We start from the raw sequence: 72,089 nt of genomic DNA, 5'->3' as shown, positions 1-72,089 counted from the left end.
CAAAGCATGCAAAGAGTGAAATCAATACAGAACCAAGAAGTACGAGTGAGTCAGGATCCTCCAGGGAAATTTTATGGTGAAGGGTCAAATATGGACCCTTATGGACTCACACCAATTCTATCCTTAAGAAACACTCGAAGACCGAAGTCTCCTCCTCTCTTCCCCAAAGCATGCAATCACTCACCCCCAAAAGAAACACAAGCAAGTATTCACAGAAGCATTTTCAAAACCAGCACTAGTAAGAGAGCATAACTACGGGCAAAAACATGTGAGTATAGGGAAGTAAAGACCCAAAAACGACTCTAACAAAACAATGCATGATTAAAAGAAAAATCAAAACTACAAAAGAAAAATATGCAAAAATGCATGAGGTAAACTAAGGGAAAGTGTCGACCTCCTTTACCAATTACCATGGAGGCCTTAGACACACCTCCTACTCCAGAATCCATGCTCTCATTCCCTTCAAAATGCAACAAACAAACAAGCAAAAGAAAACAAGACTTGGGTTGTCTCCCAAGCAGCCCTAAGTTATAGTCCTAGGTGGACTCTCCTTCCTTTGGTGTTAGGAAGGAAATTCCTTACCATCAATCTTTCTTCCACATGTGCAAGGTAGGAACCTTACACAAAACTTTTGGAACAACTCTTCCCAAGAGAGGGTATCATCTAAACCATCGTACCAAATCCTTGCTCCCCCCTTCAAGGAGTGAGGGAAAAGCTTAACCTTGAGCTCATCACTAGTCACACCTTCCATTTTTACAAGGTGACTAGCTTGAGTGAACCGGGCCATGTGGGCTTGGAAATTCTCATCTTTAGACCCCCCATACTTGTTTTTGTAAGATCAAGTTTTGATCTAGTAGTACAACTCTATGTTTTGATGATTACAAGTTAACCTTTTGATATTAACAATTGTGGTACTCTAACGTGTTTTTCTGAGTGTGCTATTTACAGGCTCTGACCTCTATTCAATCTCACACAAATCAGAAGCACTATGCTTAAAGAGTGAACCAAGCAACGCTTTCGCATTCACCATGTTCAGTATGAACAGTGGAAAAGCTTCAGAAGTTCTGAAGTTATACAAACTCTGATGAGGACTCAGTCACTGGAAGCTCTGAAGATCCAGAAGTTCTGATAACCAAGAAACACTGAAGGTTCAGATGTTCTGATGGTGTAGAAGACTCTGAAGTTGCAGAAGCTGAATAGTGGAAACTCTGAAGTCCAGAAGCAAGAAACTCTGAAGGCCATGTTCTTCCCTCTGAGTTCAGAATCAGAAGATACAATGGTCAGAGGATCTGTGCTTTCCCTCTGACTCTGATCAACCGGCTTCACAAGTTCCAATATGAAGTATTCCCCTGATCAGAAGTCTCCTAGGTTTAAAGGTCACGTCGCTATCCAAGTACAAAAGCAACTGTACCTCCCTGACGACCTACCTAACGTTCTCAGCCACAGCAGAAGCTGGATTTTCCAGAACTGCCCTCCAACGGTAGCATTTCTCATGCAACGCTCAACCCTAATCCTTGGAGTATATAAAGAGGCTGAAGACTGAAAGAAACGGCAGAAGCATTCACATACGCGCAAGACAATCTTAAATTCTTCTAAGTTTTCTTTCATCTGAAATTCATTGAGTTTACTATTAGCTTTTTAGAAGCAAATCTCTTGTAAACAATTCTTTGATAAACAGTTTGTTTAGTTCCTTTAGGAGATCAAGTTTGATCGGATCCTAGAGAAGACTAAGAGAGTGAATCTTAGTGTGAGCTAAGTCAGTGTAATTGTTAGTCACTTGTAGGTTTCAAGTGCAGTTGTAACTCTTACCTGATTAGTGGATTGCCTTCATTCTAAGAAGGAAGAAATCACCTTAACGGGTGGACTGGAGTAGCTTGAGTGATTTATCAAGTGAACCAGGATAAAATCCTTGTGTGCTTTTCTATCTCTTATCTTTAGCACTTAAGTTCTCGAAAGATTGTCAAAATCTTAAAGGTGGAAGTTTTATACTGAAAACGTTATTCAAACCCCCCCTTTCTACCGTTTTTCATACCTTCAATTGGTATCAGAGCGCAAGTTCTGATTACCACACCTAACAGTGTTCAGTGATCCGGGCCGGTGTGAAAAACAATGGTTGCCACCACCAGTGAAACTCAAAGAGATGGTTACAATGCAAAGCCTCCTATGTTCGACGGTCAAAGGTTCGAATATTGGAAAGATAGACTGGAAAGTTTCTTTCTGGGTTTCGATGCAGATCTCTGGGATATTATTGTGGATGGCTACGAGCGTCCAGTTGATGCAGATGGCAAGAAGATCCCAAGGTCAGAGATGACTGTAGATCAAAAGAAGTTGTACTCACAACATCACAAAGCAAGAGCAATTCTTCTAAGTGCTATTTCTTATGAAGAGTACCAGAAGATTACAGATCGTGAGTTTGCGAAAGGCATTTTCGAATCTCTGAAGATGTCTCATGAAGGAAACAAGAAAGTCAAAGAATCAAAGGCATTGTCTTTGATCCAAAAGTATGAATCCTTCATCATGGAGCCAAATGAGTCCATTGAAGAAATGTTCTCCAGATTTCAGTTGCTAGTAGCTGGCATACGACCTCTCAACAAGAGCTACACAACAAAAGATCATGTCATAAGGGTCATCAGGTGTCTTCCTGAAAGTTGGATGCCTTTGGTGACTTCAATAGAGCTCACGAGAGACGTTGAGAATATGAGTTTAGAAGAACTCATCAGCATTTTGAAATGCCATGAGCTGAAGCGCTCAGAGATGCAAGATCTGAGGAAAAAGTCCATAGCCTTGAAATCCAAATCTGAAAAGGCTAAGGTTGATAAGTCAAAAGCTCTTCAAGCTGAAGAAGAGGAATCTGAAGAAGCATCAGAAGATTCTGATGAAGATGAGCTGACTCTGATCTCCAAGAGACTCAATCGCATCTGGAAGCACAGGCAGAGCAAATACAAAGGCTCTGGAAAGGCAAAAGGAAAGTCTGAATCCTCAGGTCAGAAGAAGTCCTCAATTAAGGAAGTCACATGCTTCGAGTGCAAAGAATCAGGGCACTACAAAAGTGACTGTCCAAAGCTGAAGAAGGACAAGAAGCCAAAGAAGCACTTCAAGACGAAGAAGAGTCTGATGGTGACATTTGATGAATCAGAGTCAGAGGATGTTGACTCTGATGGTGAAGTCCAAGGACTCATGGCTATTGTCAAAGACAAGGAAGCAGAGTCAAAGGGAGCTGTTGACTCTGACTCAGAATCAGAAGGAGATCCTAACTCAGACGATGAAAATGAGGTATTCGCTTCTTTCTCTACCTCTGAACTGAAACATGCATTGTCTGATATTATGGATAAGTATAACTCCTTATTGTCTAAGCATAAGAAGCTGAAAAAGAACTTATCTGCTGTCTCTAAGACTCCTTCTGAACATGAGAAAATTATTTCTGATTTGAAAAATGATAATCATGCCTTGATCAATTCTAACTCTGTGCTTAAGAACCAAATTGCTAAGTTAGAAGAAATTGTTGCATGTGATGCCTCTGATTGTAGAAATGAATCTAAGTATGAAAAGTCTTTTCAAAGATTCCTAGCGAAAAGCGTGGATAGAAGCTCAATGGCTTCAATGATCTATGGCGTAAGCAGAAATGGAATGCATGGCATTGGCTATTCTAAACCAATTAGAAATGAGCCCTCTGTATCTAAAGCTAAATCCTTATATGAATGCTTTGTTCCCTCTGGTACCATATTGCCTGATCCTGTACCTGCTAAAGTTGCTAAAAACCCTCTTAAAAAGGGATCTTTCTCTATGACTAAATATCATGCAAATATTCCTTTGAAATATCATGTTGAGACACCCAAGGTGATCAGAACCTCTGGGGTAACTAACAAGAGAGGACCCAGAAAGTGGGTACCTAAGGACAAGATTATCTATGTTGCAGATATCCTTGATAGCTCCACTGAAACACCAATCATGGTATCTGGACAGTGGATGCTCGCGTCACATGACGGGAGAAAAGCGTATGTTCCGAGAGCTGAAACTTAAGCCGGGAGGCGAAGTTGGCTTTGGAGGAAATGAAAAGGGTAAAATTGTTGGTACTGGTACTATTTGTGTAGATAGTAGTCCATGCATTGATAATGTGTTATTGGTAGACGGCTTAACACATAACTTATTGTCTATAAGTCAATTAGCTGACAAGGGTTATGATGTTATATTCAATCAAAAGTCCTGCCGGGCTGTAAGTCAGATCGATGGCTCTGTTCTGTTTAACAGCAAGAGGAAGAACAACATTTATATGATCAGATTATCTGAGTTGGAGGCTCAGAATGTGAAGTGCCTTCTGTCTGTTAATGAAGAGCAGTGGGTATGGCATAGACGGTTAGGGCATGCCAGTATGAGAAAGATTTCTCAGCTGAGCAAGCTAAACCTTGTCAAGGGCTTACCCAATCTGAAGTTCGCTTCAGACGCTCTTTGTGAAGCATGTCAGAAAGGCAAATTCACAAAAGTCCCTTTCAAGGCAAAGAATGTTGTCTCAACCTCAAGGCCGTTGGAACTTCTGCATATCGACCTTTTTGGACCAGTGAAAACTGAGTCTATAGGTGGCAAGAGATATGGGATGGTTATCGTTGATGACTATAGCCGCTGGACATGGGTAAAGTTTCTAACCCGCAAGGATGAGTCTCATGCTGTGTTCTCTACCTTCATTGCTCAAGTGCAAAACGAGAAGGCTTGTAGGATTGTGCGTGTCAGAAGTGACCATGGTGGAGAGTTTGAGAATGACAAGTTTGAGAGTCTGTTTGATTCCTATGGAATTGCACATGATTTCTCTTGTCCCAGAACTCCTCAACAAAACGGTGTTGTTGAGAGGAAGAACAGAACTCTTCAGGAGATGGCTAGAACCATGCTCCAAGAAACTGGCATGGCTAAGCACTTTTGGGCAGAGGCAGTAAATACAGCATGTTACATTCAGAACAGAATCTCTGTGAGACCAATTCTGAATAAGACTCCTTATGAATTGTGGAAGAACATAAAACCCAACATTTCTTATTTTCATCCTTTTGGTAGTGTTTGTTATGTTCTCAATACTAAGGATAGATTGCATAAATTTGATGCTAAGTCTTCTAAGTGTCTATTACTCGGTTACTCTGAGAGATCTAAAGGTTTTAGATTTTATAATACTGATGCTAAGACTATTGAAGAATCTATTCATGTTAGATTTGATGATAAGCTTGACTCTGACCAGTCAAAGCTAGTTGAAAAGTTTGCAGATTTAAGCATTAATGTTTCTGACAAAGGCAAAGCTCCAGAGGAAGCTGAGCCAGAGGAAGATGAACCAGAGGAAGAAGCTGGTCCCTCTAACTCACAAACTCTGAAGAAGAGCAGAATCACTGCAGCTCACCCTAAGGAATTGATTCTGGGCAACAAAGACGGACCAGTCAGAACCAGATCTGCCTTCAGACCCTCTGAAGAGACCTTGCTCAGTCTGAAAGGATTGGTGTCATTAATTGAACCCAAGTCCATAGATGAAGCTCTTCAGGACAAGGATTGGATTCTGGCCATGGAAGAAGAATTGAATCAATTCTCCAAGAACGATGTTTGGAGCTTAGTGAAGAAGCCTGAGAATGTCCATGTTATTGGAACGAAATGGGTATTCAGAAACAAGCTGAATGAGAAAGGAGATGTAGTCAGAAACAAGGCAAGGCTAGTTGCTCAAGGCTACAGCCAGCAGGAAGGAATAGACTACACTGAAACATTTGCTCCAGTAGCAAGACTGGAGGCAATCAGACTGTTGATCTCTTTCTCAGTAAATCACAACATAGTTCTACATCAGATGGACGTAAAGAGTGTCTTCTTAAATGGTTATATCTCAGAGGAAGTCTATGTTCATCAACCCCCAGGTTTTGAAGATGAGAAGAAACCAGACCATGTGTTCAAATTGAAGAAATCACTCTACGGTCTGAAGCAAGCTCCCAGAGCATGGTATGAGAGACTTAGCTCATTCCTTCTGGAGAATGAGTTTGTAAGGGGTAAAGTAGATACAACTCTTTTTTGCAAGACTTATAAAGATGATATCTTAATTGTGCAAATTTATGTTGATGATATTATATTTGGTTCTGCTAATCAATCTCTATGCAAAGAATTTTCTGAGATGATGCAGGCTGAATTTGAGATGAGTATGATGGGAGAATTAAAGTACTTTCTGGGAATACAAGTTGATCAAACACCAGAAGGAACATATATCCATCAGAGCAAGTACACTAAAGAACTTCTGAAGAAGTTCAATATGCTGGAATCTACAGTGGCCAAGACTCCAATGCATCCTACATGCATTCTGGAGAAAGAAGATAAAAGTGGTAAAGTATGTCAGAAGCTCTATCGTGGCATGATAGGTTCACTTCTATACTTAACTGCATCCAGGCCAGACATACTATTTAGTGTTCATTTATGTGCTCGATTCCAATCAGATCCAAGGGAAACCCACTTAACCGCTGTTAAGAGGATCCTAAGGTATCTGAAAGGCACCACTAACCTTGGCTTGATGTATAAGAAAACATCAGAGTATAAGCTTTCAGGTTACTGTGATGCTGATTATGCTGGGAAAACATCAGAGTATAACCTTGGCTTGATGTATAAGAAAACATCAGAGTGTAAGATCAAGTTTTGATCTAGTAGTACAACTCTATGTTTTGATGATTACAAGTTAACCTTTTGATATGAACAATTGTGGTACTCTAACGTGTTTTTCTGAGTGTGCTATTTACAGGCTCTGACCTCTATTCAATCTCACACAAATCAGAAGCACTGAGCTTAAAGAGTGAACCAAGCAACGCTTTCGCATTCACCATGTTCAGTATGAACAGTGGAAAAGCTTCAGAAGTTCTAAAGTTATACAAACTCTGATGAGGACTCAGTCACTGGAAGCTCTGAAGATCCAGAAGTTCTGATAACCAAGAAACACTGAAGGTTCAGATGTTCTGATGGTGTAGAAGACTCTGAAGTTGCAGAAGCTGAATAGTGGAAACTCTGAAGTCCAGAAGCAAGAAACTCTGAAGGCCATGTTCTTCCCTCTGAGTTCAGAATCAGAAGATACAATGGTCAAAGGATCTGTGCTTTCCCTCTGACTCTGATCAACCGGCTTCACAAGTTCCAATATGAAGTATTCCCCTGATCAGAAGTCTCCTAGGTTTAAAGGTCACGTCGCTATCCAAGTACAAAAGCAACTGTACCTCCCTGACGACCTACCTAACTTTCTCAGCCACAGCAGAAGCTGGATTTTCCAGAACTGCCCTCCAACGGTAGCATTTCTCATGCAACGCTCAACCCTAATCCTTGGAGTATATAAAGAGGCTGAAGACTGAAAGAAACGGCAGAAGCATTCACATACACGCAAGACAATCTTAAATTCTTCTAAGTTTTCTTTCATCTGAAATTCATTGAGTTTACTATTAGCTTTTTAGAAGCAAATCTCTTGTAAACAATTCTTTGATAAACAGTTTGTTTAGTTCCTTTAGGAGATCAAGGTTGATCGGATCCTAGAGAAGACTAAGAGAGTGAATCTTAGTGTGAGCTAAGTCAGTGTAATTGTTAGTCACTTGTAGGTTTCAAGTGCAGTTGTAACTCTTACCTGATTAGTGGATTGCCTTCATTCTAAGAAGGAAGAAATCACCTTAACGGGTGGACTGGAGTAGCTTGAGTGATTTATCAAGTGAACCAGGATAAAATCCTTGTGTGCTTTTCTATCTCTTATCTTTAGCACTTAAGTTCTCGAAAGATTGTCAAAATCTTAAAGGTGGAAGTTTTATACTGAAAACGTTATTCAAACCCCCCCTTTCTACCGTTTTTCATACCTTCAGTTTTCACTAACATGCTTGATGAGAGCTCGATTGAGCTCAACATCTTTTTCCTTCACTTTGGGGGTCTCCTTTGAAGACCTGGACAAGCTTTTGATCATATCACAAACAAAACCATCATTAATGTTAGTTTGCAAATTAGGATTGAAAACCGAAAATCTTACCTTGTCCTCACCAACTCTGAGAATGAGCTGACCCTTATCAACATCGATCTTCGCCCTGCCAGTGGCTAAGAAGGGTCGGCCAAGAATGAGAGGAATCTTAGCATCCTCCTCCATGTCTAGCACCACAAAATCAACTGGGAAGACGTACTTATCAACCTTAACCATCACATCTTCAATGATCCCATAAGGTGTTTTTAAGGATCGGTCCGCCATTTGTAAGGAGAGCATGGCCGGGGTGACCTCTCCTAAGTTCAGCCTTCTAAACATGCTAAGCGGCATCAAGTTGATGCTCGCTCCCAAATCACACAAGGCTTCAACAACAGTCAACCCCTCAATCTCCACTGGGATAGTAAAACTCCCAGGATCCCTTCTCTTCTTAGGCATTTTCCTTTGCAAAATGGCACTACACTCCTCGGTCATCATGATAGTTTCATCAACCTCACTCAATTTCCTTCTCTTATTTAAAATGTCCTTCATGAACTTAGCATAGATAGGCATTTGTTCCAAGGCTTCAGAAAAAGGAATATTGATGTGGAGTTTCTTAAAAACTTCCAAAAACTTAGAAAACTGTTTATCCAGATTTTTCTTGACCAAAGCCTTGGGGAATGGAATCTTACTAAGTTCAGGAGAAGGAGTGCTCACAACTCTAGCTTTCACAGGTTCACTCACTCTCTTCTCCGTAGCACCCTTATATTCTTTCTGTACTTTCTCATTTTCTCTCCCTCATCTTGTTTTTTTGACTCGTGTAACACTCTCCCACTCCTAGTGGTAACAACAGCAAAATTCTCTTGTTTAGACAAAATTAAAGAATCGGGAGAAAACTTACCTTGAGGTATCTCGGCCATTTGCTTGGCTAGCTGGCCAAGTTGGTTCTCCAAGTTCTTGATAGCCGCCTCTTGGTTCTTATGGTTGTTGTTCATGCGGTTGATGCAACTCTCCAATAGCTCCTCTAAACTCCTCTTGCAATTCACCTTTCCAACAACTTGTGTTTGGACAAGAGGTTCATGATTTGAGGATGGAACTATGCTTCCTTGAGCTATAGCTTTGGCTTCATTGCTCTCAGCATTGACAGTACACAAGTTACTAACATGAGGTCCACCACAAGACTTGCACTCCACACAAGTCATTCTTGCACCAATAGCCTTGGTCTCCTTAATATGCATTCGAATCTCCGCCACTTGTTCGGTGAGTTGCTTGTTGGAGGCCAAGAGCTTGTCATAAGCTTCCACTTCAAGCTTACTCCTTCGGGTTTGGCGATCATTTTCAGAGTTCATGGCTCTCGCTGCCATCTTTTCTATTAAGTCATACCCCGCTTGTGGGGGAAGAGCATCGAACTCGCCATTTGAAGCTGCATCTAGGCCAAACCTCCAAGAGTATTGTAGACCATCATAAAATGTTGCAACCAATTCAGCTTGGGTGAGATTGTGTTGAGGACATTTCCTCAAGAGCTTCTTGAAGCACTCCCAAGCTTCATAGAGATTTTCTTCAGTGGGTTGCACAAAATTCATGATGTCTTTCTTCAATTTCCTCAAAAGGGCTCTTGGGAAGAACCTTGTTGTGAACTTTTCCGCTAAGTCTTCCCAAGTAGTGAAGCTCCCTTGAGGTTGAGAATTCAGCCATTCCTCAGCGGTGTCCTTCAAAGAAAATGGAAACAAGCTCAACCGAATTGCATCAGCCGGAACATTGTTCACCCGGTAAGTGTTGCAATTCCGGATGAACCTCTCCATGTGAGCATGTGGATCTTCCAAAGTACCTCCACCATATTGGTTTTGGCTCACCAAGTTGATGAATGTCGGTCTCAACTTAAAGTTTCCCACTTCCTCGGGAAAGACAATGCTCCCGGGATAGTCATAACTCATGGTAGCCGAAGTGAGTTCCCGAAGAGACCGGTTGGCATTCTCAACTTCTTGTTCACATAATCGGAGGGTGATCCCCTCTTGGATTCTTTCCTCGATATGGGCTTGCATCTCCTCCTCTGTCATATGGCCACCCATCACGGTGTCTCTCTCGAGAGCAACCTGAAAGTGTGACACTCAAACAGAGAAAGATTAGTAGCACCAATTCTAGACAAAGATAAAAACAAAAAAAAAAATAAAACCACAAACTAAAAACTTAAACCAAAAACCACAAACAATTCCCCGGCAACGGCGCCAAAAACTTGTTGGTCAATCTGCAAGTGCACAGAATCTACCCGGTTTTAATTTATCGAACCACAGGGAATTGGAATGTGAATTCAGTTTAAGCCTTGAGTTCACGGTAAGAAAGCGAGTAAAATTCAGTTTTAAGGTGGATTGATTGTTGTGATACTTAATTAGAAAGCTAACAAAGATAAGTGTGTGATAATCAATGGTGAAAATGCCTTAGGTTCTTGCTTGACTAATTCAGTTCTAATCAACCTATTCTATCCACAAAACTCTGAGTCTCTCCTTGATGTTCTAGCCTAATCAATCATCTATCGATGCCTCGCATAGACAATCCTCTCAAGCCAAAAGATAGGCACAATTCCTTGATAACCTAAACATTTGCTAAAGGCATTAAGCATGCAATTCAGGCCAACAAACCCCAACCCTTCCTCTATTCCTAGTAGCAAGTATAGAAGAGGTAATCCCACAACAAGTCCCTAATCTATAACAAACTTCCGTTCTATTATAGAAAAGCATAAAGCTAGCACATGTTCTAACTTGAAACATAAAGCATGGATATGGGATTCAAGGGTTTACTCAGAAGATTCATGAATAGAAATAGGAATTAAGGTTAAAACATCTTAAGTCTTACAAAGAACCCAAAGCAAAAAGGGATTTAGCCAAGCATGGCTATAGAATCCATACAAGAAAAGAAGGATAAAACCTGGAACATGGACTTGGAGAATGCTTCTCCTCAAGCTCCAGAGCCTAACCCTACTTCTAACTTATTTAGGAATGTATAGAAATGACAAAAGTTACAAAAGAAATGACAAAAAGCCTATTTATAGGCAAACAGGTCGAGTCTGGACGCTCAGGCGCCAATTAAGCACGCCTGAGCGCCAATTCCAAGTGGAAAAAGCAGCTTCTGGAGGTAATTGGCGCTCAGGCGCTCAACAGGAGCGCTCAGGCGCCAATTCCTCTCTAGCATGGTGTAAACTTCGAATCAATTGGCGCTCAGGCGCTCAACACGAGCGCCTGAGCGCTCTCTACATGCTAGAAAGCCTCTTGACCTTCTTCTTAACTCCCCTTTAAGTCTCCCTTCAATTTTCCAAGCCTTTTGACCTTCTTTCTTCAGCAGTTTCAGACCTGATTACTTAGGAACAAAGCAAGGAAAAATATCTAGGAACTCCAAGACATTATTAGCACAAAAGACCCTCAATTCAAGTAGAAAAGATATGCAAGTCCTAAACTTACTTAAAATGCATGAAAGATCCCAATAAAACTATGAAATTACCAAAACAAAGTAAAAACACAAAGAAAGATAAAAATGCATGAGAATGCATGAAACACTACATGAGACTCAACAAAAAGACTCAAAACTCACAAAGAAATGACCCTAAAAACACTACTAAACTAGGGTCATCATGTAGAAGACTCTGAAGATCCAGAAGCTGAAAAGTGGAAACTCTGATGTCCAGAAGCAAGATGGCTCTGAAGACCAAGTACTTCCCTCTGAGTTCAGAATCAGAAGTACAACGGTCAGAGGATCTCTGCTTCCCTCTGACTCTGATCAACGAGCTTTACAAGTTCCAACATGAAGCATTCCCCTGATCAGAAGTCTACTAGGTTAAAGGTCAAGTCACTTTCCAAAGTACAAAAGCAAATGTATTATCCTGACGACCTACCTAACATTCTCAGCCACAACAGGAGCTGGAATTTCCAGAACTGCCCTCCAACGGTAGCATTCTCATGCAGCGTTCAAACCCTAATCCTTGGAGTATAAATAGAGGCTGAAGATTGAAAGATGCGGTTGGAAGAATCTCACACGCGCAAGCTATATTCAAACCTTCTAAGCATTCTTTCATCTGAATTCATTGTGTTTACTATTAGCTTTTCAGAAGCAAATTCTTTGTAAACATTCTTTCTTAAACAGTTGTTTAGCTACCTTTAGGAGATCAAGTTTGATCGGATCCTAGAGAAGACTAAGAGAGTGAATCTTAGTGTGAGCTAAGTCAGTGTATTGTTAGTCACTTGTAGGTTTCAAGTGCAGTTGTAACAAGTACTTGATTAGTGGATTGCCTTCATTCTAAGAAGGAAGAAATCACCTTAACGGGTGGACTGGATTAGCTTGAGTGATTCATCAAGTGAACCAGGATAAAATCCTTGTGTGCTTTTCTAATCTCTTATCTTAAGCACTTTATTTGTTCTCGAAAGATTTGCCAAAATCTTTAAGGTGGGAGTTTTATTCTGAAAACGTTATTCAAACCCCCCTTTCTACCGTTTTTCATACCTTCAATAACATGGATATTTTATTAAAAGTAAATGTGGTGTAGTGGTAAAAAAAGTTACTCCTACACATGACGTCCTGACTTCGAGACAAAGTAGGTGTGCACGCAATAAGTTACCACTAAACTAACATGATTTGATTTCCTGATAAGTTACCGTAAAACATATTAAATAGATATTTATCATGATTTGCCTTGTAGTACCTTTCATGATCAAAATATATCGATAAAGTTCTTAGACAAGGACTTAGGCTAAGGTTGAACTCTATAAGGCTTCATCGAGGGTTTCCTTATAGCACTTGGAGTTATCGCTATTAGATTGATCAAGGACTTAGACTAAGGTTGACCGCCATAAGACTTCGTCGAGGGTTTCCTTATAGCACTTGGAGTGATCGCTACCGACACAGATAAAGGAAGGAAGTTACCACTAAGCCATCGAAGTTTGATTGACATGTTATCCACTAGTTAATTAGATATATTATACTTCAGTTACCATTAATAAATTAAAGTTTACTAGTTAATTGCACCTTCGAGTGATCCCTTTATATCATTCAAGGAATTGGTCGAGGGTTTCCATATAGCACTTTGTAGTGATCACTTTATATCGTTTATAATCACTCCCAAGCTTCATTTTCTCTCATCCAGAACACACAACCATCCATTGATCGATTGAAGCAAGAACCAAAACCACAGTCCCAAAGTGAAAAAGCGGCTAGGGTTCATTGATTGGTCTCCTGCATTAGCAATGGAGCAAATCACGATGAAAGGAAGGAAACCGATCTTGGTTGGATCTCGATGGACCTCAGTGATACATCGCGAAGGTGGCTGCACCACCAAGGGAAGGGCGGAGGTGGACAGTCGCGGCTTGAGCTACTTCGGAGAGGTGGCCAGTGAACTTGGTAGTGATCACTTTATATCGATTAAGGACTTACTCAAGGGTTGATCCTTAGGGGTGGCATTGATCGCTTTATATCGTTTATGGTCTTGGTCAAGGGTTGGCCTATTGCAATTGGTATTGATCGCTTTATATCGATTAAGGTCTTACTCGAGGGGTTGCATTATAGCACTTTGAGTGATCGATTAAGGACTTAATCGAGGGTTGACACATAACAATTGACATTGATCGCTTTATATCGATTAAGGACTTACTCGAGCATTATCGCTTTATATCGATTAAGGACTTGGTCGAGGGTTGACCCATAGAACTCCAAAATTTACCGCATCACTATAGCCTCAACATGAACATTCACATCCTCCACATGCTCAAGAACATCAACAAGGTCATTGCAATCCGATCCACATATGACTTGGCAGTGACCCCAATTCCAAGCCAAATTAAGGCCATCACGCATCGCTCTCGCCTCAGCCAAGAACGGTGACCCACCAATGTCAAAGCTATAAATCATATGTCTAAATTAAAAATCAATTTTTTTAGCTTTTTTTTATAACTATTAAAAATGTATAACCATAATACAAACTTTCATTTTAGGCGCTCGTTGTTGGCGCTTCAATTTTCACGAAACCAAAAATATGGGCACCTTTTTTTCTAGTTTCACCATTTCTGTATTTCAACACACAAATTGTAAATGTGCACTCTTCTTCAACATATCAGATTTTAAACCCCCACTCCCAAACGAAGATTATTTTTTCTTCCAATCATCGCCATTCCCTAATATCAGATATGCAAGTCATGTTGCGGCGACCAATTCCAATCAACTCAGCTCCGTCAATCATCTATTCTTCGTCTTATCGTTGTCGCGTTCGTATTCAGTCACTGCGAGGCTATCTAAAAGGAGACATCCACTTCCTTTTGCTTCGCGTCGTCGATTAATCTATCCTGAAGGTAGATCCGGGAAATTCCTCTTCTCAGCCGTGTTCAGGATACCATTGACGTCGTCATCGTTCTTGTACCTGGAAACACAAGCCCTGAGCCACCGACGCCCTTGCTTTCTTGAAGGTGCAAATTGTGTGTTCTCAAAAGCCCTAAAAGTCTTTCCTTTATACTTCTAAGGTATTGTTAGGATGATAATCATCATTATTTTGAAAATGTCAAGGCCAAGTTTAAGTATTCCATCTTTATGCTGACACATTGTGGTTGAAGACTTTTTATTGTGTTTGATCCTATTATATGCTCTTGGTATGTTAGTTATTAAGAATTGCAACATTGCTTCTACTATTTTGCTGCACTCTAGTTTTACATTTAGTATTGAAAGGAATCTTATATTTAGTTTTGATCAGCAATAATCACTGCATTGTAATTCTTACATTTAGTTTTGATCAGCAACATTGCTTCACTGCATTGTAGTTCTTACATTTAGTTCTTACAATTGCAACATTGCTTTGTCATGCTCATTTCTTTTCATGTTAATGCTCTGTTCATGTTCATTGTTTTACTTTTAGTGTTAATTTCACTTATGATTTTACTGCCTTGCCTAAGTGAATAATAAATTCATATTGTTTTGTGACAAACTAAGAGTAAAACTTGCATATGCCTTTGCTAGAAGTCTGGTTTGGCGTGTATAACTGTTTGTGGTGCTTGATAGAAGGTATTTATTTATCAAATGGTAGTTGTGGGTTAAAAAATGGCAAGCGGAGGCCACAATAGTAGGTTGATAGAAGGTATTTATTTATTTTAATGTGGTTGTGTTTATGAATGTAATGAATGATAAGGTTGACAACCTGAATTCCAGAGGATGCAGAACTTTGAGATGAAGATTGGGATAAATTTGAAGATGAATATATGTCATATCCTTTTAGTGAGTATTATTGCATAAGGTAACTTGTTATTAGTTGCTTTGTTTACTTCCAGGATTCGCCAATGATCTCACTTTTGATTCCAAACATGCATCTCCAAAAACCAAACGTGCATTCATTCAAGGTCGGGGATCACTTCTTTGACATGACAAGGTTTGATTCCTTTTGCATGCGTGAAAGCGAATATTCTCCACAAAAACCAGAGACTTGCAAGATTTGATTCCTTGAGCAGCAGTAAAGATTTTTTATAGTTACAAGAAATTCACAAGGTTCGATTTCATGAGTAGCAGTGAAGACTCCAGTAGTCAGGGGCATGCAAGGATTGCCTCAATTACTAGCACCTAAGACTTTGGCTATAATGCTCCATTCTCTTTTGATAGTTATAATCAATTGTTGATGGTGACGATATCCTGCTTTCGTAGCGATTTTTCTAAGGACATCTATTACATAGTGATAAGGATATCTTTAAACACAGCTTTTGTAGTTAGAAAATCTCACATAACTATAAATATATTTCCTCTTTTTTACTTGACAAGAAGGTTGGAAGTGTATTTTTTTAAAGTGTTGGTAGTATAGGCCGACGTCGTTTAGTGGCGGTCTTAAAATTATTTTGGCGGTCTAAAACCGCCACAAACATATTTTGGCGGGTTTAAACATATTTTGGCGGTCTAAAACCGCCACAAACACATTCTAGGGGTTATGAAAGAAATTGCTTCCTAGAAGTTACTCTTACAATATTTCCCTAATACTTGCAGTAAGCCTCAACCCCAAGCAATGGCTAGAGCACCTGGTTTCTAATAAGCTCATTTTTCTCCTCAAATATGTCCTTCAACAAATTTTAGTATAATCATATCCCCTGGTTCTCATTGGTACAAACAAAAGAGCTACAGGTTAACCTATAACAACTCTAACTATATACTACACATGAACTAGTGACAGAGAATGTCTATAACAATGCAAAAACCTCTAAAAGTACAGAATGAAATTAACAGTTCATTTTAACTAATTATAGAACATGCATCTGAGTAAACACCATGTGGTTCTAATATGCTCATTTTTTCTTCAAACACATCATGCAACAAATTTTACTATTAGGTAAAATGTCCAATACATTGGGAAGATTACTCCAAGTTGATAATACCCACTAGCTGCTTCGTGCAAAATTGTCACAGTTGGTTACATTCGTGCAATAAATGACTTGTTTTGATGGCATTCTGAAATGCTTGTGTTCAGAGTGATCCCATCCCCAACGACGCGAAATATGGTGACATTGAAACTGTGAAGTTGAACTCTCTCCAAGTTTTTCTTTTGAAAATAGGGCTGCTCGACGCTGTCCATGAGCTACAATAGAACAATGCAAGAAAAAGTACACCCACCAGTTGCAAGAGAAATGATTCAACATCAGTTACCTTTAGCTACCAGTGAGAGTGTAGGACTAAGATAAGCCTCCCCACTCTTGAGTTTTATCAATTTAATCAAGCCATGAGTAATAACAGTTCTAATACTTCTCCACGGCAACTAAAAAGACCTGTGATGTGATAGTACAAGAATCTATCTTTGATTAGTCACATTTTTCTCCACACAGTTAATAGTACAAGAAAACGTTCAAAATATCACATTAGGGAAAGGAACAAGTAACAACCAAAATTGAAAAACCAATCCCCATTCAGTTTACCGGTTTTCCCCTTACTAAGTCCCAATTCTTCAAGATTGAGCAGCTAAAAAATAAGTGTCTTAAATTATATGGGGAGAACAAATCCAACCAAGTAGTGTTATTCTTGATCTATGAAAAAAATAAAAACAATTGCTTTTAGATCTTACTCCATTTAACATCTACTACTACTAGACTTGAGTAGGTAAAAACATTAAAAATACAAAGCAACATTGAGATTTAGGACTCTCAAGGGAGAATGCAGAAGATGAAAGAGGAAAGGCACTCACAATTGAAGGTCTGCCCATACGACTAAGACCCACCTTTCTGCAAATAGTTCACTATCACTCTAAGGTTGTGTTTGGATGAGGGATTATAGAAATTCAAGGGATTTTAAATGCTAGGGAATTCAAATGATTCAATTGAATTCCCTTGAATTTCAAATTTTATTGTTTGGATAAAATGTTGAAATTCGCTCAATTGTAAAATTCAAATTTGATAGCAACTGATTTATTGCAGGTGATAACGAAATAAAGAGATCACCTTGTAATTGCTTGGCCTCAGTACAGAAACCTCTCAATCTTTGATCAACTCAATTTCCTGAAAATCAGTCGTAATTCAATTTCAAACAAAATTAGTCGCTGGAATGCATGTTAGTCCTAACCTTCGAATTTCAAACAAAATTAGTCGTGTGGTTGTGCTTGTTAGGGTTTTAAAGATGAGGATACGCACGTTAGATGAAGATAGGTAGATGAATGAACTAAATCGTGAGCCTTGATGCAGAAGATGAGGGAAATGAACCAAATAGCAAGTCTTGCTACAGAAGATGAGGAAAACGAACCAAATCACGATGGAACCCAATCGCGATTTACCTCTGATGATGGTTCGCGATGAAACTCGTTATCGCGCGAAGGTGGCCGCACCACCAGGGGAAGGGCGGTGATGGACAGCCGTGCCGGCGAGGTCGTCAGTGAGCAAAGATGAATTAGGTAGTTCTGAGGATAGTAAAAGGGATTAGGGTTCATGAATTCTTAGGTTGATGGTAAATACGATTTTAGATTAGGATTACATCAGATATTTGAAAATTCAATAAAGTAAAACATATGATAAGTTATTTAAAAAAAAACATATTATTAGTTGAGGGTTTAAGTAAAATATTTAACAAGTAAAGGGACCAAACCGTGAAATACAAAACTTATTATAATACCAGATGACATGGCAACCTATTACACTTGGCATATTTTGATTGGCACTAAGGAGGGGGGCATGGCTGCTGTTTAAAACAGGAACAACATATTTAAGCCTGCCCCAAAAATATCTCAACTAAACAAATATAAAATAAAGTGGTTAGGAGTTGAATTTCTCAATGCATCTATGGAGTGACTATGGAATTGTTACTTACCTAATGGAGTTAATGGGTATTCTCATTAGGAATTTCAAAACCGACAATAGACAGTTATGAGATTAATATTCTTGAGACTTAGAGATTATATTAAGTAGGTAAGATGATAACGTGAACTAAATGCTTAACGAGTCAAGCTATGTGCCAATTGTGGTGGACTTTGTTAGTCATGTAAGTATTTTCATTTGAGATAAGTGAACTCAAAATAATTTTAACTTAATTAATTTAATTTGTACTCATGTTTAAAATAAATATTAATTAAAAATTACATGTAGGTGTCACGTCAGTTTTTCTCCGCGACTAGGCAACGTCACTAGAGGTAAGCCCTCTAGAGATATTAAAGTAACTAGTGCGACTAAAAAAATCACATATTGCATAGATAAAGAAGTGTAATTATTCATATTTTATGTTCTAGATATAGATAATCTAGATGCCCATTATGAATCGTTCGCCAAAGTCTTCCTACTTCTCTAATGTTCATAATGTTCAAGGTCACACAAGAACATGGCTAGATCTGAGCTTCCATAAGAGGATGCATAAATCTAGCTGCCTCCTATATAAAGGAGGCTAAAGGTACATTCATGGATTTGAGCTTAAGCACTTGAGCAGCCCACATAAACATAACCCACCCTAAAAGAGGGAGCGCGATTGCCTAAGCCTATAAAAAGCATTAGTCGAATTCACAATCTCTTCTACTACATATTTCCTATTTATTATTTTTTAATTAAATAATTTTTGAAAATATTCATGAAGAAATATATATAAGCCAAACATATTTTTCATTCTAACCAATAGTGTCATTTAGTTTTTTTAAAAGCAAAAGAAATTATATATATAATTGAACCCAGAACTCAAGAAATACATAGGGGAAAGGATGATTGGAACAATAAAAGCTAACCATCACTCAAAAAGAAACAGCACCCGAAAGAACAAAAGCTAGAAAGGCCCCGAAACGACACCTCATCAAACCAAAAGAAACCAAAACAAATCGATATCCCCAATAAAAGCCTACACTAAGCATAAAGTCACCCAATCAACTCTGCCTCAACATCCGAGAGCTAATATTAGCTAGAATTCCTTGAAGGGCAACTTCATCAGGGCAATCATAAGTCAAACTAAGTCGAACACCTAAGGTCAAAACCGCCCTCTCCCGCGTCATAACACCTGGTGGTCTAGTGTCATTTTGTTAAATGATTAAATTTCAAAATAATAAGGAAACATATTGTAAATAAATGTATAGACGAGAGGTTTGTTGAACTATTATGAGAGGTTTGTTCTCATGGTGTTATTCCTCATCCAATAAAGTTTTCTATTGTCGAAAAAAATTACATGTATTAAATGTTAGTAACAAATACATAGTTTATATGTTGACGAGTTTTAACATGGTTTACCCTACTTAAAAAAAAACATAATTTACCCTAAAGTTGCCTTTTAGTTAATGATAAACCATCCAATCGCATTTCATTCCTTGCCAACATATTTCTTACCTCCAATTTTAGAGAAAAGAAGTGAAATGATATAGGAATGTAAATAAATTATAATTCGTAACTAATAGTGAGGAATCACGTCGTAGAAGATTGTCATGTAAGCGATCAATCAATAGGTTTGGCGTTCGGTGATGGTAGGTATCTGATAAGAAATATTTTATCCACTATTCATAACCTTGATTTGTCATTATTGGTGATTCTTTGTGCTTAATTGACTTTGTTTGACATGGATTTTTATTATTTAGTGTAATTAAGTTTTTTTTTATTTTCAGGTAATATTTGGCATCAAGGACATTTTGGGCATTGCAGAATGAAGATTTTGTTTGTGCTGAATTGAAGATTGTATTTTAGATTATATTTTTGGATTTTGTTTTTGAGATTATATGCTCAAGATTTATTTTTGTTTGTTATTTTCGGATTTTATCTTTAGGATTTTAATATAGATTTTATCTTTAGGATTTATTTTTATTTAGGATATGATTTCAGCCTTATATAAGGATTGTGCTTAAACAACTTGAGACACCTTTTACTTTTCATTATAATTTCAAATTTCAGTTACTTATTAGGGTTCTCTTAGGGTTTTCTCTTATATTCCCTATTTTCTCTATTACTTTCACTGCTTTTTTTTTTCCGTCCACGGAAGACTAACTTCCTGCATTAAATCCCTTTGGAAGTATATCGTGATGATGCAAGATAAGCACAAGAAAGGGAGGCTTGAATTGTGCCCTTCAAAAACTTTAAGATCCAAACGATGGTTGATGATAGACGATGAACTGAGTCATTTGGCGCAGCGAATAAGAAAGAGTAAATGAAAGAGACAATGACACACAAGCTTTTATACTAGGTCACCCCTAGAACGATAGGGTTACATCCAGTCCTCGATGTTAACCGATATTTCACTAAGGGTGAGTTCCAAGAACTCCTCCTTCCAAGTATTCTTCAGTTTGCCTCCTTTGGCAAGAGTATTCTTTAGCAACTGCCTCTCCATGCATTGAGTATTATAGCCTCTCCAAGCTAGTATTATTTTAGAACTACCTCTCCATGCATTGGGTACTCTTTGTCGCTGCCTCTCCAGGCATGAGTATTCTTTTGCCACTACCTATTATAGAATTACTCTATGTTCTTTTACAAAAAGGATGAAATAAAAACATAAATCTCCTAAGTGCGACTCTCCTTGTTGCTGAGGCTGATGACGATGTCTTCTTCTAAGCTCAAGCTTCTATACATTTCTTCAGATGATGAGAATATGTTCTTAAGAGCACGTGTGGAAATGCTGAACTGGGTTAGGATATTCTGATTGAATCCCAATTCAGATTTCTAAGAGTCAGGTGTTTGGACTTGCAAAAACCAACTTGTGAAATCAAGAAGTCTTCGTATTTATAGCTCCTGATCTTCTGTGAGTAGAGATTTAGCCGTTTGATGGTCTTCACAGAAATTATGACTGTTGCATCGAACTATGTTGAAGTCAGTAAACATGTTGAATTGGTACAACTCGATGCAGACATATTGCTTTGGAAGTTTCAATTTGTTTAGTATAAGTCGGAGCTACTATCCCTTGTGATGAACAATAGACTCTTTGATAGATGGAGCATTGTGCCTTCAGCCTTGGTTACTACACCGTGTCAGATCACGTGCTGCTGCGGATGTCGAGACTTATTTGACACGCTTCCTTGTGGATTTTTTTCATTCAGACGATGATGAATATTTCACTTATGAGGTAGCTTGTTTCCAGTGAGTTACTTCGTCTCTTTACCTTTCAACGAATGTCTTTCTTTCTCTTCTTTTTGCCAATCTGATGTAGACGATGGTTGAAGGTAAAATGACTTGAAGCTTCTTCCTTAGGAGATGGATGAACTGATGATGTTTGGCTGAGGAACAATCGACATAGACGATGGACTTCATCTCATTCCTAGAGAGATAAGGGAAAACTTTAGATCTAAAGGTTATGATGATTTCCCTTGGTCATTGTGCATATTTGATGGTTGCTTAAAGCTTTGCACTTTTACCTCTCTCTCTCTCTCTTCTGTGTGGTTAGAGATATTTTCCATATTGACAAGATGTTTCCTTTCTCTGAACACAAATTCTTCTGGTTGGCCAGCTTGAGTTGGACAATTGATTCTCCTTTGCAAGTTATCCTTTCTTTCTTCTGTTGACGATCATCTGTTGTTACATGTTATCTTGCATTTTGTCAAAACAAACGATTGTCGAAGCAAGTGTCGTGGCATCTGATTCTGCGAAGCTAGGGCATCAGTCCTCAGCTTAAGTTTTAGTTGTGGGCCCTTGAAGATCTAATGAAGATATGTTTTTATAAGTTACTTGAGGTTCAAGTAGCTGTACCAGAAGGGTTTTAATTGTGGGTTGTTATTTGTTGAAACAATCTTTGATAAAAGATTTGTTTCTATCTTTACTTGGGAAAACACAACAAGATCTTTGGAGATTCAGTTTTGATTTGATGGTTGTTGCAATCTGTTACTTCAGCCCATGCTAACCCTAGTGCCTATGTTGCTGCTGCTGAAGCATATTAAAGGATGAAGACCTAAAACAAGAAGACCATCGAAGCTAATTAAGAGAGATCAAGGGTTTTAGGGTTGTTCGTTGTTCTTTGTCCTTGTTTACTTGTGAACAAACTTTGCTCACTGATTCTATATAGCAAAGTTGTGTTATGTGTTCTTTGATTCTAAAACTCTGATTGTTGATTGTTTGTTACCAATCACTGTGGCAGTGATTGAGAGAAAGTGAGAGTTAGGGGCTCTCATACTTAGGTTGAGATACTAAGTAGAAATACATTGGGTAGATTAGGAAGTGAACTATGAACTGTGGTGTTCATGAGTGTCTGTAATTCCTGAATCTTGACATAGTGGATTTCCTTTCTTTGGGTGCAAACCCTCCAGACGTAGGTGAAGTTTCACCGAACCGAGTTACCAATCCTCTGTGTTCTTCTTTATTATTTTGCTGGTTTTGTTACTGTTAGTCAGTTTTCGAACCGGTTGTCCCAGGATCGCGTAGAACATTTGTCCCGTGCGAGAACCAGAATTACAATTGGTATCACAGCAGGCACCCTATTATGTTTGGGTGAGCTCCATGGAATATATTCTGTTCTCAAGGACCACATTATGGATGGAAGAAGATCAATCTATATGCCACCAATTTTGGATGGTCAAATTATGACTACTAGAAGACTCGAATGATGGTGTTTCTCAAATCTATGGACAGTATATCATGGAAGGCAATATTCAAGGGGTGGAAACATCTTGTGATAGCATCCACAACTGAATTGAAGCCTAAAGAAAAGTGGACAAAGAAAGAAGATGATGAAGCTCTTGGAAACTCCAAAGCCTTGAATGCTATTTTTAATGGAGTTGACCAAAATATGTTCAGGTTAATCAACACATGTACTGTGGCTAAGGAAGCATGAGAGATTCTCAAGACTGCCCATGAAGGAACTTCAAGAGTTCGTATATCAAAGCTTCAACTTCTTACAACTCAGTTTGAAACTATGAAGATGAATGAGGATAAATCCATATATGAGTTCCACATGCCTATAAGGAATCTAGCCAACTCTTCTTTTGCCCTAGGGGAACCCATTTCTGAAGAAACGTTAGCAAGAAAGATTCTCAGGTCTCTCCCCAAGAGGTTTGACATGAAGGTAACTGCCATTGAAGAAGCCCAAGACATTAGTAACATCAAGGTTGATGAACTCATTGGTTCCTTGCAAACCTTTGAGATGTCTCTTAATGGTAGGTCTGAGTAGAAGGTGAAGAGTATAACTTTTGTGTCCAAGACTGAAGAAGATGAAGATCAAAGGGAGGAGGATACTGATGCAAGTATTGCAGAAGCTATATCATTTCTTGACAAAGCGTTGAAGAGTTTGGGCAGAACGTCAAATACAAATGTCCTGGACAATGTGTCGGACAATGTGAAGAATACTAAATTTCAACTGAAGGGCAAACATGAGAATGAAACAACCAAGGCTATTCATGTAAAGGCTCTCATTGGAAAGTACTATTCTGATGCTGAGTCAAGTGATGGTGATGAGGTTATCTCAAATGAAGAACTAGTTGAAACCTACAAATTGTTACTGGCTAAGTGGAAGGAATCATGTATGTATGGTGAGAAAATGAGAAAAGAAGTCAAGGATTTGGTTGCTGAGAAGAAGCAACTTCAGAGTAATAACTCTAGCTTGCAAGAAGAAGTAAAGACCATCAGCAAGTTGCGTGAGGAGAATGAGAAACTTCAGATCACTAATGCAGGAGGAGGTAACGTTACTAAACTCAAAGCTTGAAGGTATGAAAAAGTCTATTCGTATGATGAATAATAATACTAATGTGTTAGAGGAGATTCTGGAAGTTGGGAAAACAGTTGGAGAAATGGAAGGGATAGGCGTCAGCTACCAGAATGCAAATAAGTCTGTTTCATCTGAAAAGAAAACTAAGCAACCAATGTCAGACCCAATGTTGCATCATTCTGTACGACATGTGTACCCTCAGTTCAGAAAATCGAAGAAATCTACTTGGAGATGTCATCACTGTGGAAAACTTGGTCATATAAGACCCTACTGTTACAAGCTATATGGATATCCTCAGTCTCATGATGAACCAAGGACTAATCCACAGGTAGCTCCCGCAAGGAAAAAGTGGAAACCTAAAGAAGGAGTTAGAGTCAAGTTCTTCAGCGAGGAAGAGATGTCTCCACAACCATCTAGGGTGAATAGATCATATTCAAAGGATGTTGCTCTTCTTAAACCTCAGAGTTCTAGTGTAGATGTTATGAAGGAGTGAAGGAAGAAATTTGTTGCTGCAAGTTCTATTGAAGTCTCAAATGCACCAGCAACTGTTCATGCAAGCATAGGTGAATCTGTAAGTGCAGATCCTAATGCTATTGTGCCTAATGTGATTCATAAGATATCAGTTGAATCTGTTTCTGTTCCCAATGTTGAACCCCATGTTGAGACATTAGTTGAGACTACTTCAGATGTGATATGGGACCCTCTGCTGGAAATCCAAACCCCATTGTTGACACATCTGAACTTGATTTCCAAATCCATCAATCTACCTTGGGTATCGAACCATCTACCAGTTGTAAGAAGTCAGTTATTGAAAATGTTCATGAATTGTTGTCATTCTAGTCTTAGTAGTGATGGTTTGTTTATGTTGAGCACCCTTTGCCAAATTTGTGTTAAAAAGGGGGAGTAGTATTTGGTGATTTTGAAGACTATGTTGCTATTGTGAAGACTATGTTCCTTGTTTCTGCTAGTGTTAGCTTTGGTCTGTAATAAATTGAAGACTCTTTCAAGACAATGCAAGTAACTGGTTGTGTAGTACTCCAAGCTGCTACTGTTTTATGTTCAAGTTGGTATTGGTTTACTGGTTTGCATTTGTTGGTTAGTTAGTGTGTTTTTGCTGCTATGTTCTTTGTTCCAACTATGCCTTTTGGAGTTTACTTGTTGTTGGTATGGATGCATCATTTGAGGGGGAGTTCTGCTGCTAAGGGGGAGCTTTATTTCTCTATGTTTACCCTCTCTGATCTGTGAGTTGTTTTAGACAAAATTTGACAAAGGGGAGATTGTTGTTACATGTTGTCTTGCATTTTGTCAAAACAATCGATTGTCGCAGCAGATGTTGTGGCATCTGATGCCGTGACATCTGATTCTGCGAAGCTAGGGCATCAGTCCTCAGCTTAAGTTTTAGTTGTGGGCCCCTTGAAGATCTTATGAAGATATGTTTTTATAAGTTACTTCAGGTTCAAGTAGCTGTACCAGAAGGGTTTTAATTGTGGGTTGTTATTTGTTGAAACAATCTTTGATAAAACATTTGTTTCTATCTTTACTTGGGAAAAACGCAACAAGATCTTTGGAGATTCAGTTTTGATTTGATGGTTGTTGCAATATGTTACTTCAGCTCATGCTAACCCAAGTGCCTATGTTGCTGCTGCTGAAGCATATTAAAGGATGAAGACCTAAAACAAGAAGACCACCGAAGCTAATTGAGAGAGATCAAGAGTTTTAGATTGTTCATTGTTCTTTGTCCTTGTTTACTTGTGAACAAACTTTGCTCACTGATTCTATAAAGCAAAGTTGTGTTATGTGTTCTTTGATTCTAAAACTCTGATTGTTGATTGTTTGTTACCAATCACTGTGGCAGTGATTGAGAGAAAGTGAGAGTTAGGGGCTCTCATACTTAGGTTCAGATACTAAGTAGAAATACACTGGGTAGAGTAGGAAGTGAACTATGAAGTGTGGTGTTCATGTGTGTTTGTAATTCCTGAATCTTGAGATAGTGGATTTCCTTTCTTTAGGTGCAAACCCTCCAGATGAAGGTGAAGTTTCACCGAACTGGGTTACCAATCCTCTGTGTTCTTCTTTATTATTTTGCTGGTTTTTTTACTGTTGGTCAGTTGTCGAACCGGTTGTCCCAACATCGCGTAGAATATTTGTCCTGTGCGAGAACCAGAATTACATCATCCTTTTTCCTTGAGACAATCCTGCTCTTCTTCTGGAAAGTCTTCTGATCTTTTGCTGACATCCTTTCTTTTAATCAACTTTCTAATGTCTGCTGTCTTGTCTTCTTTTCTGCTTTGCTCAGAATCTTCCCGTTGAAGAATCGTATCTCTTTTTGTAGCAGTTTCTTCTGTTGAGACGATCTTCAACTTTCTTCTTGATCTTCCTCATCATCATTGAGTCAGACGGTCTTTGCAAGATATAACTTTGCAGATATAACTTTTCCTCTTTGCAATCAGACCTTTTGATTAGAGCAGGTGACTAATTACTTAGACTGTCCTTGTTTGTCCCGAATTCCAATGCATATGAAATTCTAGATGAAACAAGTAGATCATAAGTTCTTAGTTCTTTTGACTATGATTGTTTGTCCTAAAGTTCAACTCATATCAAGTTCCAAGACGTAACAAGTAAATCGCATTTAAGTAGCTCTTGAAAAGTAAACAACAAGGATTCTTTAGACATCATTAATAGACTCTTGGAAGACTCTGGAAAATTGTTATCGTTCGAAACAAGATAGACGATGAAGGCGTTTGAACTTAGCATATCGCACTCTTGAGGTATTGTTCTTAATGAAAAATTCTTTTCATTATTGATTTTCTTCATCTCTTTTTCTAAATCTATGACTTGCTGAATTCCTTCGTTTTATAATTAATGGTTGATGCATGATCGTTTAGTTTGTGTAAATTCGTAACTGTTTCATAATCGCTTAGTTTTTGGAACTATGAATTGATTTTCTCTTAGTTAATTAATTCTCACGAAGTAGGGAATCAATAAGAAGGAACTAATATGTTGAACCAATGATTGAGTTGTCATATACTAAACCAAAGGGATTTGTCCGTTTGAATCTACTCTGTTAATCTGCTTTTAATTCTATGCTTACTGTAGGAAAATCACAACCCTTTTGTGTGCGTGCGGTTTAAGTGTTGATGCTTTGCTTGAGTGGTAATCCTTGGGAAACGACCTAGGAGTCATTTCCTAGTACTACAGTTTTGTTTTCTTAAATAATTATTTGCATCGATTACGACCTCGATCAAATTGCCTGATGCAAACAATAATTTAAGAAAATAAAAATAAAACTGTAGTAATGGGAAGTGACTCCTAGGTCGTTTCCCAAGGATTATTGGTTGCGGTAGCATAAAATTAAAAGCATATTAACAGAGTGGATTCAAACGAACAAATCCCTTTGGTTCAGTATACCGCAACTCAATGTGGTTCAACATAATAGTTCCTTCTTATTAATTCTCTAATTCATGATAATTAATTAACTAAGCGAAAATCAATTCACAGTTCTAAAAACTAAGCGTTTATGAAATAGTTACGAATTTACGCAAACTAAGCGATCATACATCAACCCTTATTTCTAAAACGATGGAATTAAGCAAACCATAGATTCACAAATAGAGATGAAGAAAATTAATAACGAAAGAATTTTTCTTTAAAATCAATACCTCAAGAGTGCGATATCCTTCCAAAGAGATTTAATCCAGGAAGTTAGCATTTCTTGGACGGAATAACAAAAGCAGTGAAAGTAATATATAATATAGGGAATAGAAGGGCAAACCCTAACAGAGACCTAATAATAAACTGAAATTCAAAATTATATTGCAAAGCAAAAGTTGTCTCAAGTTGTTTCAGCACAAATCCTTTTATAGGGCTGGAATTATATTCTAAATAAAAATCAAATGCTAAAGATAAAATCCGAAAATAACAAACGAAAATAAATCCTGAGAATATAATCTCGAAAATAAATTTTTAAAACATAATAAAAAATACAATCTTCAATTCAGCACAAATAAAATCTTCATTCCGCAATGCCCAAAACGCCTTTGATGCAAAATATGACCTGAAAATAGTAATAAACCTAATTAGACTAAATAATAAAAACCCATGCCAAACAAAGTGAATTGAGCACAAAGAATCATCAATAATGGAAAATTAAGATTATGAATAGTGGGTAAAATATTGTTCATCAGTATCAACGCATTAATATACCATTAACTTGTTTTAGTTTTTGATTAAAAAAATACTTGTTTTAGTTTTATTTGAAGAGTATGTTTTTTTTTTTTTGAAAGGATTTGAAGAGTATGTTTACAATAGAAACAACTGTTCAATTTGTATGTATGCCTTGGATGAAAATTAAGAAGATGAATTTCAAATTCAGTGGACGAGAAAATCTAGTTTAATTGGTTTTTTGTTAGTCAAATCTAGTTTTGGTCAAAAACTTGTCCTATAGTTTTATTGGTTAATTAAGTTTTTATCTCTTGAAAATTACCAAAATTTAGTTTTATTTTCTTGACGAAGAGTAAATCCAGCTTTTCCAGTATTTCTTATGTGAGCACAAACTCAGCAAGGAGTTGTAACAAAAAAAAACTCAGCAAGGAGTAATTCTTAGGAGTAATTCTTAGGTGACATATATACAGGTTGGCCTGCTCATAGCACGCCACAAACAAGACGGGTTAGACTGGCCCGGCAAAAAGAGTGGGCTAGAAATACTGTCTCGCCCCACCAAAGGGCGCTGGCAGGCCATTATAAATGAAAAAAAAATCCAAACATCATTGGCACCAAAACTCAGGAATTATTGTTGCGTAATGGAAACATTAGATAGAAAGGGGCCTGGACTGGGCGAGACCCCAAGGTCCCTCGCCCAGAGCGCGCTGTGATTTTGGGCCGCCCTTCCCGAGGCCTAACTGGCCCATTTATGCAGGATAAAGGCGCCAAAGCCCAACTCCACCTCTATAAATAGGAGGGAAATACCAATTGTAAGGGACTCTTAGCTCACTTGAGTAATGATAGCTTTGAAATTCAGTTATACATTCTCTCTCTAAGCGGTTAGAGCTTCTCTCTCTGAGCATTCACATCACCTTCCTCACACTTTGGGTACTACCTTCCCTCTCAATCGCCTCCATGCAGTGATATCTACGGCTCACCTTGCGGTAAAGTATCCCTTACTTTGCGGAAGGGTAGGAAGGCTGGCACTAGACCAAAAGGGGGCAAGGAAGTGCCATAGCCATTGCCTCAACCTGTATGGTAGTAAGGGAGCTGGCGACGGATACAGGTGCCATGAGATTGGGACATCGGAAGGCGGCGAAGGCGAACGAGAGCGTTTAGGGGTCCGGAGCCAAGGCGACGGTAACGGAAGAAAGAGGAAGAATCAGGGTGAAGAATCTGGCAAAATAGGGGAAGGCAGGCTCTACCCTAAAAAAGATAATGAGTTGTGTGGCGAGAATTGGGACATGAACGCTACCAGCAGAGGAATACTGGCAATCGAGCCCAGACTCACCAAGGAACAAGAACAACGCCTGAGTGAATTAGTAGAAGACAACGTTGACCTCTTCAATTGGGGGAAAAGAGGAATCGTTTGCGGGGAGCCGCCTGCATTTGTCTGGCCCCCTCGGAAAGCAGGAAAGGGAGAAATTCATCGTCAGGCCGGGAATGAAGGAAAGAAAAGAGCAGAAGGAAAGGGTAACAAGAGAAAGGCCGAGCGACTAAGCGATGTGGGCGGAAGACCAATGAAGTCAGCTCGACCCGCCAGTCGCGAGGAAGAACAGGGACAGATCCCTCGCCACGGCAGGAGAGGCAAAGAGGGCGAGGATGATAGGATGCTGGGAGTAATACTTTGATTGAAAAGGAGATAAAAAAGCAAGGACCAAAATAAAGATGCACTCTTTTTCTCCGACACAGGAGTTTTTTAACGAGGCATCCCTTGATGTAAAATTTAAACAAATCAAATACAAAAGGATATTCTTAGCAATACTCCTAACTATCGAACTGAGACGGCAGCCTGGTGGGAAAAATTCCCTAAAGGTGGCGATCCCAACACGACCTTGATGTCTGGGGATCGCTCCGGAAAGTCCGGCGCTGACCGTAGCCCCTGCAGGCGACGTGTGCGGATGAGCTTCCCGCCGCCACCCGTTGGCGGTGTGCACGAATAAGCTCTTTATCCAAAGAACCTCCCCGAAATATGGGCGAGTCGAGTCTTCCCGAAACGCGGGAAGCGTTTTTAACTAGGCCAAAAGTCTCGGGTAAACTCATATGGCCATTGGGCCCCGAGCAACTGTAAGTCCCCTGATGACCCTATTTTAGTAGTGTTTTTAGGGTCATTTCTTTGTGTGTTTTGAGTCTTTTTGTTGAGTCTCATGTAGTGTTTCATGCATTCTCATGCATTTTTATATTTTCTTTAGTCTTTATTTGGATTTGGTAATTTAGTAGTTTTATAGGGAGTTTTCTTGCATTTTGAGTAAAGTTTAGGACTTGCTTGGTTTTATTGTGTTAATTGAAGGATCTCATGTGCTAATAAGCTCTTTGAGCTTCTAGAATTTTCCTTGGCTTGTTGGTTAAGTTTCAGATCAGGAACTGAAGAAGGAAGAAGGCCAATAAGCATGGAATTGATGGAAAACTTAAAGAGGATTGAAAAGAGGAGTTTCAGAAGCCAAAAAGCCCTTTTCAAGCGAGCTCAAGCGCCTAGGCGCTGGGGGATGGGCGCCTAGGCGCCAATTGGTCCAGAGAGCATGTTTTTTAAGTGCAATTGGCGCTCAGGCGCTCTGAATTGGCGCCTGAGCGCCCAGACTCGACCTGTTAGCCTTTAAATAGGTTTTTTGCCATTTCTTTTGTAACTTTTGTCATTTCTATACATTCCTAAATAAGTTAGAAGTAGGGTTAGGCTAAGGAGCTTGAGGAGAAGCATTCTCTGTAAGATCAAGTTTTGCCTTCATTCTAAGAAGGAAGAAATCACCTTAACGGGTGGACTGGAGTAGCTTGAGTGATTTATCAAGTGAACCAGGATAAAATCCTTGTGTGCTTTTCTATCTCTTATCTTTAGCACTTAAGTTCTCGAAAGATTTGCCAAAATCTTTAAGGTGGAAGTTTTGTACTGAAAACGTTATTCAAACCCCCCCTTTCTACCGTTTTTCATACCTTCAATTGGTATCAGAGCGCAAGTTCTGATTACCACACCTAACAGTGTTCAGTGATCCGGGCCGGTGTGAAAAACAATGGCTGCCACCACCAGTGAAACTCAAAGAGATGGTTACAATGCAAAGCCTCCTATGTTCGACGGTCAAAGGTTCGAATATTGGAAAGATAGACTGGAAAGTTTCTTTCTGGGTTTCGATGCAGATCTCTGGGATATTATTGTGGATGGCTACGAGCGTCCAATTGATGCAGATGGCAAGAAGATCCCAAGGTCAGAGATGACTGCAGATCAAAAGAAGCTGTACTCACAACATCACAAAGCAAGAGCAATTCTTCTAAGTGCTATTTCCTATGAAGAGTACCAGAAGATTACAGATCGTGAGTTTGCTAAAGGCATTTTTGAATCTCTGAAGATGTCTCATGAAGGAAACAAGAAAGTCAAAGAATCAAAGGCATTGTCTTTGATCCAAAAGTATGAATCCTTCATCATGGAGCCAAATGAGTCCATTGAAGAAATGTTCTCCAGATTTCAATTGCTTGTAGCTGGCATACGACCTCTCAACAAGAGCTACACAACAAAAGATCATGTCATAAGGGTCATCAGGTGTCTTCCTGAAAGTTGGATGCCTTTGGTGACTTCAATAGAGCTCACGAGAGACGTTGAGAATATGAGTTTAGAAGAACTCATCAGCATTTTGAAATGCCATGAGCTGAAGCGCTCAGAGATGCAAGATCTGAGGAAAAAGTCCATAGCCTTGAAATCCAAATCTGAAAAGGCTAAGGTTGAGAAGTCAAAGGCTCTTCAAGCTGAAGAAGAAGAATCTGAAGAAGCATCAGAAGATTCTGATGAAGATGAGCTGACTCTGATCTCCAAGAGACTCAACCGCATCTGGAAGCACAGGCAGAGCAAGTTCAAAGGCTCTGGAAAGGCAAAAGGAAAGTATGAGTCCTCAGGCCAGAAGAAGTCTTCAATCAAGGAAGTCACATGTTTTGAGTGCAAAGAATCTGGGCACTACAAAAGTGATTGTCCAAAGTTGAAGAAAGACAAGAAGCCAAAGAAGCACTTCAAGACCAAGAAGAGTCTGATGGTGACATTCGATGAATCAGAGTCAGAGGATGTTGACTCTGATGGTGAAGTCCAAGGACTCATGGCCATTGTCAAAGACAAAGGATCAGAGTCAAAGGAAGCTGTTGACTCTGACTCAGAATCAGAAGGAGATCCTAACTCAGACGATGAAAATGAGGTATTTGCTTCTTTCTCTACCTCTGAACTGAAACATGCTTTGTCTGATATCATGGATAAGTATAACTCTTTATTATCTGCTGTCTCCAAGACTCCTTCTGAACATGAGAAAATTATTTCAGATTTGAAAAATGAAAATCATGCTTTGGTAAATTCTAACTCTGTGCTTAAGAACCAGATTGCTAAGTTAGAAGAAATTGTTGCCTGTGATGCCTCTGATTGTAGGAATGAATCTAAGTATGAAAAGTCTTTTCAAAGATTACTAGCTAAAAGCGTGGATAGAAGCTTAATGGCTTCAATGATCTATGGCGTAAGCAGAAATGGAATGCATGGCATTGGCTATTCTAAACCAATTAGAAATGAGCCTTCTGTGTCTAAAGCTAAATCCTTGTATGAATGCTTTGTTCCCGCTGGTACCATATTGCCTGATCCTGTACCTGCTAAAGTTGCTAAACATCCTCTTAAAAAGGGATCTTTCTCTATGACTAAATATCATGCAAATATTCCTTTAAAATATTATGTTGAGACACCCAAGGTGATCAGAACCTCTGGGGTAACTAACAAAAGAGGACCCAGAAAGTGGGTACCTAAGGACAAGATTATCTATGTTGCAGATATCCTTGATAGCTCCACTGAAACACCAATCATGGTATCTGGACAGTGGATGCTCGCGTCACATGACGGGAGAAAAGCGTATGTTCCGAGAGCTGAAGCTTAAGCCTGGAGGCGAAGTTGGCTTCGGAGGAAATGAAAAGGGTAAAATTATTGGTACTGGTACTATTTGTGTAGATAGTAGTCCATGCATTGATAATGTTTTATTGGTAGACGGCTTAACACATAACTTATTGTCTATAAGTCAATTAGCTGACAAGGGTTATGATGTTATATTCAATCAAAAGTCCTGCCGGGCTGTAAGTCAGATCGATGGCTCTGTTCTATTTAACAGCAAGAGGAAGAACAACATCTATAAGATCAGATTATCTGAGTTGGAGGCTCAGAATGTGAAGTGCCTTCTGTCTGTTAATGAAGAGCAGTGGGTATGGCATAGACGGTTAGGGCATGCCAGTATGAGAAAGATTTCTCAGCTGAGCAAGCTAAACCTTGTCAGGGGCTTACCCAATCTGAAGTTCGCTTCAGACGCTCTTTGTGAAGCATGTCAGAAAGGCAAATTCACAAAAGTCCCTTTCAAGGCAAAGAATGTTGTCTCAACCTCAAGGCCGTTGGAACTTCTGCATATCGACCTTTTTGGACCAGTGAAAACTGAGTCTATAGGTGGCAAGAGATATGGGATGGTTATCGTTGATGACTATAGCCGCTGGACATGGGTAAAGTTTCTAACCCGCAAGGATGAGTCTCATGCTGTGTTCTCTACCTTCATTGCTCAAGTGCAAAACGAGAAGGCTTGTAGGATTGTGCGTGTCAGAAGTGACCATGGTGGAGAGTTTGAGAATGACAAGTTTGAGAGTCTGTTTGATTCCTATGGAATTGCACATGATTTCTCCTGTCCCAGAACTCCTCAACAAAATGGTGTTGTTGAGAGGAAGAATAGAACTCTTCAGGAGATGGCTAGAACCATGCTCCAAGAAACTGGCATGGCTAAGCACTTTTGGGCAGAGGCAGTAAATACAGCATGTTACATTCAGAACAGAATCTCTGTGAGACCAATTCTGAATAAGACTCCTTATGAATTGTGGAAGAACGTAAAACCCAACATTTCTTATTTTCATCCTTTTGGCTGTGTTTGTTATGTTCTCAATACTAAGGATAGATTGCATAAATTTGATGCTAAGTCTTCTAAGTGTCTATTACTTGGTTATTCTGATAGATCTAAAGGTTTTAGATTTTATAATACTGATGCTAAGACTATTGAAGAATCTATTCATGTTAGATTTGATGATAAGCTTGACTCTGACCAGTCAAAGCTAGTTGAAAAGTTTGCAGATTTAAGCATTAATGTTTCTGACAAAGGCAAAGCTCCAGAGGAAGTTGAGCCAGAGGAAGATGAACCAGAGGAAGAAGCTGGTCCCTCTAACTCACAAACTCTGAAGAAGAGCAGAATCACTGCAGCTCACCCTAAGGAATTGATTCTGGGCAACAAAGATGAACCAGTCAGAACCAGATCCGCCTTCAGACCCTCTGAAGAGACCTTGCTGAGTCTGAAAGGATTGGTGTCCTTAATTGAACCCAAGTCCATAGATGAAGCTCTTCAGGACAAGGAGTGGATTCTGGCCATGGAAGAAGAATTGAATCAATTTTCCAAGAACGATGTTTGGAGCTTAGTGAAGAAGCCTGAGAATGTTCATGTTATTGGAACGAAATGGGTATTCAGAAACAAGCTAAATGAGAAAGGAGAAGTAGTCAGAAACAAGGCAAGGCTAGTTGCTCAAGGCTACAGCCAGCAGGAAGGAATAGACTACACTGAAACATTTGCTCCGGTAGCAAGACTGGAGGCAATTAGACTGTTGATCTCCTTCTCAGTAAATCACAACATAGTTCTACATCAGATGGACGTAAAGAGTGCCTTCCTAAATGGTTATATCTCAGAGGAAGTCTATGTTCATCAACCCCCAGGTTTTGAGGATGAAAAGAAACCAGACCATGTGTTCAAATTGAAGAAATCACTCTACGGTCTGAAGCAAGCTCCCAGAGCATGGTATGAGAGACTTAGCTCATTCCTTCTGGAGAATGAGTTTGTAAGGGGTAAAGTAGATACAACTCTTTTTTGCAAGACTTATAAAGATGATATCTTAATTGTGCAAATTTATGTTGATGATATTATATTTGGTTCTGCTAATCAATCTCTATGCAAAGAATTTTCTGAGATGATGCAGGCTGAATTTGAGATGAGTATGATGGGAGAATTAAAGTACTTTCTGGGAATACAAGTTGATCAAACACCAGAAGGAACATATATCCATCAAAGCAAGTACACTAAAGAACTTCTGAAGAAGTTCAATATGCTGGAATCTACAGTGGCCAAGACTCCAATGCATCCTACATGCATTTTGGAGAAAGAAGATAAAAGTGGTAAAGTATGTCAGAAGCTCTATCGTGGAATGATAGGTTCACTTCTATACTTAACTGCATCTAGGCCAGACATATTATTTAGTGTTCACTTATGTGCTCGTTTCCAATCAGATCCAAGGGAAACCCACTTAACTGCTGTTAAGAGGATCCTAAGGTATCTGAAAGGCACCACTAACCTTGGCTTGATGTATAAGAAAACATCAGAGTATAAGCTTTCAGGTTATTGTGATGCTGATTATGCTGGAGATAGAACAGAGAGAAAAAGTACTTCTAGAAATTGTCAATTTCTGGGAAGCAATCTAGTCTCATGGGCAAGCAAGAGGCAATCAACCATTGCACTATCAACTGCAGAGGCAGAATATATCTCAGCAGCAATATGCAGCACTCAGATGCTCTGGATGAAACATCAGCTGGAGGATTATCAGATCCTTGAGAGCAATATCCCAATCTATTGTGATAACACTGCTGCAATCTCATTGAGTAAGAATCCTATCTTGCATTCAAGGGCAAAGCACATTGAGGTAAAGTATCACTTTATTAGAGATTATGTACAGAAGGGCGTACTTCTTCTGAAGTTTGTTGATACTGACCATCAATGGGCAGATATCTTTACAAAGCCCTTAGCAGAGGATAGATTTAATTTTATTCTGAAAAATCTAAACATTGTGTCTAGTCCAGAAGGTAACTCAATCAGAGTGTGTGTGCCCACTGGTACTGACTCTGAAGCTGAGACAACAACACGTGTGTCAGAATTTCTGATGCATAATTCCTTGTGCCCGTGTGACAGTCTGTTATGATTGCGTGTAGATATGCTTATCTCCTGTGTGTGATTGTGTATTTTACTGTTACTATCTATCTTTAATTTTCAACCGTTGATCTTAAAGTGCTTTTTGAATCAACAACGGTTATTTGATAAAACCCACTATACACACACGTTCTCGTTCACTTCCGGTTTTCACTCTCGCACTCTCTGCTTTTCAAAACCGCCTCTTTCTTGATTTCTCTCTCGATCTCTCTTCATCCTTCAAACTTCATCTTCTACCTCAAACCTTCAACCTCTTCAAAATGGTGAGACAAACCAGAAGATCTACTGCAGATGCACCTCAGTTCCCTCACATGGTAGTTGGTTTGGCAACGGGTCAAAGGGGCTCTGAGAACCCGGCACAAGAACAAGTTCAAGCTCAAGAGCAGATTGTTCCAATTGAAGAACGGGGCTGTGCCGTTCACTGCGTATTTGCTCCTGAGGAACTCCAAGTCCTAGCAGAATGGAGATTCGACCTCGACAACCTGGCTGCAAATGGGTTTGATCTTCGTCCTGAAGTCCAAGCTCAAGGTTGGGGAAACTACTTCAATCGACTTCGAGGACCGGTGTATGAGAAACTGGTAAAGGAATTCTGGAAGCACGCAGACTGCGATGATACTCAAGTGGTCTCTCACATTCTTGGCAGGAAGATCATCATCACTGAGAAGTCATTCGTGAATCTGCTAGGAGCAGAAACTGCTTATGGGTATCGGTTCCAACTGACGGAATCCAAGCTGAAACCCAGCACCAAAGACAAAGTCAACAAGGCCCTGTACACCACCTTCAAACCGGGCAAAACAAGTTATAAGGTGATGGACCTTCACCCCAAACTCAGGATCTGGCACAAGATCCTGCTCAACTGCATCAATCAGAGACCGAAGGGCAGTTCTCCAGACTACATCAACTTCAACCAGAAGGCGATGTTGTTCTTCATCCAAGATCAGGAGAAGATCTGCCTTCCCTACTTCTTGTTCTCCTACTTGAAGGAATGCATCAGGAAGTCTCGCACCACCGCCTCCATCAAGTCTGCAATCAAATATATCCCTTTTGGGAGGCTGCTCTCAGACTTTCTCATTGAAAGCAACTTGGTGCAAGATTTGATCAATGCTGGTTGCACAGAGGATTTGAGCACAATTGTCAGTGATGTCTTCACTGCAAACTCCTTGAAGAAGATGGGCTTAATCCAGAAGAAGATTGCTCCTGCTCATGAAGACACATCTTTTGAGATCAGAGGAAGAAGAATGCCTCTGAATGACTACCCACTGTGGACTCAAGCAGACAATCCTGAAGCCATCAGATGCTATGTTGAAGACCTCAGGGCTCAAGGATTCGAGATTGATCTTGATGATTTCTTCAGCAGACTGCCGCCAGCTCTAGAGTTTCCTTCTCCTCCCAAGAAGAAAGCTCAGAGGAAGATGGTTCTAGAAGAATCCTCTGAAGAATCTGATGTCCCTCTGGTCAAGAAGACAAAGAGAAAGCCTGATGATGGTGATGATAGTGATAGTGAGGATGGTCCTCCTAAGAAGAAGCAGAAGAAGGTCAGAATCGTGGTGAAGCCTACTCGGGTGGAACCAGCTGCTGCAGTGGTCAGAAGGACTGAGCCTCCTGCCAGAGTGACTCGATCATCAGCACATTCAAGTAAGCCTGCACTTGCTTCTGATGATGATTTGAATTTATTTGATGCACTTCCTATTTCTGCCTTGCTTCAACACTCCTCAAATCCCCTCACTCCTATCCCTGAATCCCAACCAGCCGCACAAACCACCTCTCCACCACATTCCCCACGATCCTCCTTCTTTCAACCTTCTCCTACCGAAGCACCTCTCTGGAATTTGCTTCAGAACCCAACCTCTAGGTCAGAAGATCCAACCTCTCTCCTTACCATTCCGTACGACCCATTATCTTCTGAACCCATCATCCATGACCAACCAGAGCCCAACCAAACAGAACCACAACCCAGAACGTCTGATCACTCTGCTCCCAGAGCATCAGCACGTCCTGCTGCCAGAACCACGGATACAGACTCATCAACAGCCTTTACACCTGTATCCTTCCCAATCAATACTGTTGACTCTTCTCCCTCCAATAACTCTGAATCCCTTAGAAAATTCATGGAGGTTAGAAAAGAGAAGGTGTCTGCCTTGGAAGAGTATTACCTTACCTGTCCAAGCCCTAGGAGATATCCTGGCCCTAGACCTGAACGTCTAGTTGACCCAGATGAACCTATCTTGGCCAATCCTATCCAAGAGGTAGACCCCTTAGTTCAACAAGCTCACCCTGTCCCTGACCAACAAGAGCCCATTCAACCAGACTCTGAACCCGAACAATCAGTGTCTAACCAATCCTCGGTTAGATCACCTCACCCTCTGGTTGAAACTTCAGACCCTCACCTTGGAACCTCTGAACCCAATGCTCCCATGATTAACATTGGTTCTCCACAAGGTGCCTCTGAAGCTCATAGCAGCAATCACCCAGCCTCTCCTGCACCCAACCTCTCCATAATTCCCTATACTCACCTTCAACCCACATCTCTCTCTGAGTGCATCAATATCTTCTATCATGAAGCCTCCTTGAGGCTCCGCAATGTGCACGGTCAGACTGCTCTCAGTGAGAATGCTGAAAATGTGGCTGATGAGTGGAACAATCTGAGCACTTGGCTAGTGGCTCAAGTTCCGATTATGATGCAGCTCCTGCATGCAGAGGGCAGTCAGAGCATTGAGGCTGCAAAGCAAAGGTTTGCTAGAAGGGTGGCTCTTCATGAACTAGAACAGAGAAATAAGCTTCTTGAAGCTATTGAAGAAGCCAAGAGAAAGAAAGAACAAGCAGAAGAAGCTGCACGTCAAGCAGCAGCTCACGCTGACCAAGCCAGACTTGAGGCAGAGCGACTTGAAGCTGAGGCTGAGGCAGAGCACTTGCACCAGTTGTGTTTACTCCTGCTGCTTCAGCTTCCATTCCAGATCCTCAAGCTGCTCAGAATGTTCCTTCCAGCTCTACTCAGACAAGCTCATCCAGACTCGACATCATGGAACAACGTCTTGATACTCATGAATCCATGCTGATTGAGATGAAGCAAATGATGATGGAACTTCTGCGACGCACTGACAAACCTTAGTTTTAGGATCTCTTCTTTTTCTTCTTTTTCGTTAACTTTGTTTTCTTTTTGTTCAACTCTGTTTCTTTTTACTTATTTATGCTAATTTGTTCGTTTGTGATTATATATGCCTATCTATATATTTATGTCACATATGTTTGCAAAAGTCTTTTTTATTCATAATTCTATGTTTACATCATATTTCTTTACATCATATAATCTAGAATGGAGGATCCCTCCTCATTCTTCTGCACTCCTGGCGCTGCTCTGACCTATCCTTCTCTAGACGCTCCAGTACATGCTGGATGTTGCTGAGCCTGATCTTTAGCTCATCCCTCTCCAGAATCTCTTCTGAAGTCTTGAGCTTCTCTTCCAAACTCTCTTTCTCTTCCAGCAGCTTGAGTTCAAGCCGGCTGAGTTCTTGCACCTCCTCCACGAAGGCAAGAAATTCCTTCAGGTCTCTCTCCAACTCTGGACGCAGGTCCTCTTCCAGCAGTGTCCGTGTCAGCTCCGCGATGGTAGTTGCACCCTCTGGATGCCTGATGTTCAGGAACAAGTCCTCTTCAAAGGCCTTCTTCCTCAGCTCTTCTAGTGCTACGTTGTATGATGCCATTTTTTTCTTACTGAAAATTATTCGAGGTGTGAAGCTTACCTTTCTCTCCAACGCTTTTTATAGGCTTCACTTTCTTTCTGAAAGTTAATGCTCTTACAGTTTCTCGAGGTTAAGTTCTTGGTAACTGACCCTTCTATTTACTCACTTGACCCGTGGTAAACGTTCATCCCTTGCATTAACTCTTCTATTTATTTTCGCCTAACTCTGATTCTTACATCGTTTTCATTTTCTTTTAAACTTAGACCTTCTCTAAGGGGGAGTACCTTGTACTTCAAGCTAAGTTTTTCACACCCCAAGCTTTTTGCTTATGACAAAAAGGGGGAGTAAACCCAGTTTTTGATTTGAAAGATGTGTTAGTGTGACTTATTTTTTCTTTTGGAGATTTTAAGATTTCCACCTTCATGACCATAGATGTGTCACTGGGCAAATACAAGGAATACATTTCACTTCTTCTGAAGTGATTCTAAGTTGACTCTGATACCCAAGACTCTGATACCTTGTCCCTGACTCTGATCACTTATGCGCTCTGATTATTCGTTTTTCATCTATGTCATAAGCTTTTCACTCTGAACTCTTATATTTTTTAGCTCAGAATCTAGACTTTACTAACGTTTTCATCAAGTATTAGATTCAGGGGGAGCTAAGCTCAGAATCAAGCAGTGACTTGAATTCAGAATGAGCAAGATAAACTATTCACATCAGGATAAGTCTTATTCTATATCTCTAAACTCTGAGTGAATTCAGTTTAATGTTTAAGAATTGTTCATCAAAAATCTTAGTTTTGTCATCATCAAAATGGGGGAGATTGTAAGATCAAGTTTTGATCTAGTAGTACAACTCTATGTTTTGATGATTACAAGTTAACCTTTTGATATGAACAATTGTGGTACTCTAACGTGTTTTTCTGAGTGTGCTATTTACAGGCTCTGACCTCAACTCAATCTCACACAAATCAGAAGCACTGTGTATAAAGGGTAACCCAAGCAACGCTTTCGCATTCACCATGTTCAGTATGAACAGTGGAAAAGCTTCAGAAGTTCTGAAGCTATACAAACTCTGATGTGGACTCAGTCGCTAGAAGCTCTGAAGATCCAGAAGTTCTGATAACCAAGAAACACTGAAGGTTCAGATGTTCTGATGGTGTAGAAGACTCTGAAGATCCAGAAGCTGAATAGTGGAAACTCTGAAGTCCAGAAGCAAGAAACTCTGAAGGCCATGTTCTTCCCTCTGAGTTCAGAATCAGAAGATACAATGGTCAGAGGATCTGTGCTTTCCCTCTGACTCTGATCAACCGGCTTCACAAGTTCCAATATGAAGTATTCCCCTGATCAGAAGTCTCCTAGGTTAAAAGGTCAAGTCGCTATCCAAGTACAAAAGCAAGTGTACCTTCCTGACGACCTACCTAACGTTCTCAGCCACAGCAGAAGCTGGATTTTCCAGAACTGCCCTCCAACGGTAGCATTTCCCATGCAACGCTCAACCCTAATCCTTGGAGTATATATATAGAGGCTGAAGATTGAAAGAAGCAAAAAGAAAGAAATACACACGCGCAAGACATATTCAAAATATTCTAAGCTTTCTTTCATCTGAAATTCATTGAGTTTACAATTAGCTTTTTAGAAGCAAATCTCTTGTAAACAATTCTTTGATAAACAGTTTGTTTAGTTCCTTTAGGAGATCAAGGTTGATCGGATCCTAGAGAAGACTAAGAGAGTGAATCTTAGTGTGAGCTAAGTCAGTGTAATTGTTAGTCACTTGTAGGTTTCAAGTGCAGTTGTAACTCTTACCTGATTAGTGGATTGCCTTCATTCTAAGAAGGAAGAAATCACCTTAACGGGTGGACTGGAGTAGCTTGAGTGATTTATCAAGTGAACCAGGATAAAAATCCTTGTGTGCTTTTCTATCTCTTATCTTTAGCACTTAAGTTCTCGAAAGATTTGCCAAAATCTTTAAGGTGGAAGTTTTGTACTGAAAACGTTATTCAAACCCCCCCTTTCTACCGTTTTTCATACCTTCATTCTCCAAGACCACGTTCCAGGTTTTATCCTTCTTTTCTTATATGGATTCTATAGCCATGCTTGGCTAAAAACCCCTTTTGCTTTGGGTTCTTTGTAAGACTTTGAATGTTTTAGCTTTCAATCCATTTCTATTCATGATGTTCTGAGTAAACCCTTGAATCTCACTTCTATGATTTATCTTCCAAGCTTGAATGCATGCTAGCTTTTTACTTTTCTGTAATCATAACGATAGTTTGTTATAGAATTGGGACTTGTTGTGAGATTACTCCTTCTATACTTGCTGCTAGGAATAGAGGAAGGGTTGGGGTTTGTTGGCCTGATTTGTATGCTTAGTGCTTCTAGAAAATGTTTAGGTTATCAAGGAATTGAACCTATCTTTTGATTAGGAAGGGTTTTCTTTGCGAGGCATCGAAAGATAACTAACTAGGCTAGAACATCAAGAAGAGACTCTGGATTGATTGAATAGAAAGGTTTGCTAAAACTGAATTAGTTGAACAAGAACCCAAGGCAATTTCATCTCTGTTTTCAATCGCTTTATTACGTGATTACTTGTCTTTTACAAACTCAAGAAACAACCAGCTTTTAAAACTGAATTTTACTTGCTTTTTCAACCTCGAACTTGAATCTTAAAGTGAATTTGCAATCTAATTCCCTGTGGTTCGATAATTTAAAACCCGGAGGGATTCCGTACACTTGCGGATTGACCAACAAGTTTTTGGCGCCGTTGCCGGGGAATTGTTTTGCGATTTTTGGTTTAAGTTTTAAGTTTTAACTTGTCTAGAATTGGTGCTACTAATCTTTCTCTGTTGAGTGTCTTACGCAGGTTGCTTTCAAAAGAGGCACCACCATGGGTGGCCGCATGACCGAGGAGGAGATGCAAGCCCACATTGAGGCAAGGATCCAAGAGGGTATCACCCTCCGCTTGCGTGAACAAGAAGTTGAGAATGCCAACCAAACTCTTCGGGAACTAACTTCGGGGTCCATGAGCTTTGACTATCCCGGAAGTATTGTTATTCCCGAAGGAGTGGGGAACTTTGAATTAAGACCGGCATTCATCAACATGGTGAGCCAAAGCCAATATGGTGGAGGTTCCTCGGAAGATCCTCATGCTCACATGGAGAAGTTCATCCGGAATTGCAACACTTATCGGGTGGTGAATGTTTCTTCAGAAGCAATCCGGTTGAGCCTATTTCCCTTCTCTTTAAAGGACGCAGCAGAGGATTGGCTGAACTCACAACCTCAAGGGAGTCTCACTACTTGGGAAGACCTTGCAGAAAAATTCACAACGAGGTTCTTCCCAAGGTCCCTCTTGAGGAAATTGAAAAATGACATCATGACGTTCACACAATCCTCAGATGAAAATCTTTATGAGGCTTGGGAGCATTTCAAGAAGCTTTTGAGGAAATGTCCTCAACACAATCTCACCCAAGCGGAATGTGTGGCGAAGTTCTATGATGGGTTACTATATTCATCACGGTTTGGTTTGGACGCGGCTTCAAGTGGGGAGTTCGATGCTCTTCCCCCACAAGCGGGGTATGACTTGATAGAGAAAATGGCAATGAGGGTCATGAACTCCGAGAATGAACGCCAAATCTGAAGAAGTTCTTTTGAAGTGGAATCTTATGATAAGCTCATAGCCTCCAACAAGCAACTCTCCGAGGAAGTAGCGGAAATGCGGAAACATATTCAGGATGCCAAGTCAATTGGAGCGAGAGTAACTAGTTTGGAGTGCAAATTTTGTGGTGAATCTCATGATTGTAACCAGTGTACTGTCAATGATGATGGTGGCAAGGTCAGAACATTGACTCAAGGAGGAAAATCTCCAACCTCAGAACAAGGGCCTCTTGTCCAGCCACAAATTATTGTAAAGACGGTTGGCAAGAAGAGTCTTGAGGAGCTGATTGAGAGATTCATTGATCATACATCGAGCAATTACAAGAGCCACGATTTGGCTATCAAGAGCTTGGAGAGTCAATTGGGACAGCTAGCAAAACAAATGTCCGAGAATCACCAAGGTAAGTTTTCTTCCGAAACTTTAACTTTTACTGAGCAAGAAAATACTGCTGTGGTTTCTACTAGGAGTGGAAGAGTGTTACATGGGACAGAGGAAAAAATTGAGGGAGAGAAAAATAAGGAAGCTGAGGTAGAAAAAGATGAGGGTGTTATGGAGGAAAGAGTTAGAGAGCCTACTAGGACTAGAGTTGTAAATACTCATACTCCTGAACTCCGCAAGATTCCATTTCCCAAGGCTTTGGTGAAGAAAAATTTGGATAAACAATTTTCTAAGTTCTTAGAGGTTTTTAAGAAGCTTCATATTAACATTCCTTTCTCCGAAGCCTTGGAGCAAATGCCAATCTATGCTAAGTTCATGAAAGATATCCTCAGTAAGAGAAGGAAGTTGAGTGAGGTCGATGAAACTATCTTGATGACCGAAGAGTGTAGTGCCATTTTGCAAAGGAAGATGCCTAAAAAGAGGAGAGATCCCGGGAGTTTTACTATTCCGGTGGAGATAGAGGGGTTAACTATGGTAGAAGCCTTGTGTGACCTAGGAGCGAGTATCAACTTGATGCCGCTTAGTATGTTTAAGAGGTTGAACTTAGGAGAGGTTACCCCGACTATGATTTCTTTACAAATGGCGGATAGGTCCTTAAAAACCCCCTACGGGATCATTGAAGATGTTGTGGTTAAGGTGGATAAGTTTGTCTTCCCAGTGGATTTTGTCATTTTAGACATGGAAGAGGACTCTAAAGTTCCTCTCATATTGGGGAGACCATTCTTAGCCACTGGTGAGGCTGAGATTAAAGTGGCTAAGGGAACTCTAACTTTGAAAGTAGGTGAAGATGAGGTCCTCTTCAATATTTTTGACTCTTTAAAACACCGAGCGGATGAGGAAGTTTTCCGATGTGAAGTAGTGGATGAGCTCGTGTGTGAAGAGTTTGTTAGGATATCTATTAAGGACCCCTTGGAAACAACAATCATGGAGGGGTTAGAGATAGAGGACCAAAATCTTGAGAGAGAACTTGATTATTTGTACCTTGAGGTGAATGCTACTCTATCTCAATTAGAATCTGTCTCATCTCTTGCCACTAAAAGCATTTGGAAAGAAGAGTTAACTAGGGATGAGGAGATTCCAATTGAGGAGAAGAGTGAGCTCAAGCCACTCCCTTCCTCTCTCAAGTATGCTTATCTTGAGGAAGGTGAGAATAAACCTGTTATTTTGAATAGTGCTCTCACTCCCTTGGAAGAGGAGAAACTCCTCAGAGTTTTGAGGGATCACAAGTCAGCTTTGGGTTGGACTATTGATGATATCAAAGGTATTAGTCCTGCGATATGCATGCCTAAAATTTTGTTGGAAGAAAATTACAAACCTATAGTCCAACCTCAAAGAAGACTTAACCCTTCCATGAAGGATGTGGTGAGGAAAGAGATAATCAAATTGCTTGATGCAGGTGTGATTTATCCAATTTCGGATAGTGAATGGGTAAGTCCCGTTCAAGTGGTTCCCAAGAAAGGAGGCATCACGGTGGTTGCCAATGAGAACAATGAGTTGATTCCCACTCGTCAAGTGACGAAGTGGAGGGTTTGTATTGACTATCGAAGGCTGAATTTGGTAACTAGAAAGGATCACTTTCCTTTGCCCTTCATAGATCAAATGCTGGATAAGTTGGCTGGGCATCAGTACTACTGTTTTCTTGATGGCTATTCCGGGTACAACCAAATTTGTGTTGCACCGGAGGACCAAGAGAAGACGGCATTCACTTGCCCTTACGGCGTGTTTGCTTATAAGAGAATGCCATTTGGGCTTTGCAATGCCCCAGCTACTTTCCAAAGGTGTATGTTTGCTATTTTCTCTGACTTGATAGAGACTTGCATCGAGATTTTTATGGACGACTTCTCAGTTTTTGGTCCGAATTTTGATGCTTGTCTAGGGAATTTAGCCTTGGTTCTGAAAAGATGTCAAGAGACCAACTTGGTCTTGAATTGGGAGAAATGCCATTTCATGGTTAGGGATGGCATAGTTCTTGGACACAAGGTGTCCGAAAAGGGGATTGAGGTTGATAGAGCTAAGATTGAAGTCATTGAAAAGCTCCCTCCCCCGACTAACATCAAGGGTATTAGGAGTTTCCTCGGGCATGCTGGATTTTATAGGCGGTTTATTAAAGACTTTTCCAAATTAGCTAAGCCTATGACCAACTTGCTTGAGAAGGAAGCACCTTTTACTTTTGATGAGAATTGTTTGAAAGCTTTTGAGTCTATTAAAGAGAGTTTGGTGACAGCCCCGTTAATTGTTGCTCCGGATTGGTCTCTACCGTTTGAAATCATGTGTGATGCTAGTGATCTAGCTTTAGGGGCTGTCTTGTGTCAAAAGAAAGAGAGAGTTTTGTATGTGATATATTATGCAAGTAGAGTGTTAAATGAGGCCCAAAGGAACTACACTACAACTGAAAAAGAATTGTTGGGTGTAGTCTTTGCGTGTGAAAAGTTTAGGCCTTACATCTTGGGTTTTAAAGTGATTGTTCATACTGACCATGCTGCTTTGAGGCATTTGTTTGCTAAACATGACTCTAAGCCAAGGTTGATTCGATGGGTCTTACTCCTTCAAGAGTTTGACCTTGAGATCATTGACCGGAGAGGCAAGGACAATGGCGTGGCAGACCATTTGTCAAGATTGGAAGGTGGGGCGTGCAGCCCAATACCTATTAAAGAGGAGTTCCCGGATGAGAAACTCCTAGCTGTTTTCACCGAGGAACCCTTACCCTGGTATGTACACTTTGCTAATTTCCGTGTTGCTGGACTTATTCCCCATGACTTGACATGGCAGCAAAAGAAAAAATATATGCATGATGCAAAATCTTACCTCTGGGATGACCCTTTCCTTTTCAAAATTTGTTCTGATGGAGTCATTAGAAGGTGTATCCCAGAAGTTGATTTTGAGAAAATTCTTTGGCATTGCCATGGATCAAGTTATGGTGGACATTTTAGTGGGGAGAGGACCGTTGCTAAGGTTCTCCAAAGTGGTTTCTATTGGCCTACAATGCATAGGGATAGTAGTGCTTTTGTTGAGAGTTGTGATAGATGTCAACGAACTGGTAACATCTCAAGGAGAAATGAGATGCCCCTCAAGAATATTTTGGAAATTGAGTTGTTTGATGTTTGGGGCATCGATTTCATGGGACCTTTCCCACCTTCTTTTGGTTGCCAGTATATTTTATTGGCTGTTGATTATGTTTCCAAGTGGGTTGAAGCCGCTGCACTCTCAACAAATGACTCTAAGGTGGTGGTTGCTTTTCTAAAAAAGAATATTTTTACTAGGTTTGGTGTACCTAGGGCAATTATAAGTGATGGGGGTACCCACTTTTGCAACAGAGCTTTCGAGTTTCTCTTGGAAAAATATGGTGTTAAGCACAAAGTGTCTACCCCCTATCACCCCCAAACTAGTGGGCAAGTTGAGATTTCTAATCGTGAGTTAAAACGTATTCTTGAAAAGGTGGTAGATTCTTCTAGAAAGGATTGGTCAAGGAAACTTGACAATGCTTTATGGGCCTACCGAACCGCTTTTAAAACTCCGATTGGTACCTCTCCTTTCCATTTAGTTTTTGGGAAAGCGTGTCACTTACCTGTGGAATTAGAACACAAGGCATATTGGGCCATAAGGAAATTGAATTTTTATTGGAAAGTTGCTAGCGAGAAGAGACTCTTGCAATTGAATGAGCTTGATGAGTTTCCACTCCGAGCTTACGAGAGTGCTAGCATCTATAAGGAAAAGACGAAGAAGTGGCATGATAGGAAAATTTTGAATAGGGAATTTGTCTCAGGGCAATTGGTGCTGCTCTTCAATTCTAGATTGAGACTCTTCCCTGGGAAACTTAAGTCTAGATGGTCTGGACCCTTTGTGGTCAAGAGGGTGTTTCCTCATGGTGCTGTTGAGGTTGAAAACCCAGAGACCAAGAACACTTTCACCGTGAATGGACAGAGGTTGAAAGTGTACCAAGGTGGTGAGGTGCTGAAGTTGGAAACCATATTTTTCAAACCTCCTTGATAGGGGGGATAGTCTACCTAAGACTATAACAATGGGCTGCTTGGGAGACAACCCAAGTTTTGTTATTTTGCTTGTTTGTTTGTTGCATTTTGCAGGGATTGAGAGCCTAAATTCTAGAGTAGGAGGTGACTCTAAGACCTCCATGGTAATTGGTAAAGAAGGTCAACTCTTTCCCTTAGTTTAGCTCATGCATCTTTTCATATCTTCCTTTTGTAGCTTTTATTTTTCTTTTAATCATGCATTCTTATTTAAGTTTTTGTTTTCGAAGTCTTTTACTTCCCTATACTCGCATGCTTTAGCTATAGTTTTGCTTCCCTACTTGTGCTGGTTTGAAAATGTTTTTTATGAATACTTGTGTTTTGTTTTTGGGGATGAGTGATTGCATGTTTGGGGAAGAGAGGAGGAGACTTCGGTTTTCCGAGTGTTTCTTGAGAAAAGAGTCGAGGTGAGTCCATTAAGGGTCTATCTTTGACCCTTCACCATAAAATGTCCCTGGAGGATCCTGACTCACTTGCAATTCTTGGTTCTGTGTTGATTTCGCTCATAGCATGCTTAGTGATTCTTGCTTTATTCTTGAGACTTGTAGGATTTCTTGAGATTCTGAATTCGTTGTTTGAACATTGTCTTTAGTTGTCCCATTTGAGCCTTATTGGAGAATTTGTTGTAGCCAAGTTTTGGGACAGATGTTTGGTTGGAATATTGGGGAGTGATGGTCCTTGTTGTGTTGTATGGAGCTGGAAAAATGAGAAATAGTCTCTTGCCCCAAAAAGGAAAAAATCAGTGAAAAAGAAAAAGGGGAAAGAAAAAGAACTCCTAACCGAAAGTTGGAGTTGGAAAAAAAAAGAAAAGAGAAAAAAGTTCGAAAAGGTGGGTGCAAGAGACTTGTAAAAAAGTGTGTTGTAAGCTCTGGGGTTATTAGAAGAGGACCACACTCAATGTGCCTGAAAGCCTAGTTTTCCCTTAGGGACCAACCACCATCATGTTTGTTGTTCCTTTGTTGTCATCAATTTTGTTAAAAACAACCTAATGTCCTAGCCGATGTTGTGACATCTGCCTTGGTGAAGGCCAGGACATCCGCCCCTGCTGGCAGGCAAGTGGGTCCCTTATGGTTAGGTTTTATGGCATGTTTTGTGCTTACTTGAAGGACAAGTAACTGATTGTTGGGAGCCAATTGCGGGCTGTTTATTGTTGGAGCAAATCTGTGATTAAAAGATTTGTTTCTATTTTACTTGTTGATCACTCATATCAGATCTTGGAAGATTGTCTACTGATATGAGTTGGATCAAAGTACTCTTCAGCCCAAAGAAACCCTAGCCGTCTCCGCTGAAGTATATATATAGACAAAGACCTGAAGCTTGATGTCGATTGAGAAAATTACCTTGAAGATCAAGTGTTCTTAAGAGTGTAAGTTGTTCTTCGTCTTTGTTAGTTGTGAACTCGTCTTGCTCACTGATTCTATAAAGTGAGACTGAGTTCTGTTTTGTGTTTGAGTGTCAAACAAACCTTGTGTTATTGTTGTTACCAATCACTGTGGCAGTGATTGAGGAAAAGTGAGAGGGGCTCTCATACTTAGGCTGTGGTTCTAAGTAGAATACCACTGGGTAGATTAGGTTAAGAACAATGAACTTGATGTGTTCATGTGTGTCTGTAATACCTAGTTCTTGAGATAGTGGAATTCCTTTTCATTGGGCGAAAGCTAACCAGACGTAGGTGTAGTTTCACCGAACTGGGTTAACAACTTCCTGTGTCTTGTTTCTTTTAGTTGATTGTTGTTTTGTGTTCATGTCTTTCAGTCATATGATGTTCTAATCGATTGTCCCAGCATCGTGCAGGACATTTGTTCTAAGGGATCTAGAATTTCAATTAGCATCAGAGCAGGCACCCTTGTTCTGTGTGGGTGAGCTCCAGGGAGATATTTTCTTGATCTCATGGACAATAAGGAGGGAGGATCGATCAACAGGCCACCAATCTTGGATGGCTCCAATTATGATGACTGGAAGGTTCGAATGATAGCCTTTCTCAAGTCTATTGATATCAAATCTTGGAAGGCTGTTGTCAAAGGCTGGAAGCATCCTGTCAAAGCTCAAGCAGAAGGAAGTACATCTACTCCTGAAGAAAAACCTGAGGATGAATGGACAAGTGCTGAAGAAGAAGCTTCTCTGGAAAACTCAAAAGCAATGAATGCTATCTTCAATGCTGTGGACAAAAACATGTTTAGATTGATTAATACTTGCACTGTTGCCAAAGATGCTTGGGAGATTTTGAAAACAGCACATGAAGGTACAACCAGGGTGAGGATGTCTAGACTCCAGATGCTTACTATTCGTTTTGAGAACTTGACAATGACAGAAGATGAGACTATTTCTGAATATCTCATGCGTGTGCGTGATCTGTCAAATGCTTCATTTGCTCTGGGAGAACCTATGTCAGATGAAAAGCTTGTGAGGAAAATCTTGAGATCTCTAACCAGCAAGTTTGCAATGAAGGTCACTGCGATTGAAGAAGCTCAAGATATCAGCAGTTTGAAAGTGGATGAGCTGATTGGTTCTCTGCAGACTTATGAGTTAAAGTTGGGTGAAAAACCTGAAAAGAAGACCAAAAGCATTGCTTTTGTATCCAACACCACTGAAGGAGATGATGCTGATAGTGAAAGTGAGAATCTATCTGAAGCTCTGACACTTCTTGCTAGAAAATTCAACAGAGCTCTAAGGAAGATAGACAGAAGGACTAGGCCAAATGTCCAGGACATTAAGTCTGACAACTCTAAATCCTACAATTCCCAGCGAAAGGTCAAAGAAGAGGACAAATCAGGCCTAAACAAGGGTGTTCAATGTCATGAATGTGAGGGTTATGGTCTCATTAGATCTGAGTGTGCAACCTACTTGAAGAAACAAAAGAAAGGCATGGTAGTGACATGGTCAGATGAAGATACTGAGGATGAGGAAGAGTTATCTGCCAACAAGGTTAATGCCTTCTCAGGAGCTGTCAATGACTCAGATTCCAGTGGCGATGAAATGACATTTGAGGATTTGGAAGAGACTTACAAACTCCTACATGTTAAATGGAAGGAAACTTGCAAACATCTGAAGGAGCAAGAAGATGAGATGAAACAAGTTAAGACTGAAAATGAAAACCTAAGGGAGACCATTGATAAACTGCAAGATGATTTGGATAAATGGAACTCAAAATTAAAGGATCTTGAAACTGTTGAAAAAGCCAAGCTTCTGTTAACTATAGCTGATCTTCAAGAGAAAGTAGCTACATTGACAGCCAAACTGGAAAATACCTACAAGTCAGTGCGTATGCTGAACAGTGGATCTAATATGCTTGAAGAGATTCTGGAAGAAACAAGCAAGCAAGGAAAGAGTGTTAAAGGCATTGGTTTCAGATACCAGTCTGAGAGTAGAGGAAATCAGAAAGCATCAAGAAAGTTTGTAAGAGCTAAGGAAAACTCTGAGTTTAAATACCCAGAGTACTATCAGAGGTCAAGCCCGATGTCACAACATATGCCTCCACATCGTAGGTTTGGTCACATTAAGCCCTACTGCTTCAAGCTATACGGATATCCTCAGATCCAGAAGGTTCTCAAGACATCTAAGAAAGCTTGGGTACCCAAAGGAGAAGTTTCATGTCTTATAGCACACACATCTTTTAGAGTCTCATCAAGTGAAGACTGGTATTTTGATAGTGGCTGCTCAAAACACATGACTGGGAATAAGGAGTATCTGGAAAATCTCAAGGAATACTCCAGTAAATCAGTCACCTTTGGAGATGGTGCTAAAGGAAAAATCAAAGGCATTGGGAAGTTGGTAAACTCTGGATCTCCTAGTCTGAACAACGTTCTTCTTGTCAAGGGGTTGACAGCAAATCTAATCAGTATAAGTCAGTTGTGTGATCAAGATCTGGATGTGAAGTTTAGCAAGACTGAATGCATGGTTACCACTAGTGATCAAGAGATTGTGATGAGAGGTGTCAGGTCCAAAGACAATTGCTACATGTGGATTCCACAAAAGAAAGCCCAAGTGTCTAGATGTTTGATATCAAAAGTGGATGAGTTGAATCTATGGCACCAACGTTTAGGTCACATCAATCTCAAGAGTATGCAGAAAGTTATCTCTAAAGATGTTGTACGAGGGCTACCAAAATTGAAAATAGATGAAGAAAAGATATGTGGAGAATGCAAGATTGGAAAGCTGACCAAAACATCTCATGCAAAGCTTCAGCATCCAACTACAACAAAAGTCCTTGAACTTCTTCACATGGACTTGATGGGACCCATGCAGGTAGAAAGTCTAGGAGGTAAGAAATATGTTTATGTCTGTGTTGATGATTATTCCAGGTTCACTTGGATTGACTTCATGAAGGAAAAATCAGAAACCTTTGACATATTCAGAAGGCTATGTCTGAAACTTCAAACTGAGAAGAATTGCTCTATAGTAAGAATCAGAAGTGATCATGGAAGAGAGTTTGAGAACTCCAAATTCTCTGACTTCTGTGATTCAGAAGGAATAAGCCATGAATTCTCAGCTCCAATTACACCTCAGCAGAATGGAATTGTTGAAAGGAAAAACAGGACTCTTCAAGAATCCACCAGGGTTATGCTTCATGCAAGGAAGATTTCCAACAAGTTATGGGCCGAAGCCATGAACACAGCCTGTTACATTCACAATAGAGTAACCATTAGAGCTGGAACCACAGTCACTCTATATGAACTCTGGAAAGGAAGGAAGCCAACTGTGAAACACTTTCATATCTTTGGGAGTAAATGTTATATTCTGGCTGATCGTGAACAAAGAAGAAAGCTAGATCCTAAGAGTGATGAAGGAATTTTCATGGGATACTCTACGAACAGCAAAGCTTACAGAGTGTACAATTCCCGAACAAAGGTAATGATGGAATCTGTAAATGTCTCTATTGATGATCAACCAAATGAAAGAGAAGATACTGGTGCAACTGAAGATGATGATGGTCCACATGTCACAGCCGATGTCCCAACTATTGACCTCGACATTGAATCAGAAACCAGTTCTGATGAGCAAGATCACCAGATGACCCCTGCAAATAAAGCTCCATCGATCAGAATTCAAAAGAATCATCCTCAAGAGAATATTATTGGTGACCTCAAAGAAGGAGTTACTACCAGGGCTAGAAGCTACATTGCTCATGAATGTTTTATATCCAAGGTAGAACCCAAGAATGTCAAGGAGGCTCTGACAGATGAATACTGGATAAATGCTATGCAAGAAGAACTTGATCAATTCAGAAGAAATGAAGTATGGGATCTCATTCCTAGGCCTGAGGGAGTAAACATCATAGGAACCAAGTGGATTTTCAAGAACAAGTCAGATGAGAATGGTGTAGTAACTAGAAACAAAGCAAGACTGGTGGCTCAAGGATATACTCAGATTGAAGGAGTAGACTTTGATGAAACCTTTGCTCCAGTGGCTAGGTTGGAATCCATAAGACTTTTGCTTGGTGTTGCCTGTCTTTTGAAGTTCAGATTATTCCAAATGGATGTTAAAAGTGCCTTTCTAAATGGTTATCTGAATGAGGAAGTTTATGTTGAACAGCCAAAGGGATTCACAGATCCATATCATCCTGAACATGTCTACAAACTCAAGAAAGCCTTGTATGGATTAAAACAGGCTCCTAGAGCTTGGTATGAACGCCTTACAGAGTTTCTGGTGAGCAATGGTTATTGCAAGGGAGGAATAGACAAGACATTATTTGTGAAAAATGAAAGAGGAAAACTCATGATTGCACAGATATATGTTGATGATATTGTGTTTGGTGGGATGTCGAACACGATGGTGGAACATTTTGTCCAACAAATGAAGTCAGAGTTTGAGATGAGCTTAGTTGGTGAATTGAACTACTTTCTGGGACTTCAGATCAAACAAATGGAAGACTCAATGTTTATTTCCCAGAGTAAGTATGCTAGGGGCATCGTCAAGAAATTTGGACGTGAAAAATCTGGACATAAAAGGACTCCTGCTGCTACACATATCAAGTTGTCTAAAGACAATCAGGGAGAGGATGTTGATCAAAGCTTATATAGAAGCATGATTGGAAGTTTGTTGTACCTCACTGCTAGCAGACCTGACATTACCTTTGTTGTTGGTGCTTGTGCAAGATATCAAGCTGCTCCAAAGACCAGTCATCTCTTACAAGTGAAAAGAATCATTAAGTACATAAATGGTACTTGTGACTATGGGATTCTTTATACAAATGATACTAATTCTTCTCTTGTAGGGTATTGTGATGCAGATTGGGCAGGGAGTGCTGATGATAGAAAGAGTACATCTGGAGGGTGTTTATTCTTTGGAAACAACTTAATCTCTTGGTTTAGCAAGAAGCAAAACTGCGTGTCTTTATCCACAGCTGAAGCTGAATATATAGCTGCTGGAAGCAGTTGTACTCAGCTTATTTGGATGAAGCTGATGCTCAAGGAATATGAAGTTGAGCAAGATGTCATGATATTGTACTGTGACAATTTGAGTGCTATCAATATTGCCAAGAACCCTATACAACATAGCAGAACCAAACACATAGATATCAGACATCACTTCATCAGGGAATTAGTGGAGGATAAAATTGTTACTTTGGAACATGTCCCCACAGAGAGACAATTGGCTGACATCTTTACCAAACCCTTAGATGCTGCTACATTTGACAAATTAAGAGGAAATCTTGGGATTTGCCTCTTCGAAGAAACATAGCAATTAAAGCCCCTTTTCTGTCTAACGGCTAGTTTCCTCGTAACTACCATTAACTGCCGTTGTGACATCATTGCTTCCTTCTCACTCAACTGCTTTATAATCATCACCAATGGCTTCATCACAATCTCACCACAAGTTGCCAATCTTGCTCTCACAATTTCTGGTTCTCATCACTTACATTTTTCTCAATTTCTTGTATTTATCCGTTTGCTTTACCAGTTCATCATGTTTTCAAGCAAGAAAGAGTCTGTGAAAGGAAAGATAGAAAGAACTGCTGGTGGTGCTAGGGTTATGGGTTTGCACACAAGTTCTTCCACTCAATCTAAGAAGAACTCAAGAACTCCTTCCAAGAAGCACTACAAGTCTCGTGCAACCCCAATGCAAAACCCAGAAGCCCCTGTGCCTGAGGAAGTCTCCAACACTTCTGTCTCTGCAAATGATGAAGACGATGTCGCGACATTATCTGATAAGCCTGCCAAGGAAGTTTCACTCTCAAAGGATTCTTCCTCTTCATCCAAGAGTTCTGATTCCAAGGCTGCAAACTCAATGGATGTTTTGTCAGAGGAATCGATGAAGACCCCTCCTATTGTTCATGATGTCTCTGATGATGAAGTTTCAGAGGATGTGCCTCTGGCGAGTGTTGCTGCCAGAATGCTTAAGCGAAGAAGAGCATCTGTTGAAGAAACCCCTGTTGTCAAGAAGAAGAAAACCAAGATCACTACTGGATCTTCAAAATCAAGGGCAACCGATGCGTCACGGAAAGGCAAGCAGAAAGCTGTGGAATCATCAGGGAAGAAAGCCAAGAAGACTACTGGGAAAAAGCATAAAGTTTCCAGAATTGATTTGGAGACTGAATCAGATGTTGAAGGCGATGTCCTGGACATCACTGCCTCTGAGAAGAAAATGTTCTCTGGTAAGCGTATTCCCTCAGATATTCCTAATGTTCCTCTAGATAATGTGTCTATTCATGCTCCAGAAAATGCCTTCAAATGGAAATATGTCTATCAAAGACGTGTTGCCAAAGAGAGGGAGATTGATTCTGATGTGTTAGCCTACAAAGAGATCATTGCCTTGATTGCAAAAGCAAGGTTGAGGCAGACTGTGATGAACATAGGAAAATGCTATGACAAGCTTGTGAAGGAATTTATTGTCAATCTCTCTGATGATGTTAATAATTCTGCCAGTCCTGAATTCAGGAAAGTGTTTGTCAGGGGTAAGTGTGTGAATTTCTCTCCTGCTATCATCAACCAAACCCTTGGAAGAAGTGTGGTTGAATTTGTTGAAGAAGAACTTTCTCTGGATACGGTTGCTGAGGAATTGACTGCTGGAAGAGTAAAGAAGTGGCCTGCTAAGAAGCTTCTTTCAACTGGGGTTCTGAGTGTGAAGTATGCTATTTTGAATAGGATTGGAGTGGTGAATTGGGTTCCCTCTAACCATACTTCTGCTGTTTCTGCTCTTCTTGCCAAGCTTCTCTATCGCATTGGGACTGAAATTGCTTATGACTTTGGCAACTTTGTGTTTTCCCAAACCTTGAAGCATGCAGAGACATGTGCTGTGACACTCCCCATCTCTTTTCCTTCTTTACTGACTGCTATCATTCTGAAACAACATCCTAATATCCTCACTGTTGATGATGTTCCTGTGCCCAAAGGCCCTCCCATCACCTTGGACCAACGGTTGTTCCTGGACCCTCATGTCCTGGACATTGATCTGCCATCCAGTAGGACATCTGTTCCTGCCTCTATGTCTGCCTCAGGCACTCACAGTGTCATTGCTGAACTTGAGGCCATTTCCAAGGAACTTCAAGAGACGATCAGGATTGCTGCTGCTAGGAAGATTAAGGTGGATGCTCTCATTCAAACTCTCCAGGGGGAAGCTGGTCAAGAGGGTGAGCATGCAGCTGATGCTGAGAAGGAAGGATCTGCAGAAAATGATGAGGAACACTCCTTTTCTTCTGGTGTTTAGTGCATCTCCTAGTTGATTTTTAGTTGGCCTTGGTTAAATTCTTTCCACCTTTGCCAAATTTGTGCTAAAAAGGGGGAGTAGTAGTGTGTTGTAGTTTGTTTTTTTTTTTGAAGACTTGGTATTCTGGTTATGTTATGTAATAAGTATGCAGCTTTGTCAAGACAAGTTCAGGAGTTCTTTTTGTTAAGTGCTTCAAGCTAGCTTCTGTTCAAGTGTTACCAAGTGTGGTTGTTTTAGTTTGTACTGCTATGCATATGGGTTCTATATACTTTAGGCAGTGTTTATTTGGATGCATCTTTTGAGGGGGAGTTCCTCCGTGTTTTGGCTGTTGTGGATGCATTGGTTTGAGGGGGAGTATTTCTGCTGCTGACTCTGATGATTTTGAAATTTTTTGCCCTCTCTGGTAGTGAAGTTGTTTTTAGACAAAATTTGACAAAGGGGGAGATTGTTGTTCCTTTGTTGTCATCAATTTTGTTAAAAACAACCTGATGTCCTAGCCGATGTTGTGACATCTGCCTTGGTGAAGGCCAGGACATCCGCCCCTGCTGGCAGGCAAGTGGGTCCCTTATGGTTAGGTTTTATGGTATGTTTTGTGCTTACTTGAAGGACAAGTAACTGATTGTTGGGAGCCAATTGCGGGCTGTTTATTGTTGGAGCAAATCTGTGATTAAAAGATTTGTTTCTATTTTACTTGTTGATCACTCATATCAGATCTTGGAAGATTGTCTACTGATATGAGTTGGATCAAAGTACTCTTCAGCCCAAAGAAACCCTAGCCGTCTCCGCTGAAGTATATATATAGACAAAGACCTGAAGCTTGATGTCGATTGAGAGAATTACCTTGAAGATCAAGTGTTCTTAAGAGTGTAAGTTGTTCTTTGTCTTTGTTAGTTGTGAACTCGTCTTGCTCACTGATTCTATAAAGTGAGACTGAGTTCTATTTTGTGTTTGAGTGTCAAACAAACCTTGTGTTATTGTTGTTACCAATCACTGTGGCAGTGATTGAGGAAAAGTGAGAGGGGCTCTCATACTTAGGCTGTGGTTCTAAGTAGAATACCACTGGGTAGATTAGGTTAAGAACAATGAACTTGATGTGTTCATGTGTGTCTGTAATACCTAGTTCTTGAGATAGTGGAATTCCTTTTCATTGGGCGAAAGCTAACCAGACGTAGGTGTAGTTTCACCGAACTGGGTTAACAACTTCCTGTGTCTTGTTTCTTTTAGTTGATTGTTGTTTTGTGTTCATGTCTTTCAGTCATATGATGTTCTAATCGATTGTCCCAGCATCGTGCAGGACATTTGTTCTAAGGGATCTAGAATTTCAATGTTTTTCCTAGCCAATGTTTCAACCCTTTTGGAAGTCTCTTTGAATATTTGCATGCTTAATCTTTGTTGCTATTGAGTGAATGATGTTCAGGACCTATGAACTTGCTTGTGTGCTCAGTGCACTAAATTAACATCTCATCCTAGGATTTTTAGTTCTATATGTTTCTCATGAATGGACTCTACACTCTTCTCTTTTCAAAAGATGCATGAAGTAGGTTGTTGGGTCTTTCTCTTGGAACCAGCTGTGATTACTTTGTCCCCCTGTTTTTGTGAGGTATTCCTTGTTGAGAGCACTGGTGTGGGAGCATTTCTTGCGCTTGAGGGCAAGCGAGTGTTATTTACGCTCGAGGACGAGCTGTCGTTGAGTATAGTGGTGTGATGACCCTATTTTAGTAGTGTTTTTAGGGTCATTTCTTTGTGTGTTTTGAGTCTTTTTGTTGAGTATCATGTAGTGTTTCATGCATTCTCATGCATTTTTATATTTTCTTTAGTCCTTATTTGGCTTTGGTAATTTAGTAGTTTTATAGGGAGTTTTCTTGCATTTTGAGTAAAGTTTAGGACTTGCATGGTTTTATTGTGTTAATTGAAGGATCTCATGTGCTAATAAGCTCTTTGAGCTTCTAGAATTTTCCTTGGCTTGTTGGATAAGTTTCAGATCAGGAACTGAAGAAGGAAGAAGGCCAATAAGCATGGAATTGATGGAAAACTTAAAGAGGATTGAAAAGAGGAGTTTCAGAAGCCAAAAAGCCCTTTTCAAGCGAGCTCAAGCGCCTAGGCGCTAGGGGATGGGCGCCTAGGCGCCAATTTGTCCAGAGAGCATGTTTTTTAAGTGCAATTGGCGCTCAGGCGCTCTGAATTGGCGCCTGAGCGCCCAGACTCTACCTGTTAGCCTTTAAATAGGTTTTTTGCCATTTCTTTTGTAACTTTTGTCATTTCTATACATTCCTAAATAAGTTAGAAGTAGGGTTAGGCTCTGGAGCTTGAGGAGAAGCATTCTCCAAGTCCAAGTTCCAGGTTTTATCCTTCTTTTCTTGTATGGATTCTATAGCCATGCTTGGCTAAAAACCCCTTTTGCTTTGGGTTCTTTGTAAGACTTTGAATGTTTTAGCTTTCAATCCATTTGTATTCATGATGTTCTGAGTAAGCCCTTGAATCTCACTTCTATGATTTATCTTCCAAGCTTGAATGCATGCTAGCTTTTTACTTTTCTGTAATCATAACGATAGTTTGTTATAGAATTGGGACTTGTTGTGAGATTACTCCTTCTATACTTGCTGCTAGGAATAGAGGAAGGGTTGGGGTTTGTTGGCCTGATTTGTATGCTTAGTGCTTCTAGCAAATGTTTAGGTTATCAAGGAATTGAACCTATCTTTTGATTAGGAAGGGTTTTCTTTGCGAGGCATCGAAAGATAACTAACTAGGCTAGAACATCAAGGAGAGACTCCGGATTGATTGAATAGAAAGGTTTGCTAAAACTGAATTAGTTGAACAAGAACCCAAGGCAATTTCATCTCTGTTTTCAATCGCTTTATTACGTGATTACTTTTCTTTTACAAACTCAAGAAACAACCAGCTTTTAAAACTGAATTTTACTTGCTTTTCAACCTCGAACTTGAATCTTAAACTGAATTTGCAATCTAATTCCCTGTGGTTCGATAATTTAAAACCCGGAGGGATTCCGTACACTTGCGGATTGACCAACATCCCCACCTAATAAGGCTGGAGGGGCCGCACATGCCCTTACGGGAAATATTGGTGCGAACAAAAGCCTCGGTAAAATACCGAGCGAAAGTCCTAGTTACACGAAGCACACTCGAAAAATTACTCACGCAAAACTGGGAGGCTAGCACTGAAAACACGTGCTAAACGGCGATGAACAATAGGTGAAGATAAGTAGCGGGCCGCCCGCCTCGCCCGCTTAACTATCTTTTGCTCATTTAATTATTCATTTATTCCTTTATTTATTTGTTTATATCGGGGCGATTTACTAACTCGATTATTTGTTTGCTCGTATGTTCATAATGGTGCACGTCAAGATAATTCAGGAAACAAAACTTTTATTCAAATACATGACTTAAACTCCAACATTCTCCTACATTCTTTGCGCTGCTCTGTTCTCTCAAACTCCAACCGGTATTGTCTGTACTCTAAGTTGCAGAGTTTTCGGCTCAACTCCTGCTTCTCAGGACCTTCTTCCACCGTCTCAAGAGCTGTTGTCACCGTTTCTTTCTCCTCTAGCAGATCCAGCTCCCGCCGGCAGAGCTCTTGAATCTCCTCCACTGTAACACCCCGATTTTGGGGTGCCACGGTAGTAACATGTTAAAGTAAATATGCCATATTTTCAAAAAAGGGGTTTATAAATGTGAGTATTTTTTTTCATTTCCCAAGTGTTTTCCAAAATATGCAATGCATACTCCCAACTGTAAATAATTTACATCTGGCCTTGACTAAGGCACAACATAAAAGACAAGACAAATAAAATAAGATCCAATAACGGACCCACTATGCAATGACTCCATAGATCCGATATACTCCCTATGATTTCCACACTGGGTAACCATAGGAAAGCAATGCACCGGAACCTACCCAAAACCTCAAATACAAATCATAAAATGATCCTACAAGCTTAAACCAATAACGGTAAGCTATTCTACCCAAAGGCTCTAGCCTCACACCTAACTATATTCTTCGAGTCTTCTATCGCTCTTCCACATGGAGTAGCATCTGCTCACATCGCCAGCTTTCGTCGTCTGGCAGCAGGCCGATCGCCCAAACACAAACATACAAACAAAGCCAAGGCGTTAGGGACAACTTACGGAATAGAGTAAATATACAAACAACATGTGATGAGGGGTATATATATATATATGTATATGTTCATATATATTCCTAGCATGTTATCGGCTCTAACAATAATTCAATAGGCAAACAGCACACGATTCCAGTTAGGGTGCATGTATGCATGAAATGCAATTCAATGATCCGGATAGTTGTTTGGGATGGGCACCATCGAGGCTGTCCTAACACCGGCCGAGTGTCGAAAACTCTGCTCGAGTGTCGCTTACAACCCATGCATAGTCGGATCAGTTCTAACCACCCAAGGTTGAACCACTCTGCCCGCTATGCCGAAGATACACTCTAGGTGTTCTTCGATGAAGGCCGTCCCAACCTTCGTGAAGCCGACCGAAGTCGTCCCAACTTCACTGAGGCCCGATCTTTCGGTCGTCCCAACCTCGAATGTAAGCATGATGCAATATGGTTAGCCAAACATTGAATCGTCCTCACAACGCAAGTGTTTAGCTTTAATCTCAATTTCAAAACTCAAGGGTTTAGTGTCGACCCTACGACATAAACTCCAACAACAAGAGTACCAAAGTACTCGGTGACTTCCTCTTGTCACCGTGGATCACCCCCGTGGCGTCCACCAAATTATTCAAGAAGTGCAAGGAAGCACTTATTTCCCTTACTAGTCATGTTGACTCATCCACTTGACGGTCAAGCAAACGACTCAACGAGTGAGAAGGGTACTACCCACGCTCAGTTTTGCTCAAATCATGGCTTGTCGACTTATTCCCGTATTTCACAATCATTTCCATTTCCTAAGTTTCCCTAAGGTCATCGTTAATCAATTAAAGCGTTTCAAGTTGAGTTAATTCAATTATGAGGTTTATTGTCAAAATCTAAGTTTCATTAATTATCAAGTTCCATGTTCTAACTAATCAAAGTTTCCCAAATCCCCCAAGCGTAAACCCCGGGAAAAGTCTAAGCGTTTCAAAGAGGGCTAGATCTCAGACCTCAGGTCAGGACCTGCCTAGGGTTATTCTTTCAACCCGAATGATCAAAATGAATCAATTCAAATGTCCCACACTCCGCAATCGCGTCAAGCGCACAATTCAATAACAATATCAATATCTCAAGCTATAAGAAGCAATATAACAATAATTCTGTGCAGAAATCATAAGACAGAAACCAGAAAACGACCGAAGCCTCTCAGAAAACGGAGACACACGTCTCATATAAGTTCACTCGGCCGAAGCCTCCAGAAAACATTTCCCAGTTCAAAGCGATAAACAATATCCAAGCAATATTCAATATCAAGTCATATTCAAGTCGAATTTATCGACGCCTATAACTCAATAACTAGTAAGTAAGTTGCCCTAACCTTAGCCAACTCCCTTACTAAGCTGCAACTCCAATCCAATCACATCTTTATTTTCCCGTGTAGACTCGCTTTATTCCATTGTGTAGCTTCGATGCAAGGTGCTTCCGTTCTTCGTACCTTTCATAAGAATACTTAACGAAATCACTAATCGCGCTACTTACTACTTAATTTTAGAGCTACAACCTCAAGCAAATGACTCGAAGAAAACACAAGTTAAACTGAATTTCCGCAAAGGTTATAAACTATTAGGACCAATCATCGAAATTAAGACAAGTCGTCATAATGACAACAAAACCATAACAATGCTTCAAAATATTTTGACTTAGTAAACTAGCTTTAAAACCAAATATTCATATACTTGTTAAAATAGAAAGAGCAAATAAGGAATACTTACTTATCGAGCCACTTATAACAACTTAAAGTCTCAACTCGCTCTCACAATCTATTCCTCAAGCCAATGTTGTATCATATCAATTCTTATCAAATAATCCATAAACCATAAATAACTTCCAAGACGAACAACTCGTCTTATCTAATGATTATGTACTTATTCAAGACTCATAAGCTCCTTCAAAACAGTCGAATCATTTCTCTTAAACTTAAACTTGTGATATCTCGTTAGACAAAGACCATAGTCTCTTTGAAACTCCACTTTGGTTCTACAAAAATCTCAAACTTATAGATTAGTCCTCAATCTCTAAGAAACAACTTCAAGTCCTCAATTAATCCCTTAATTACTTCTAAGTCCTCAAACTTCCAAAGTTTCAAATCTAGACCTTCTAAAATCAAGTATTTATAGTAAAGCTCATAATTCTTGGAATTCAAGATTCAATCCTAAGTCATATCTTCCAACATCAAGATTGTCATCACAACTTAATCCATTCTAATTAATACCTTTCGAAGTCTAATTACTCACTCGGAAATCCAAACTTAATTGTTCTGTCTCTATCCAATTACGTTATCCCTAAAACATCCATCAACCTAAGGACGTAATATTCAGACCCTTATCCTCTGACACTCAAAAAACGCGTTCAACTGCCAAAACTTTTCGCAATCGCTTTTTAACGAATAAATGTGCGTAAACTCAAACGTTCTTGATTTTCGTAAACGAATACTCCACGTACGTAAGTAAGGTTTAAAAGAGGTTTTCCTACTCCAAACATCGTAGCATAAACTTAAAATAAAATGTTTTCTCAACGTTTTCCATAAACAACGCTTTTCGCTTGAAATAAGTGATTTCGTCAAAACGAACATCGAATGTAAAACGACTTTAGCTAATTTTTAAATACGTCAAATAAACTCCGAAAAATCTAGGCTAAAAAGCATTTTTGGCCCCTGATGTTTCAAGTTTGTGCAAATTCTGCCCCTACTCTATTTTTGTCGACGTTTCTACCCCTCATGTTTTCAAATAGTGCACCGTCTACCCTTCCGTCAGTCAGGCTTTCTTAGGAGAGGTTCCTGAGTGGATTGGAGAGATGAAGAGGAGTATATGAAGTTGATGATGATCAAGGAAATGATATAAATTAAATTTGCTTGATGTATATATCAATTATGTATCTAACTAAGCTGGGTAAATGCATATTTTGTTACTTACAGGTCTTGAGTTTGAATCTCCCATGCCCCCTTTTTTCAATTTCACTTGTAATTTCCACGTGGCAGGTCAGAAAAATATTTAAAAAAAAAGCCAAATCAGCTTATACAGTTAGTTTTTTAATGTTTGACTAACGGAGAGGTAGACGGTGCACTGTTTGAAAACATGAGGGGTAGAAACAACGACAAAAATAGAGTAAGGGTAGAATTTGCACAAACTTGAAACATCAGGGGCTAAAAGTGCTTTTTAGCCAAAAATCTAATATTTTTATCCTGGCTTCATCTACAAGTTTTGTAAATCCTCATAAATTTCAAGTCCAGATTCGAAGTACAAAATTTAGGAAAAATCAAATACTACGACAGTTCGTGAGAAACGGGACAGCTTAACCCGTGCTCACTAAAATGCGTATAACCGGAGTTAGAAAAATCGGAATGACATGAAACCAGCGGAAAACGTTTGCTAACAGAAAAAGCTACAATTTTTATGAATAACACAGTTCCAAAATCTGAACCGAAACACACGAATTTGACAGAACAGCGGCTACTACATCACAGGACAACAACAGCATACACTTCTCCTAATCTAATATCGAACCTTTGCTGATCCAGAGGTAATCAATACATAAACGACATAACTAACTAGAGATTAACCATCTCAAATGCCCTTACATTTTCAAAAACACATTCAGCCCCTACAAGAATTAAAACAATACCCAAAACAGAAAAGTATTTCATCTTCTACCTTAAGCCTCATGGCTAAGGTTCTGAATTTGCATCCTCCTCTCCTCTAACAGCAGCTTTTGCCTTCCTCTGAGGACCATCAATGTGAACAACACTGGCACAGTTCGACCAAGGACTCAGCAAATGGAAAAGAGGATTAGAATTAGGGCTTTTGAAAGGGCAAACCAAAATTGGAAGAAATTAGAATTCCTTACCAAAAATTGACCTTCAATTCGGCCAGAGTAGAGGGAGAGCTCCCTGGTTCTGAGTTCAGTGACTTCTCCGCCGAAGGTTGGCCGGAGGAGACGGTGGTTGACGGCGGCTAGCGGCAGCGATGTCGCCAGAGACAAAAGGAGAGGATGGTCGTGACCTCCTCTTCAAGTGGAGCACGGTGGTGGTGGTCTTATCGTCAACGGAGGTCTAAGGAAGGAGAAACGAGCATTTACAGGTCGGTGACTCGCCGGAAATCGCCTCCGACGGCGGTTCACGGCGGCGCACGGCGGAGCTCGGCGGCGAAACATGAAATTGATCAGGGGGTTTTGTTGCGGACATCAAGGGGAGTCCAACGACGGTGTCGGTTTCTCCAAAAGCTTAGTGGTTCGCCGTAGATCGGAGCTTGAAGGTCGCGGTTTTAGGGTTTTGTGGTGGTGGCTTTGGCGGCGCGTTCATGGCCGTTTGATGGTGATGGAGATGCGGTGGTGTTCGCGACTGGCCAGAGAGAACGAAGGGGAGAGGCGACGGTGGTGGTTCGTTCAAGGTGGTGCGTTCGCGTGAAGGAGAGGGTGTGAAGGCGGTGGTGCTCTTGCTTGCGTGAGGAGGACGCAGTGGTTGGTGGGTGGTGGCGTTTTGCTCAGCCATGGATGAAGGAGAAGAAAAATTGATGATGATGATGTATAAAGGAGAAAGGGTGCTGCAACTCTTAGAGCATCTCCAATGCATAGTTGCTAGTTGGGTTGCTTAAAAACTATTCTGGTGGTTCCAGACTGACACATAGGATTTAAGCAACCCAAGCAAAATTCGCTCCAACCACGGTTGTTTATTTTACTTTTGGTTGGGTCCTACTATACCTCTTATATTTATATTATTTCAAGGTAATGACACTATACAAGTACATGAATGAAAGAGAAAATATAGTTCTTTAGTCAAAAAGTAAGGAGAGAGAAAATAAGCAATCGTTGCTTAAATAAGCAACCGTTGCTTAAATTTAAGCAACCCAACTGCCACATCATTTTGCTCCAGTGGTGCTACAAAATAAGCAACGTTGCTTAAGTGTGCCAACTGGATTTAAGCAACCCCCATTTTCCAACCTTAATTTTTTGTTCCCCCCAAAAGTGGGGGAATTAGGAGGGAAAATAAATTTTGGACTAAAATAACCCTACAGAAATCTAAAAATTCAAATTTTTTATTTTAGGGTTTTCCTTCTTTATTTCACTGTCTTTTATTTCCTTCCTTCTTCATACCAACTAATGGCCCTCTATGGACTCTCTATCCGCTGCCGCCGACAGGGGTGCTGCTATTTGTGTTCTGCGATGGATGCTTTCTCTTGCTGTTAAGTTGTGTTCCGTATTTAAAGTGACATAGTTGGATGTTTTTTCCAAATTATATTCTTCTTGTTGCGACTGTTTACTGTGACAGAGTTTGGATGCTTCTTCAACTCCTTTCCCCTTGCTGTCAAGCTCGTTGCTCTTGAAACAACTTAGCTTAGTTTAGTTTGTTATGGCTTTTATTGCTTTATAGTGTACGATTGTTTTTTCTTCTCTTTTGCATTTTGCTATCTCTTGTACTGGATTATGAATATATATATATATATATATATATATATTTGGTTTTTTTTTAAAAGCTATAAAAGTAATTTTAATTATAAAATCTCTTCTTTCCCCTCATGAACCAAATAAAAATAAGTTATTTTTCCTCCCCTCCCCTCCTATGAACCAAACGTAATAAGTATTAAAATCCCTCCTCTCCCTTCCCCTCCCCTCCCCTCCCCTCTATTAAAATCCCTCCCCTCCCCTCTGTAAGATCAAGGTTTGATCAATGGTTGTGTAACACCCCGATTTCTCGAGTGTTACACAGTAACTAATTAACCAATTTTCGTAAAGAGTTTTCGTCGATTCACTTATTAATCTTCAATTAATGACAAACCTTTCATTTTACGAAAACTCTTGAAACATAACCTTTCCAAAAACACGCGGAAGTAACCAACATCGTAAAACTTTTTAAATAACCAACTGTAAAGAGTACGAATCAAAGGCCTGAATGAAAATAAAGATTACATCAAAACTTGTTCATTCGAATTTAAGCAATAAAATTGTTCGATACCAACACTTCGGAAACTCTCAACCCCAATAGAAAACAAAAGACTCTCAACCCAAACCCTATTCCTTAGCCTCTTCCTCTTCCTCTGAAGTGTAGTCGTCCTCCGGTATTGGCACGTCACGTAGCATCAACTCCCAAGAATGAGTCATCGCCATTATCTTCACGACCATCTACCCCCCCCAAATAAACACATAGCAAACAAGCAGGGTCAGGTCCAACAAAAAGAATGATAATGACAAAATCAACAACAACATATATAATATAAGTACATTATATGTCTTTTATGGGAAAGAGTCAGTTACTAACGGAATCTCACTTCACACAACCCACCAAAACTTCCATGGCCATCTTCGTGCTTCCGCAGAGGCACGGTTATCACGGTGACCGCAGTCAACCAAATCACGTGGAGCCGCAATGATCCACAAAAGTTCACGGTGACCGCAGTCAACCAAATCATGTGAAGCCACACCGGCCCACAAGGTTCACGGGAGACCGCAGTCAACCCAAATAACTCCCTCGCGTGCAAGGTACCATCGTTCTCATGGTCCATAGTCTCACTAGACCTATGACCGTTTTATCACATTTACTTGCAAGCGAGTTATAAATTCATTCTCTTGGTGTTTAAGGCTCTAATGTCAATCCTAGAGTCTTATGAGTTAATATCATATCAGATTACAACGTCAAGAAATAACAGTCACACTAGGAGGAATTACAGCTGGGTGAGCGACCTCCTAAACAAGTCACAACTAAACTTCATGCAAAGCATAGAAATAATCAGGGCCTCCCAAATTCACAAATTATTTACAAATTCCAGAGGCTCAGTTTACAGATATCATCATATAAAAATCTCACAAAGGTCCCTAATCACATGTTACTAACATTTCCGACAATTTCTCAAATTTAGTGTTTTTGGACAACAGGTGCAGCGTGTACTAAAACTGGTCTACAGACCGCAATACTTAGCCACAAAATTCACATGATACATGACTGGAAAGATAATTCGAAACTCTACACTTTTATAGTTTATCACTTTTCCATTTGAGATCCAGAATTAGCTGATATTAGGCCTTAAAGCTTGCTGTCCGGTACAGGAAGAACAGCAGGTGCAACAGTCACTAAGATCGACCTCCAGACCTCATTACTAGACCAAAAATTATGTTCTTTATATGCATAGAAAGCCAATTCGAAAATATACAATTTTCCAGTTTATCCCTTTTTCATTTGAGACCCCAAATTAGGTGTAATTAAGCTCCAAAACTCGCTGTCCAGTACAGGAAACTGGCAGAGATACTTTTGCCTTCAAATTAATTTTTCAACCATTCAAGTCCCAGAGTTTTAAACCATATTCCAGCAGCAAGAACCACATATCATATATCATATATCATGCTTAAATTTCCAGAACCAAGATAACCATCAATTCTAGCACAAAAGGCAGATCTAAGCATATAAATCTTCAATCATTTTAATCAAGCAAAGTCATAGAAGAAACGGTAGTTGTAGTGATGATTAATGGAGAATCATGGCATCAACATTTCATCTCAAATCAGAAGCAAAACATCAAGATCTCAAGGCAGAAAAAAAACAGCAAGCATCATGAACACAAAACTCTTGCAAAAGCAATCATGTTCATGGCTTTTCTCATAGTAAAACATGGCAAATACCCTAGGCAATCTACCCAATCCTAGGACCAGCCCTTACCTTTGTCCTTAGGCTTGAAGAAAAGATGAAATTGAAGAGCAAGGTTCTGGTTTCTCTCCTCTTCTCCCACGCGTGACCTTCCTCTCTCCCTCTCGCTCGCGAACTCCTTCTCCCTCTTGTGCGAACACGTCGACGGTGGTGGGGCTTGGGACGGTGACGGCTAGGGTGCAAGGGGAAAGTTTCTCTCACTCTTTCTCCTCTGTTTTACGTGTTTCAGAAGTGCTCCAGGTTTCTTTCTTCAGAATAGTGTGAAAAGAAACCCCTTTCCCCCCCCAAAACCCTACATAGCCCACGTCCCCTCTCTCCCTCTCTTGGGCTAGGGTTTGTTTTCCTTCAAGCCCGACCCAAGTCAAAACCCTTGACCCCATCACTTAAGAACTTACTCAGGTCTGAAACTAATCAAAACCCTCAGCCCTTTTTAGTAATATCACGATCAAACTCGGAATTGAAAGGAAACAAATCAATTAAATCCGCTGGTACTGTACAGCCAGGACCATCGTCACTAAACCGATGATATCTCGAGCTACAGAGGTCGGAATGACCTGATTCCACTTCGAGAATTTTCTAGACTTAAAGGGCTACAACTCTCATGAAGGAAGTTTTCCCAAATGAAATCGATACGACCCTCTAAAAATTCACACAAGTTGACAGTTCTAATCTGCCAGTTATCAAACATTAGCTAAAACTTCACTTTATTCAAACTTCCATAAAATTGTTCCAAATTGAACTTAGGGCCTTACAATACCACCCCCCTTAAAATAGTTTCGCCCTCGAAACTTAAGGGTTTACAAATAAATCGGGGTGTGACTCCCGCATCTTATCCTCTAACTCCCAGGTCGCGTCGCCAGTCTCTTGGTTCCACACGACCTTCACTAAAGGCACCTCCTTGTTTCTTAAGCGCTTTATGCTTCGGTCGACGATCTTGATAGGTGGCACCTCCATTGTCAGATCATCTCTCAGCTGTATGTCGTCTGGCGTAATCACATGTGAATCATCTGCCATGTACTTCCGCAACTGCGACACATGAAGAACGTCATGGATGTTGGATAGAAACGGTGGTAGGGCGATCCTGTACGCCACCGGTCCAACTCGCTCCGTGATTTGGTACGGCCCAATAAACCTCGGAGTAAGCTTCTTGGACTTGATTTCCCTTCCGACACCTGTCGTCGGGGTAACCCGCAAGAAGACATGGTCTCCGGCCTGAAATTCCAACTCCTTTCGTCGGTTGTCGGCGTAACTCTTTTGGCGACTCTGCGCGGTTCTCATCTTTTCCTGAATTCTCCTGACTTCCTCGGTGGTCTGTTGCACCAATTCCGGGCCAATCACCAAATTTTCCCCATCTTGATGCCAGCATAAGTGCGTACGACACCTCCGACCGTACAAAGCTTCGTAAGGTGCCATGCCGATGCTCGCATGGAAACTATTGTTGTAAGTGAATTCGATCAATGGCAGCGTCTCATCCCAACTGCCCTTGTGATCCAACACACAGGCCCGTAGCAAATCTTCCAGCGACTGGATTGTCCTCTCTGTCTGCCCATCGGTTTGCGGATGATAGGCAGAGCTCAATCTCAACTTAGTTCCGAGGGCCTGCTGCAAGGCTCCCCAAAAGTGAGAGGTAAACCTCGGATCTCTGTCTGACACGATGCTGGTCGGTACACCATGTAGACGCACAACCTCAGCCACATAAATCTCCGCCAATTTCTCCACCTTGTACTTCAGGTTGATCGGGATAAAATGAGCGGTCTTTGTCAAACGATCAACAACAACCCAAATTGCATCGAACTTCCTCCGAGTTAAAGGTAAAGCCGTCACGGAGTCCATAGAAATACTGTCCCACTTCCACTCTGGGACATCTAGTGGTTGCAGCTTCCCTGCGGGCTTCTGATGCTCTACCTTCGCTTTCCGACATGTCAAGCAAGTAGAAACATACTCAGCAACCTGCTTCTTCATCCCAGACCACCAGAAGTGAAGTTTCAAGTCCTGATACATCTTGTTCATTCCGGGATGGATACTCAGTCTACTCTTGTGTCCTTCATCCAGGATCAATCTTCTCATCTCTACATCGTCAGGCACACATATCCGTCCCTCGCATCGCAGAATATTGTCATTCCCAATAGAGAACTCTGGTGCCTTTCCCTGGGTCACACGGTCTCGCCACTCAGCTATCCCTTCATCAGTCTCTTGTCTAGACTTGATCTCTTCCAAGAGTCCACTTGACACCGTCACCATTCCGAAACTCAGTTTTCCTGGTGCGAGCGTAACGTCCAAGCTCAGATCTCGGAAAGCCTCCAACAGTTCTAACTCCTTGACCATCATTGGGGACACATGTATAGCCTTCCGGCTGAGAGCGTCGGCTACGACATTGCTTTTCCCCGGATGGTACTGTAGAGTGAACTCATAGTCCTGAAGGAATTCCTTCCACCTCCGCTGCCTCATGTTCAGATCCTTCTGATCAAATAGGTACTTTAAACTCTTATGATCGCTGTAGATCGTGAACGTACTGCCATAGAGGTAGTGTCTCCAAATCTTGAGAGCATAAACTATGGCAGCCAACTCCAAGTCATGTGTGGGGTAGTTCTTCTCATGAGTCTTCAACTGCCTTGAAGCATAGGCAATTGCTTTCTTATCTTGCATCATTACACACCCCAAACCATTGTGTGACGCATCACAGTACACGTCATAAGGTTCTCCTTCCTTAGGTAAAGCTAGCATGGGTGCGGTGGTCAGCCGCTTCTTCAACTCCTGGAAACTAGCCTCACACTTCTCCGTCCACGCAAACGGTTGATTCTTCTTCGTCAACTGGGTTAACGGCGAAGTCAACTTTGCATAATCTTTGACGAATCGTCTATAGTAGCCAGCAAGCCCAACAAAGCTTCTGATGTCGCTTGCTGTCTTTGGTTGCTCCCATGACAGAATCGTCTCGATCTTGCTAGGGTCAACAGCCACACCCTGACTTGATATGACATGACCTAGGAACTTCACCTCTTCCATCCAGAATTCACACTTCGAGCCGTTAGCATATAGCTCCTTCTCCCGCAATACTCCTAGCACTTGACGCAAATGCTCTTTATGCTCTTCCTTACTCTTCGAGTAGATCAAAATATCATCAATAAACACCACCATGAACTTGTCCAGGAATGGCTTGAACACTCTGTTCATGTAGCCCATAAACACTGCGGGTGCATTAGTAACCCCAAACGGCATCACAAGATATTCATAATGCCCGTATCGGGTCCTGAATGCGGTCTTCTGGATGTCCGATTCCTTGACTCGGATCTGATGGTATCCTGACTTAAGATCTATCTTCGAGAAGATCACCGCTCCTCTAAGTTGATCCATCAAGTCGTCTATCCGAGGCATCGGATAACGGTTCTTCACTGTCACCTTATTCAGCTGCAGGTAATCCACACACAATCTGGACTTCCCATCCTTCTTCTTTACCAATAGCACAGGTGCACACAACGCACAAAGGCGTACACCTTGGGGCGCAAAAGGGATTCCAAAGCTCACTCTTCCTTCGATTGACATTCCATCAAACGATCTCATAGTCCAAACATCTTAATATAATCAAACAGTTAGTCTCAAGTATCAAGGCAATGATACTAATCAGACAATCTCACAGTCAAGCAAACATCTTAGCAAACAAGTCTACCCAAATCT

At 40.3% G+C, this 72,089-nt stretch overlaps 2 non-coding genes across 2 annotated transcripts; one reads left to right on the top strand and one right to left on the bottom strand.

Annotated features, from left to right (window-relative positions):
• The first annotated feature begins 9,409 nt into the window (after nucleotides 1–9,409).
• LOC130741550 (small nucleolar RNA R71) lies at nucleotides 9,410–9,516 on the top strand. The gene has a single exon (XR_009020443.1). It is a non-coding gene; the product is annotated as a small nucleolar RNA R71 (small nucleolar RNA).
• Nucleotides 9,517–43,208: 33,692 nt separating this feature from the next.
• LOC130741588 (small nucleolar RNA R71) lies at nucleotides 43,209–43,315 on the bottom strand. Its single transcript, XR_009020478.1, has one exon. It is a non-coding gene; the product is annotated as a small nucleolar RNA R71 (small nucleolar RNA).
• Between the last annotated feature and the right edge of the window lie 28,774 nt (nucleotides 43,316–72,089).

This window comes from Lotus japonicus, chromosome 2, assembly GCF_012489685.1.
Source record: "Lotus japonicus ecotype B-129 chromosome 2, LjGifu_v1.2".
Taxonomy (NCBI): Eukaryota; Viridiplantae; Streptophyta; class Magnoliopsida; order Fabales; family Fabaceae; genus Lotus; species Lotus japonicus.
This window is presented reverse-complemented; position numbering and strand designations above follow the sequence as displayed.